At 42.9% G+C, this 72,089-nt stretch overlaps 1 protein-coding gene across 1 annotated transcript; it reads left to right on the forward strand.

Annotated features, from left to right (window-relative positions):
- Positions 1-5,149: 5,149 nt before the first annotated feature.
- On the forward strand, positions 5,150-18,548 carry mymk (myomaker, myoblast fusion factor). The gene is made up of 6 exons (XM_061729783.1): positions 5,150-5,754; positions 6,295-6,409; positions 9,807-9,955; positions 17,588-17,704; positions 17,786-17,926; positions 18,154-18,548. Exons 1-6 carry the CDS (start codon positions 5,620-5,622, stop codon positions 18,421-18,423), a joined length of 927 nt encoding a protein of 308 aa, XP_061585767.1. The 5' UTR covers positions 5,150-5,619; the 3' UTR covers positions 18,424-18,548.
- Positions 18,549-72,089: the final 53,541 nt, after the last annotated feature.

A 72,089-nucleotide genomic window follows, 5' to 3' on the forward strand; every position in this document is an offset into this window, starting at 1 on the left:
TCAGTAAGTTGGCCCAGTATAGATCTTCTTGCAGTTATTTTTAATTGCAGATTATATTCCAATCCTTTAAGTGTTGGTTTAACAACTCTCTTTTCCTCAGTTGCACCTACCATCTCTTCTTTTCCTTTCCCCGTCATGATTGCCTTGTGGTTGGTCGTTCCAGTAATTATCCAGGTTCCACTTGTTAACCAACAGTCACAAAAGCAGCCTTGGTAGGCTAACTGAGGAAGACTCTTCAGGTCCCTCCTTGAATCTTAAAACATGCTCCACTGTCCACAAACCTCTCCAAGGTTTCCTGTCCAATGTCAAGCAGGTTTTCTTACTAATTGTAGAGGTTTAAATTCGAACTTGAGATAGTTGCTTATGGCTTACTCTGTCCCAGTCAGTTAGCAAGAAGCTACATCCACAAGTGGTGTTCGTTGCTTAGCCTAGCAACACTGATCCAAAAAAGTTCACTCCAGAAGCGTAGTAAAACAAAAATAAGGATCTCCGCTTTATTACTCAGAGTGTACATCCACTGGCAAGAAAAGTATGCTGGCCAAAAAACACCTTTTGTAACTAAATGCAACAAAGAGAGAGGTAAGAAAACCGTTTGCCTTCACTGCTCTCAAGCTCTGACTCTCCTTCATCCACTGCAGGTAATCAATGGCAGCTGTGCAGGTAACTCTTAAAGAGCAAGTACACCTTTTATCCTTAGCTTCCAAATCACATACATAAACAAATTAATTCTTATATACTTTTACATTTTAACTACTTTATGCAATTCTAAATCAAATAATATATATTTTTAACACACATAATGAAAATGAAATTATATATTATGAACTTCATCATGAACACAGTTTTAATCATGTTAACAGTTACAAGCTATGAACTGTTCTTAGGCCTCTACAGCCCCCCCCCCCCGGACTTTAGATTGTTGTTGGATTGGAAGAATTAAAATGGTAAACTTTTGAGTGTCTGACGGAGTTGACACAAATCAAGTTCTAAAGTAAATTAGAATATTATTTTATATATATATATATATATATATATATATATATATATATATATATATATATATATATATATATATATATATATATATATATATATATATATATATACCGTATTGGCCTGAATATCAGACGGTGTTTTCTGTAAATCAGACTGTAAAAGGCTCGTCTTCCAGACGATACAACATTACACCACTAGAGGGAGACAGACCACTACAGTACTACAGTGCTCCAGTACTCCAGTACTACAGTACTAAAGTACTACTCCAGTATTACAGTACTATAATACTACAGTACTGTAGTATTATAGTACTACAGTACTGTAGTATAATAGTACTCCAGTACTGTAGTATAATAGTACTCCAGTACTGTAGTATTATAGTACTCCAGTACTGTAGTATAATAGTACTCCAGTACTGTAGTATTATAGTACTACAGTACTGTAGTATAATAGTACTCCAGTACTGTAGTATAATAGTACTCCAGTACTGTAGTATTATAGTACTACAGTACTGTAGTATAATAGTACTCCAGTACTGTAGTATTTTAGTACTACAGTACTGTAGTATTATAGTACTCCAGTACTGTAGTATTATAGTACTCCAGTACTGTAGTATTTTAGTACTACGGTACTGTAGTATAATAGTACTCCAGTACTGTAGTATTTTAGTACTACAGTACTGTAGTATAATAGTACTCCAGTACTGTAGTATTTTAGTACTACAGTACTGTAGTATAATAGTACTCCAGTACTGTAGTATTTTAGTACTACAGTACTGTAGTATAATAGTACTACAGTACTGTAGTATAATAGTACTCCAGTACTGTAGTATAATAGTACTCCAGTACTGTAGTATAATAGTACTACAGTACTGTAGTATTTTAGTACTCCAGTACTGTAGTATTTTAGTACTCCAGTACTGTAGTATTTTAGTACTACAGTACTGTAGGATTTTAGTACTCCAGTACTGTAGTATTTTAGTACTACAGTACTACAGCTTACCGGAGAATCTGAGCTGGAAATGTGGACATTTTTAAACTAAAAACTCATCTCTTTGGTCTGGCTTTTATGTAGCTTCAAATTTTTTGTTTTATTTAATTTTGTTTCACTCTGTAATGTAGTACTACTGTAGTACTACTGTAGTACTACTGTAGTACTGTAGTACTGTTTGTATGTTGTTTTATGGTGTTTTATAATGTTTTATGGTGTTTTATAATGATTTAGACGTTAAGGTGGTTTCTCTGAAGTGGTGAGGACGACGTTATCAGAGAGTTCAAGATCAGGGAACGTCCCGGTCCTGGTCCTGGTCTCTCAGGAATCAGAGAGATTCTGATTCAGAGAAACCTCAGGAATCCGACGCTCCCTAAACTGCTGCCTTTGTGCTGCTGAGCAGCTGCTGCAGCAGATGGAGGAGGAACAGCTGCTGGTTCAACGCCGGGCCTGACGGACCTGCAACCCCCTGGAGGAGGAGAGGGGGGGACTCCGACCTGCAACCCCCTGGGGGGACTCGGACCTGGAACCTTCTCAGGTTACTGGGTTTACTCAGCCTGCAGAGGAAGAGCTGGTTAGACCTGTTCTGGGTTTAAACATTAAAACTAAGGAAAATCTTCCTCGGCTGGTCCAGTTTCTGACACTTTAAAATATCTACCTGTCAATCACTTACAAACTACAGTTATGAGAATCTGATAGTTCTGCTTTTACTGAGGACATTCCTATGTAAGTAACTCCTACAATAGAGCATCAATGAAAACACAAAGGGCAATTAGATTAGATTATGGATCTATATATATATATATATATATATATATATATATATATATATATATATATATATATATATATATATATATATATATATATATCCAGCTGATCCAGAATGCAGCAGCACGAGTGCTGACAGGAATCAGCAGGAGAGACCACATCTCTCCAGTGTTAGCGTCGCTCCATTGGCTACCTGTAAAATTCAGAGTTCAATTTAAAATTTTATTACTTGCATATAAAGCCCAAAACGGCTTAGCTCTGCAGTATTTACAAGACCTGATAGAGCCTTATGTTCCTGGCAGAGCTCTCCGCTCCCAGAGTGAAGGTTTACTCGTAGTTCCTAGAGTATCCAAATGTAGATTTGGAGGGCGGGCGTTCTGCTATCAGGCACCATTACTATGGAACCAACTTCCAATCTGGGTTAAGGAGGCTGACACCACCTCCACCTTTAAAACTAAACTTAAAACATTTCTGTTTAGTAAAGCCTATAGTTAGTGTTTAGTAAACCTCTAGCTGGTGTTGGTAAATCTCTAGGTAGTGTAAACTCTAGTGTGTTAGAGTCAGTAGTCATAGTTGCAGCTATAGAACAAGACTATAATAGTTAGTCTCAAATATAGCTTGGTGGTAGATATGCTGCTATAGGCCTATGCTGCAGGGGGGACCGACATGATCCGCTGGGCGGTGCCTCTCACCCTTCTTCTCCTCTCCTCTTCCCTTCCTCTCTTCTCCATTACCATTTTTATTTATTATAAATATCTCATAGCTATCATTTTTGTCCATCGCTCCTGTAGTTTCTTGTGCCGGCCCCCCTTTTTTCTCTTTTGTGCATGTTTGCAGGCCGGAGCCTCGGGAGCTGCGTTCTGGCCTGTGTCCCCCCCCCCCCCCCCCCCCCTCTGGTCATCCCGTTGCTGCTTCCACCTGCCTACGTGGATGTCTGCTGTTGCTGCTTCCGCCTACGAGCCGTTGAGGTGGAACTACGAGCCGTTGAGGTGGAACTACAAACCGTTGAGGTGGAACTACAAACTGTTGAGGTGGAACTACAAACCGTTGAGGTGGAACTACAAACCGTTGAGGTGGAACTACAAACCGTTGAGGTGGAACTACAAACCGTTGAGGTGGAACTACAAACCGTTGAGGTGGAACTACAAACCGTTGAGGTGGAACTACTAGCCGTTGAGGTGGAACTACAAACTGTTGAGGTGGAACTACAAACTGTTGAGGTGGAACTACGAGCCGTTGAGGTGGAACTACAAACCGTTGAGGTGGAACTACAAACCGTTGAGGTGGAACTACTAACCGTTAGTCGTGGACCTTCTCAGGTTCCGGCTTGGACTGTTGAGGGAAATCAAACGCATCATTAGACATTTTTCATGTCATGAATCTTGGTTTTCCAACTATTTTTCTGCTAGAACTCAACGTGTTCAGACGTCAGGATCTACCTCTTCCTTTTTGACTGTATGAAAGGGCGTTCCCCAGGGTTCTGTGTTAGGAAATGTACTGTTTTAGTTCCCCAGGGTTCTGTGTTAGGACCTGTACTGTTTTCCATTTATAACAATAACCTCTGCAAAAATTAATCAAATGCTATGTATCACTTTTATGCTGACGATACTATTATTTATTGTCGTGCGTCGTCTATCGTACAGGCCTTTGACTGATGTTGTACAGTCTCGCCCGCAGAAGCTAAAATTGGTTTTAAACTCAGACAAAACCAAAGTCATGCTGTTTTCGAACGCAAGCGAGCTGCCACCAAATCTTCCTAACATCTTAACTCTTCAAGGAAAAGAAATTGAATAAGTTATAAGTACTTGGGCTTTAAACATCTGCACTTATATGATTGATGTGATTATGTTAACTGGCTGTGACTCCTATGCATCTGCTCTTTATAAGACGTGGTTTTATCATTTTACTGCTACTTTTCCTCTGTTATTGTTTTGTATTCTGTCGTTTAACCTTGTGATTGTATTAGTTTGCTGCTGCTTCCTGGCCAGGTCTCCCTTGTGAAGGAGATCCTTGATCTCAATGGGCTGTTACTGCTTATATAAAGGTTAAATTAAAAAAAAAAGAATCCACTTAAACAGACCGAATCAGCTGCAGAGATACCAGGAACTCTGCTCATTCCAGCCCGACCTCAAGTCCTCGGTTCCTCAGTTCCTCCGTTCTCTCCCCAACAGATGCTCAGCTGAAATAGTCCACAGCCGTCCAGCCGTCCGTAGGCTGGTATGAACCAGCTGTCCCCGTCGGGGGGGGTTATGTCCCCCGTCAGGGGGGGTTTGAACCGTGACGGGCTCCAGCCTCCAATCAGGGGGTTTAAACTTTAAAGGGCCGGCTGGACAGCTGGAACCTTCTGTTGTTTTCAACACAAACTCTGTCCAGTTGGGATCAGACTTGGAGAGGAGAAGGAACTCCCACGGTTCGGCTCTGAGAGAATATAAATCCGTCTGAAGTGAAGACCTTTTTCTCGACATTTGGACTTTTTTCTCCAAAATTCAACTTTTTTCTCTACATTTCTTGGACATCTGGGAACTTTCTGCTGTCTTCAAAACAAACGCAACTCCGTCCAGTTGGGATCGGAGTCGGAGAGGAGAAGGAACTCCGACGGTTCTGCTCTGAGAGGACCAAGTGAAAGGATATTATATATATAACTTTTTTCTCTACATTTTGACTTTTTTCTCGACATTTAAACTCTTTTGTCGACATTTCAACTTTTTTCTCCAAATTTCGACTTTTTCCTCAACTTTTCCACTTGTTCTTTCTTGTTTTCTGGCAGTAGCAGCTAGCTAAGCTCCACCTCGGTCTTAGCTTAGCTAACCTCCACCCCACCCCCACCCCTAGCTGGGCGTAGCTCAGCTAGCTTAGCTAATCATGGGTGCGTTCCTAGCTAAGATGCTACTTCCCGCCGCTAGCAGCCTGGTGTTCCTTCCCGCCGCCAGCGTCGCCGCCAAGAGGGGCTTCCACATGGAGGCCATGGTTTACTTCTTCACCATGTTCTTCACCGCCGTGAGTCTCCATCTCTGCTGACGCTAACAGGCTAACAGGCTAACAGGGTTCTGGTTCTGATGAGGGACGTGCTAACGCTAACTAGCTCTACTAGTCCTGCTTCTCTAAGACCTTTGCTGATGCTTTTCTCTTTAAGCCTTGTGTTAACAAACCTGAATGATCCAGAAAACTGACAAAAACAAGTGTTTTTTTTCTCAAAGTCTGCACATTTACAGATGATCTGATCATTTATTCTGATGATCTGATGATCAATTCTGGTGATCAGATGATCAATAATGATGGTCAGATGATCAATACTGATGATAAGGTCATCAATACTGGTGATTGGCCCCCTGTCCCCAGGTGTACCACACCTGAATGATCCATAAAACGGACAAAAACATGTGTTTTTCTCAAAGTCTGCACATTTACAGATGATCTGATCGTCTATACTGATGATCTGGTGATCAATACCGGTGACCAGGTGATCAATACTGGTGATTGGCCCCTGATTGGCCCCTGATTGGCCCCTGATTGATCCCTGATTGATCCTGTCCCCAGGTGTTCCACGCCTGCGAGGGTCCCGGTCTGTCCGTTCTCTGCTTCCTGCGCTACGACGTCCTGGAATATTTCAGCGTCTACGGGACGGCCTTGTCCATGTGGGTCACGCTGATCGGTACGTATCAATTATTGATTATCCATGTGGGTCACGCTGATCGGTACGTATCAATTATTGATTATCCATGTGGGTCACGCTGATCGGTACGTATTGATTATCGATTATTGATTATCCATGTGGGTCACGCTGATCGGTACGTATTGATTATTGATTATTGATCTGTCCATGTGGGTCACGCTGATCGGTACGTATTGATTATTGATTATCCATGTGGGTCACGCTGATCGGTACGTATTGATTATTAATTATTGATCTGTCCATGTGGGTCACGCTGATCCGTACGTATTGATTATTGATCTGTCCATGTGGGTCACGCTGATCGGTACGTATTGATTATTAATTATTGATCTGTCCATGTGGGTCACGCTGATCGGTACGTATTGATTATTAATTATTGATCTGTCCATGTGGGTCACGCTGATCCGTACGTATTGATTATTGATTATCAATGTGGGTCACACTGATCGGTACGTATTGATCTGTAGATTATTGATCTGTCCATGTGGGTCACGCTGATCCGTACGTATTGATTATTGATTATCAATGTGGGTCACACTGATCGGTACGTATTGATCTGTAGATTATTGATCTGTCCATGTGGGTCACGCTGATCGGTACGTATTGATTATTGATTATCAATGTGGGTCACGCTGATCGGTACGTATTGATTATTGATTATCAATGTGGGTCACGCTGATCGGTACGTATTGATTATTGATCTGTCCATGTGGGTCACGCTGATCGGTAGGTATTGATTATTGATTATCAATGTGGGTCACGCTTATCGGTACGTATTGATTATTGATTATTGATCTGTCCATGTGGGTCACGCTGATCGGTACGTATTGATTATTGATCTGTCCATGTGGGTCACGCTGATCGGTACGTATTGATTATTAATTATTGATCTGTCCATGTGGGTCACGCTGATCGGTACGTATTGATTATTAATTATTGATCTGTCCATGTGGGTCACGCTGATCCGTACGTATTGATTATTGATCTGTCCATGTGGGTCACGCTGATCGGTACGTATTGATTATTAATTATTGATCTGTCCATGTGGGTCACGCTGATCGGTACGTATTGATTATTAATTATTGATCTGTCCATGTGGGTCACGCTGATCCGTACGTATTGATTATTGATTATCAATGTGGGTCACGCTGATCGGTACGTATTGATTATTGATTATCAATGTGGGTCACACTGATCGGTACGTATTGATCTGTAGATTATTGATCTGTCCATGTGGGTCACGCTGATCCGTACGTATTGATTATTGATTATCAATGTGGGTCACACTGATCGGTACGTATTGATCTGTAGATTATTGATCTGTCCATGTGGGTCACGCTGATCGGTACGTATTGATTATTGATTATCAATGTGGGTCACGCTGATCGGTACGTATTGATTATTGATTATCAATGTGGGTCACGCTGATCGGTACGTATTGATTATTGATCTGTCCATGTGGGTCACGCTGATCGGTACGTATTGATTATTAATTATTGATCTGTCCATGTGGGTCACGCTGATCGGTACGTATTGATTATTAATTATTGATCTGTCCATGTGGGTCACGCTGATCGGTACGTATTGATTATTGATTATCAATGTGGGTCACGCTGATCGGTACGTATTGATTATTAATTATTGATCTGTCCATGTGGGTCACGCTGATCGGTACGTATTGATTATTGATTATCCATGTGGGTCACGCTGATCGGTACGTATTGATTATTAATTATTGATCTGTCCATGTGGGTCACGCTGATCGGTACGTATTGATTATTAATTATTGATCTGTCCATGTGGGTCACGCTGATCCGTACGTATTGATTATTGATTATCAATGTGGGTCACACTGATCGGTACGTATCGATTATTGATTATCAATGTGGGTCACACTGATCGGTACGTATTGATCTGTAGATTATTGATCTGTCCATGTGGGTCACGCTGATCGGTACGTATTGATTATTGATTATCAATGTGGGTCACACTGATCGGTACGTATTGATCTGTAGATTATTGATCTGTCCATGTGGGTCACGCTGATCGGTACGTATTGATTATTAATTATTGATCTGTCCATGTGGGTCACGCTGATCGGTACGTATTGATTATTAATTATTGATCTGTCCATGTGGGTCACGCTGATCGGTACGTATTGATTATTGATTATCAATGTGGGTCACGCTGATCGGTACGTATTGATTATTAATTATTGATCTGTCCATGTGGGTCACGCTGATCGGTACGTATTGATTATTGATTATCAATGTGGGTCACGCTGATCGGTACTTATTGATTATTGATTATTGATCTGTCCATGTGGGTCACGCTGATCGGTACGTATTGATTATTGATTATCCATGTGGGTCACGCTGATCGGTACGTATTGATTATTAATTATTGATCTGTCCATGTGGGTCACGCTGATCGGTACGTATTGATTATTAATTATTGATCTGTCCATGTGGGTCACGCTGATCCGTACGTATTGATTATTGATTATCAATGTGGGTCACACTGATCGGTACGTATCGATTATTGATTATCAATGTGGGTCACACTGATCGGTACGTATTGATCTGTAGATTATTGATCTGTCCATGTGGGTCACGCTGATCGGTACGTATTGATTATTGATTATCAATGTGGGTCACGCTGATCGGTACGTATTGATTATTGATTATCAATGTGGGTCACGCTGATCGGTACGTATTGATTATTGATCTGTCCATGTGGGTCACGCTGATCGGTAGGTATTGATTATTGATTATCAATGTGGGTCACGCTTATCGGTACGTATTGATTATTGATTATTGATCTGTCCATGTGGGTCACGCTGATCGGTACGTATTGATTATTGATTAACAATGTGGGTCACGCTGATCGGTACGTATTGATTATCAATGTGGGTCACGCTGATCGGTACGTATTGATTATTGATCTGTCCATGTGGGTCACGCTGATCAGTACGTATTGATCTATCGATTATTCATCTGCTGATCCGTACATATTGATCTATACATTTATTGATCTGTGGATCGATTGATCTATTGATCTACACATCTATTGATCTATTGATCTGTTGATCTATGGATATATTGATCTGCTGATTTGCTGATCTATTGATCTATTAATGTATTGATCTATTGATCTATTAATTTATTGATCTATTGATCTATTAATGTATTGATCTATTGATCTATTAATTTATTGATCTATTGATCTGTTGATCTATGGATATATTGATCTGTGGATCTGCTGATCTATTGATCTGTGGATCTATTGATCTGTTGATCTATACATATCTTGATCTATTGATCTGTTGATCTATTGATCTATTGATCTATTGATCTCTTGATCCATTGATCCCCAGCTCTGGGGGACTTCCAGGAGCCCCAGAGATCCAGCCTGACCATGTTCGGGGTCCTGACGACGGCTCTGAGGATCTACCAGGACCGCTGGGGCTACGGAGTCTATTCTGGACCGATCGGGTCGGCCGTGTTCATCATCACCGTCAGATGGGTGAGAAAAATACTAACCCTCACTAACTAGTCCTGGTTTCAGTAACTAGTCCTGGTTTCAATTACTAGTCCTGGTTTCAGTAACTAGTCCTGGTTTCAGTTACTAGTCCTGGTTTCAGTTACTAGTCCTGGTTTCAGTTAATAGTCCTGGTTTCAGTAACTAGTCCTGGTTTCAGTTACTAGTCCTGGTTTCAGTTCTACTAGTCCTGGTTTCAGTTACTAGTCCTGGTTTCAGTTAATAGTCCTGGTTTCAGTTCTACTAGTCCTGGTTTCAGTTACTAGTCCTGGTTTCAGTTCTACTAGTCCTGGTTTCAGTTACTAGTCCTGGTTTCAGTTCTACTAGTCCTGGTTTCAGTTACTAGTCCTGGTTTCAGTTCTACTAGTCCTGGTTTCAGTTACTAGTCCTGGTTTCAGTTCTACTAGTCCTGGTTCCAGTTACTAGTCCTGGTTTCAGTTACTAGTCCTGGTTTCAGTTCTACTAGTCCTGGTTTCAGTTCTACTAGTCCTGGTTTCAGTTACTAGTCCTGGTTTCAGCTCTACTAGTCCTGGTTTCAGTTACTAGTCCTGGTTTCTACTAGTCCTGGTTTCAGTTCTACTAGTCCTGGTTTCAGTTACTAGTCCTGGTTTCAGTTAATAGTCCTGGTTTCAGTTCTACTAGTCCTGGTTTCAGTTACTAGTCCTGGTTTCTACTAGTCATGGTTTCAGATCTACTAGTCCTGGTTTCAGTTACTAGTCCTGGTTTCTACTAGTCCTGGTTTCAGATCTACTAGTCCTGGTTTCAGTTACTAGTCCTGGTTTCAGTTCTACTAGTCCTGGTTTCAGTTACTAGTCCTGGTTTCAGGTCTACTAGTCCTGGTTTCAGTTCTACTAGTCCTGGTTTCAGTTACTAGTCCTGGTTTCAGGTCTACTAGTCCTGGTTTCAGGTCTACTAGTCCTGGTTTCAGTTCTACTAGTCCTGGTTTCAGGTTTACTAGTCCTGGTTTCAGTTACTAGTCCTGGTTTTAGTTACTAGTCCTGGTTTTAGTTACTAGTCCTGGTTTCAGTTACTAGTCCTGGTTTCAGTTCTACTAGTCCTGGTTTCAGGTCTACTAGTCCTGGTTTCAGTTACTAGTCCTGGTTTCAGTTACTAGTCCTGGTTTTAGTTACTAGTCCTGGTTTCAGTTACTAGTCCTGGTTTCAGGTCTACTAGTCCTGGTTTCAGTTACTAGTCCTGGTTTTAGTTACTAGTCCTGGTTTCAGTTCTACTAGTACTGGTTTCAGTTACTAGTCCTGGTTTCAGTTACTAGTCCTGGTATTAGTTACTAGTCCTGGTTTCAGTTACTAGTCCTGGTTTCAGTTACTAGTCCTGGTCTCAGTTACTAGTCCTGGTTTCAGTTACTACTCATGGTTTTAGTTACTAGTCCTGGTTTCAGTTCTACTAGTACTGGTTTCAGTTACTAGTCCTGGTTTCAGTTACTAGTCCTGGTTTCAGTTACTAGTCCTGGTTTCAGTTCTACTAGTCCTGGTTTCAGTTACTACTCATGGTTTTAGTTACTAGTCCTGGTTTCAGTTCTACTAGTACTGGTTTCAGTTACTAGTCCTGGTTTCAGTTACTAGTCCTGGTCTCAGTTACTAGTCCTGGTTTCAGTTACTAGTCCTGGTTTTAGTTACTAGTCCTGGTTTCAGTTACTAGTCCTGGTTTCAGGTCTACTAGTCCTGGTTTCAGGTCTACTAGTCCTGGTTTCAGTTACTAGTCCTGGTCTCAGTTACTAGTCCTGGTTTCAGTTACTACTCATGGTTTTAGTTACTAGTCCTGGTCTCAGTTACTAGTCCTGGTTTCAGTTCTACTAGTCCTGGTTTCAGTTACTAGTCCTGGTTTCAGTTCTACTAGTCCTGGTTTCAGTTACTAGTCCTGGTTTCAGGTCTACTAGTCCTGGTTTCAGTTCTACTAGTCCTGGTTTCAGTTCTACTAGTCCTGGTTTCAGGTCTACTAGTCCTGGTTTCAGGTCTACTAGTCCTGGTTCCAGTTACTAGTCCTGGTTTCAGGTCTACTAGTCCTGGTTTCAGTTACTATTCCTGGTTTCAGTTACTAGTCCTGGTTTCAGTTCTACTAGTCCTGGTTTCAGTTACTAGTGCTGGTTTCAGTTACTAGTCCTGGTTTCAGTTCTACTAGTCCTGGTTTCAGTTACCAGTCCTGGTTTCAGTTACTAGTCCTGGTTTCAGTTACTAGTCCTGGTTTTAGTTACTAGTCCTGGTTTCAGTTACTAGTCCTGGTTTCAGTTCTACTAGTCCTGGTTTCAGTTACTAGTCCTGGTTTCAGTTCTACTAGTCCTGGTTTCAGTTACTAGTCCTGGTTTCAGTTACTAGTCCTGGTGTCAGTTACTAGTCCTGGTTTCAGTTACTAGTCCTGGTTTCAGTTACTAGTCCTGGTTTCAGTTCTACTAGTCCTGGTTTCAGTTACTAGTGCTGGTTTCAGTTACTAGTCCTGGTTTCAGTTCTACTAGTCCTGGTTTCAGTTACTAGTCCTGGTTTCAGTTACTAGTCCTGGTGTCAGTTACTAGTCCTGGTTTCAGTTACTAGTCCTGGTTTGTGTTACTAGTCCTGGTTTCAGTTACTAGTCCTGGTTTCAGTTACTAGTCCTGGTTCCAGTTACTAGTCCTGGTTTTAGTTACTAGTCCTGGTTTCAGTTCTACTAGTCCTGGTTTCAGTTACTAGTCCTGGTTTCAGTTCTACTAGTCCTGGTTTCAGTTCTACTAGTCCTGGTTTCAGTTACTAGTCCTGGTTTTAGTTACTAGTCCTGGTTTCAGTTACTAGTCCTGGTTTCAGTTCTACTAGTCCTGGTTTCAGTTACTAGTCCTGGTTTCAGTTCTACTAGTCCTGGTTTCAGTTACTAGTCCTGGTTTCAGTTACTAGTCCTGGTTTGTGTTACTAGTCCTGGTTTCAGTTACTAGTCCTGGTTCCAGTTACTAGTCCTGGTTTTAGTTACTAGTCCTGGTTTCAGTTCTACTAGTCCTGGTTTCAGTTACTAGTCCTGGTTTCAGTTCTACTAGTCCTGGTTTCAGTTCTACTAGTCCTGGTTTCAGTTACTAGTCCTGGTTTCAGTTCTACTAGTCCTGGTTTCAGTTCTACTAGTCCTGGTTTCAGTTACTAGTCCTGGTTTCAGTTACGAGTCCTGGTTTCAGTTACTAGTTCTGGTTTCAGTTACTAGTCCTGGTTTTAGTTACTAGTCCTGGTTTCAGTTACTGGTCCTGGTTCCAGTTACTAGTCCTGGTTTCAGTTACTAGTCCTGGTTTCAGTTCTACTAGTCCTGGTTTCAGTTACTAGTCCTGGTTTCAGTTATTAGTCCTGGTTCCAGTTACTAGTCCTGGTTTCAGGTCTACTAGTCCTGGTTTCAGTTACTAGTCCTGGTTTCAGTTACTAGTCCTGGTTTCAGTTACTAGTCCTGGTTTCAGTTCTAATAGTCCTGGTTTCAGTTACTAGTCCTGGTTTCAGTTACTAGTCCTGGTTTCAGTTACTAGTCCTGATTTCAGTTCTACTAGTCCTGGTTTCAGTTACTAGTCCTGGTTTCAGTTACTAGTCCTGGTTTCAGTTACTAGTCCTGGTTTCAGTCCTGGTTTCAGTTCTACTAGTCCTGGTTTCCGTTATTAGTCCTGGTTTCAGTTCTACTAGTCCTGGTTTCAGTTCTACTAGTCCTGGTTTCAGTTACTAGTCCTGGTTTCAGTTCTACTAGTCCTGGTTTCAGTTACTAGTCCTGGTTTCAGTTACTAGTCCTGGTTTCAGTTACCAGTCCTGGTTTCAGTTACTAGTCCTGGTTTCAGTCCTGGTTTCAGTTCTACTAGTCCTGGTTTCAGTTACTAGTCCTGGTTTCAGTTACTAGTCCTGGTTTCAGTCCTGGTTTCAGTTCTACTAGCCCTGGTCTCAGTTACTAGTCCTGGTTTCAGTTACTAGTCCTGGTTTCAGTTACTAGTCGTAGTTTCAGTTACTAGTCCTGGTTTCAGTTACTAGTCCTGGTTTCAGTTACTAGTCGTAGTTTCAGTTACTAGTCCTGGTTTCAGTTACTAGTCCTTGTTTCAATTACTAGTCCTGGTTTCAGTTACTAGTCCTGGTTTCAGTTCTACTAGTCCTGGTTTCAGTTACTAGTCCTGGTTTCAGTTACTGGTCCTGGTTCCAGTTACTTCTCCTGGTTTCAGTTACTAGTCCTGGTTTCAGTTACTAGTCCTGGTTTCAGTTACTAGTCGTAGTTTCAGTTACTAGTCCTGGTTTCAGTTACTAGTCGTAGTTTCAGTTACTAGTCCTGGTTTCAGTTACTAGTCCTTGTTTCAATTACTAGTCCTGGTTTCAGTTCTACTAGTCCTGGTTTCAGTTACTAGTCCTGGTTTCAGTTACTAGTCCTGGTTCCAGTTCGACTAGTCCTGGTTTCAGTTCTACTAGTCCTGGTTTCAGTTACTAGTCCTGGTTTCAGGTCTACTAGTCCTGGTTTCAGTTACTAGTCCTGGTTTCAGTTACTAGTCCTGGTTTCAGTTACTAGTCCTGGTTCCAGTTACTAGTCCTGGTTTCAGGTCTACTAGTCCTGGTTTCAGTTCTACTAGTCCTGGTTTCAGTTCTACTAGTCCTGGTTCCAGTTACTAGTCCTGGTTTCAGTTACTAGTCCTGGTTCCAGTTACTAGTCCTGGTTTTAGTTACTAGTCCTGGTTTCAGTTACTAGTCCTGGTTTCAGTTACTAGTCCTGGTTCCAGTTACTAGTCCTGGTTTTAGTTACTAGTCCTGGTTTCAGTTACTAGTCCTGGTTTCAGCTCTACTAGTCCTGGTTTCAGTTCTACTAGTCCTGGTTTCAGATCTACTAGTCCTGGTTTCAGATCTACTAGTCCTGGTTTCAGTTCTACTAGTCCTGGTTTCAGATCTACTAGTCCTGGTTTCAGTTCTACTAGTCCTGGTTCCAGTTACTAGTCCTGGTTTCAGTTACTAGTCCTGGTTTCAGTTACTAGTCCTGGTTTCAGTTCTACTAGTCCTGGTTTCAGTTACTAGTCCTGGTTTCAGTTACTAGTCCTGGTTTCAGTTACTAGTCCTGGTTTCAGTTCTACTAGTCCTGGTTTCAGTAACTAGTCCTGGTTTCAGGTCTACTAGTCCTGGTTTCAGTTCTACTAGTCCTGGTTCCAGTTACTAGTCCTGGTTTCAGTTACTAGTCCTGGTTTCAGTTCTACTAGTCCTGGTTTCAGTTACTAGTCCTGGTTTCAGTTCTACTAGTCCTGGTTTCAGTTCTACTAGTCCTGGTTTCAGTTACTAGTCCTGGTTTCAGTTCTACTAGTCCTGGTTTCAGTTACTAGTCCTGGTTTCAGTTACTAGTCCTGGTTTCAGTTCTACTAGTCCTGGTTTCAGTTACTAGTCCTGGTTTCAGTTACTAGTCCTGGTTTCAGTTCTACTAGTCCTGGTTTCAGTAACTAGTCCTTGTTTCAGGTCTACTAGTCCTGGTTCCAGTTACTAGTCCTGGTTTCAGTTACTAGTCCTGGTTCCAGTTACTAGTCCTGGTTCCAGTTACTAGTCCTGGTTTCAGTTACTAGTCCTGGTTTCAGTTACTAGTCCTGGTTTCAGTTACTAGTCCTGGTTCCAGTTCTACTAGTCCTGGTTTCAGTTCCACTAGTCCTGGTTCCAGTTACTAGTCCTGGTTTCAGTTCCACTAGTCCTGGTTCCAGTTACTAGTCCTGGTTTCAGTTACTAGTCCTGGTTTCAGGTCTACTAGTCCTGGTTTCAGTTACTAGTCCTGGTTTCAGGTCTACTAGTCCTGGTTTCAGTTACTAGTCCTGGTTCCAGTTACTAGTCCTGGTTTCAGTTACTAGTCCTGGTTTCAGTTACTAGTCCTGGTTTCAGTTACTAGTCCTGGTTCCAGTTACTAGTCCTGGTTTCAGTTCTACTAGTCCTGGTTCCAGTTACTAGTCCTGGTTCCAGTTACTAGTCCTGGTTTCAGTTCTACTAGTCCTGGTTTCAGTTACTAGTCCTGGTTTCAGTTCTACTAGTCCTGGTTTCAGTTACTAGTCCTGGTTTCAGTTCTACTAGTCCTGGTTTCAGTTACTAGTCCTGGTTTCAGTTCTACTAGTCCTGGTTTCAGGTCTACTAGTCCTGGTTTCAGTTACTAGTCCTGGTTCCAGTTCTACTAGTCCTGGTTTCAGTTCCACTAGTCCTGGTTTCAGTAACTAGTCCTGGTTTCAGTTACTAGTCCTGGTTTCAGTTACTAGTCCTGGTTCCAGTTCTAGTCCTGGTTTCAGTTACTAGTCCTGGTTTCAGTTACTAGTCCTGGTTCCAGTTACTAGTCCTGGTTTCAGTTCTACTAGTCCTGGTTTCAGTTACTAGTCCTGCTTTCAGTTACTAGTCCTGGTTTCAGTTCTACTAGTCCTGGTTTCAGTTCTACTAGTCCTGGTTTCAGTTACTAGTCCTGGTTCCAGTTACTAGTCCTGGTTTCAGTTCTACTAGTCCTGGTTTCAGTTCCACTAGTCCTGGTTCCAGTTACTAGTCCTGGTTTCAGTTCTACTAGTCCTGGTTTCAGTTACTAGTCCTGGTTTCAGTTCTACTAGTCCTGGTTTCAGTTACTAGTCCTGGTTTCAGTTCTACTAGTCCTGGTTTCAGTTCTACTAGTCCTGGTTTCAGTTACTAGTCCTGGTTCCAGTTACTAGTCCTGGTTTCAGTTCTACTAGTCCTGGTTTCAGTTCTACTAGTCCTGGTTCCAGTTACTAGTTCTGGTTTCAGTTCTACTAGTCATGGTTTCAGTTACTAGTCCTGGTTTCAGTTCTACTAGTCCTGGTTTCAGTTACTAGTCCTGGTTTCAGTTCTACTAGTCCTGGTTTCAGTTACTAGTCCTGGTTTGAGTTACTAGTCCTGGTTTCAGTTCTACTAGTCCTGGTTTCAGTTCTACTAGTCCTGGTTTCAGTTACTAGTCCTGGTTTCAGTTACTAGTCCTGGTTTCAGTTCTACTAGTCCTGGTTTCAGTTCTACTAGTCCTGGTTTCAGTTACTAGTCATGGTTTCATTTACTAGTCCTGGTTTCAGTTACTAGTCCTGGCTTCAGTTCTACTAGTCCTGGTTTCAGTTCTACTAGTCCTGGTTTCAGTTACTAGTCCTGGTTTCAGTTACTAGTCATGGTTTCAGTTCTACTAGTCCTGGTTTCAGTTACTAGTCCTAGTTTCAGTTACTAGTCCTGGTTTCAGTTACTAGTCCTGGTTCCAGTTACTAGTCCTGGTTTCAGTTACTAGTCCTGGTGTCAGTTACTGGTCCTGGTTTCAGTTCTACTAGTCCTGGTTCCAGTTACTAGTCCTGGTTCCAGTTACTAGTCCTGGTTCCAGTTACTAGTCCTGGTTTCAGTTACTAGGCCTGACATCACAGGGGGCGTGTCCGGGTAGTGAGGGGGCGTGTCCTGGCAGTAAAAGGGGCGTGTCCTGGTAGTGAAAGGGGCGTGTCCTGTCAGTAAAAGGGGCGTGTCCTGGTAGTAAAAGGGGCGTGTCCTGGTAGTAAAAGGGGTGTGTCCTGGCAGTAAAAGGGGCGTGTCCTGGTAGTGAAATGGGCGTGTCCTGGTAGTAAAAGGGGTGTGTCCTGGCAGTAAAAGCGGCGTGTCCTGGTAGTAAAAGGGGTGTGTCCTGGCAGTAAAAGCGGCGTGTCTTCCTCTCCAGCTGCAGCAGATGAGGCGCCGCAGGGCCGTGTACCCGGACCGGAGCGTTTACACCCAGCAGGTCGGACCCGGATGCTGCTTCGGGGCCCTAGCGCTGATGCTACGCTTCTACTTCCAGGTGAGTGGCTAATGGCAGCCATCGGTGACTAACGGTGACTAACGGTGGCTAACTGTGGCTAACGTTAGCGTGTCTCCGCAGGAGTGGGACTACGCCTACGTCCACAGCTTCTACCATCTCTCTCTGGCCGTGTCCTTCGTCCTGCTGCTGCCAAAGAAGAACCGCTACGCCGGAGATGGGCAGCACGCCGCCAAGCTAGGCTGCATGACGCTCTGCTGCTGCGTGAGTCGTCAGACGGGGGAGTTCCTCCAGGAACCTCAGGAGATAGTTTCCCCTCTCCATGTTAGCATGTCATGTCTGTGTTAGCATGTCCTCTCCATGTTAGCATGTCATGTCTGTGTTAGCATGTCCTCTCCATGCTAACAAAGACATGACATGCTAACATGGACAGATGCTACCTAGCTTCTTGCTTCCTAGCGGTTCCTTGATTATTCTTCTTCCGTCTCCAGACGATGAGTCCCGGTTCCTCCGAAGACGACGCTGAGAAGAAGAAGAAGCAGAAGAAGAAGAAGCGGTCGATCTGGACCGTCGCCACAGAGACGGCGTGGCCCCCGGGGGGGCGCAGCTCCCCCACCCTGCCCCTCTACGCCCCCCCGGGGGGGCCCAGCACCCAGGGGTGCCCCAGCACCCCCACCCTGCCCCTCTACGCCCCCCCACCCTCCTCCCCCGTCAAGGGCACCAGCATCAGCCGGCTGAAGGAGCTGAACGGCTGGAAGTGAACCGGAGACTCCGCCCCCCAGGGGCGGAGCTAGAGGGGGGGCCGGGGGGGACTGGACCCCCCTGGAATCTGATTGGTCCCCCCAGATGATTGACATATCAGGGCGCCGCCCACGTCTCGTCGAAAGGAGCCAGTTTTGAAATCAGTGATTCCTGACTGCTATTTTCTTTTTTTTTTTTTTTTTATTTATTTATTTTTTTTTTTCATTTAATTTGTTTTTTTTTTTATTTTATTTATTTATTTTCTTTTTTTATTATTTTTTTTTCTTTTCTTTTTTTAATTTAATTTATCTTTTTATTTTATTTATTTTTCCCTCCTGTACAGTAGTTGGCGCTATGTAGCACAAAGAGTTCTTATTAGTAATCCACCTTATTAGGAGGAGAAGAAGAAGAATCACCACAGAAGAAGAGGAAGATTTGAATCAGCGTCGTTATCTTTGCTAAGAGATCGACTGAATAAAAAGAGGAAAAGGAGAAGAAGTTCTCTGTCACTTTTTAAACTCCGTCACTTTTGTGTTCAGAAAGGAGATCGTTTTGCTACAAGCCACGGGTATCAAGCTAACGCTAACGCTACATCTCATGGCGTCTACAGATCACTGTCAGTTTCCAACGGCCGCTAAACATTAACGTCTACATTTAAGTCGGGTTGCCGCTTATATTTACCTGTTTCTGTTTGTGAGTAACTGAAAGGTATAGGCGTGTATTTACCAATTTTGTTAAAAAGTTTGCTTATTTTCTCTTCTTTTTTTACATTTTGTACAGTGTGAATAAACTTAAATTTATATATATATACACAAATGTCATCTCCTGTGCTTAATATGGACATTTCTACATTTAGAGACTCCAATTGCAATTGATTGCTGGAGAAACTAATTCATTGTCAGTGGCCACAGTTACATGATGTTTTTTAATTCTGAATTAATTATTCAGAATTAAACTATTTTCCTTGGAGTTTACATGGAAATGGTCATTCTGAATTGAGGTTTCCATGGAAACACGTTTGATGGTCTTTCTCCAATTCCTCTCCAGGTCTGGGGGTTGGGAAGGTTCTGATTGGATAGGGGGGGGACCGGAAGTTAAACTACTGGAAGACAAACTAACTTAGCCGCTACAGCTTTGAAAAGATCACCATTCTGATGTTTCCTGTTTCCATCTGTTCTTTTAATGATTTCTATTTATTAAATAAATGGTCTCTGCTCTTGACCAGCGTTTACTGCTGCTGCATCTGGAAACTTTGTTAGAAAACCAGCCCAGCGCGGAATATAAGATCATGGAGACAGACGGGGAGGGAACGAGCAAAAAGAAAGACCAGAATTAATTTAAAGAGGAATGAGTGTATACATGATCACGGAATTCTTCTATCCGGATTTAAAATCGGAATAAACAAGGCACTTACTTTGGAATTAAGTTTAATTTGGCCATTTCATTTGGAATTAGGTGTTTACATGGTCATTTTTACTCATTTTGAATCAGATTTAATTTTAATTCTGAATTAAATTTTTATTAAATTAAATTAATTAAAATAATTATTAAATTAAATTAACTATTTAAATTAAATTCAAATTATGTAAATATGAACACATTAATTAGTTAGTTAGTTAGTTATTCCAACACTCAGGGGTTAGTTAGTTATGGGGGTGTAACGATGGTGCTGGTACCCTGGAATACATGGGGGTGTAACGGTGGTACCCTGGAATACATGGGGGTGTAACGGTGGTGCCGGTACCCTGGAATACATGGGGGTGTAACGGTGGTGCCGGTACCCTGGAATACATGGGGGTGTAACGGTGGTACCCTGGAATACATGGAGGTGTAACGGTGGTACCCTGGAATACGTGGGGGTGTAACGGTGGTACCCTGGAATACATGGGGGTGTAACGGTGGTACCCTGGAATACATGGAGGTGTAATGGTGGTACCCTGGAATACATGGGGGTGTAACGGTGGTACCCTGGAATACATGGGGGTGTAACGGTGGTACCCTGGAATACATGGGGGTGTAACGGTGGTACCCTGGAATACATGGAGGTGTAACGGTGGTACCCTGGAATACATGGGGGTGTAACGGTGGTACCCTGGAATACATGGGGGTGTAACGGTGGTACCCTGGAATACATGGAGGTGTAACGGTGGTACCCTGGAATACATGGAGGTGTAACGGTGGTACCCTGGAATACATGGAAGTGTAACGGTGGTACCCTGGAATACATGGAGGTGTAATGGTGGTACCCTGGAATACATGGGGGTGTAACGGTGGTACCCTGGAATACATGGCGGTGTAACGGTGGTACCCTCGAATACATGGAGGTGTAACGGTGGTGCTGGTACCCTGGAATACATGGGGGTGTAACGGTGGTGCTGGTACCCTGGAATACATGGAGGTGTAACGGTGGTGCTGGTACCCTGGACTACATGGGGGTGTAACGGTGGTGCTGGTACCCTGGAATACATGGGGGTGTAACGGTGGTGCTGGTACCCTGGAATACATGGGGGTGTAACGGTGGTGCTGGTACCCTGGATTACATGGGGGTGTAACGGTGGTACCCTGGAATACATGGGGGTGTAACAGTGGTACCCTGGCATACATGGGGGTGTAACAGTGGTGCTGGTACCCTGGAATACATGGGGGTGTAACGGTGGTACCCTGGAATACATGGGGGTGTAACGGTGGTATCCTGGAATACATGGGGGTGTAACGGTGGTGCTGGTACCCTGGAATACATGGGGGTGTAACGGTGGTACCCTGGAATACATGGGGGTGTAACGGTGGTGCCCTGGAATACATGGGGGTGTAACGGTGGTACCCTGGAATACATGGGGGTGTAACGGTGGTGCTGGTACCCTGGAATACATGGGGGTGTAACGGTGGTACCCTGGAATACATGGAGGTGTAACAGTGGTGCTGGTACCCTGGAATACATGGGGGTGTAACAGTGGTACCCTGGAATACATGGGGGTGTAACGGTGGTACCCTGGAATACATGGGGGTGTAACGGTAGTACCCTGGAATACATGGAGGTGTAACGGTGGTACCCTGGAATACATGGAGGTGTAACGGTGGTACCCTGGAATACATGGAGGTGTAACGGTGGTACCCTGGAATACATGGAGGTGTAACGGTGGTACCCTGGAATACATGGAGGTGTAACGGTGGTGCCCTGGAATACATGGGGGTGTAACGGTGGTGCCGGTATCCTGGAATACATGGAGGTGTAACGGTGGTGCTGGTACCCTGGAATACATGGGGGTGTAACGGTGGTACCCTGGAATACATGGAGGTGTAACTGTGGTGCTGGTACCCTGGAATACATGGGGGTGTAACGGTGGTACCCTGGAATACATGGGGGTGTAACGGTGGTACCCTGGAATACATTCAATTCAATTCAATTCAATTTTATTTATATAGCGTCTAATACAACAGAGTTGTCTCTAGACGCTTTACAGAGACCCATACCCAGAACATGACCCCCGAGCAGTTATTACATAAACAATGGCAGGTAAAAACTCCCCTAGTGGGAGAAAAACCTTAAGCCAAACAGTGGCAAGGAAAAACTCCCCTTTAGGAGGGAAGAAACCTTGAGCAGGACCAGGCTCATAAGGGGGGACCCTCCTGCCGAGGGCCAGACTGGTGGGTCAGGGACGGCAACAGCACAGCAGGCAGGTGGAAGCAGCAACGGGATGACCAGGGGTGGGGACCGCAGGCCAGCACGCAGCTCCCGAAGCTCCGGCCCAATCAGCAAGTCCCAGGTTGGGGTGCAGGGTCAGGGAAAGACTTGTGCTCCGTAATGCAAGCTACAAGCCACCCACGACCACCTGCAGGACAAAAGAATACATGGGGGTGTAACGGTGGTGCTGGTACCCTGGAATACATGGGGGTGTAACGGTGGTACCCTGGAATACATGGAGGTGTATTGGTGGTACCCTGGAATACATGGGGGTGTAACGGTGGTACCCTGGAATACATGGGGGTGTAACGGTGGTACCCTGGAATACATGGGGGTGTAACGGTGGTACCCTGGAATACATGGAGGTGTAACAGTGGTGCTGGTACCCTGGAGTACATGGGGGGAACAGAGAGCGTTGTGTTCTGTCTGTGAGTTTTCTCTGCACCAGAACCACAAAGTGGTTCCTGTAGAAGAAGCAGTCGGTGAGCTGAAGGAGCTGCTGAAATCTGACTTAAAGTCTCCGCAGGACAAGAGGAACAAATACAAACGAGTGGAGGAAACATATAAAGATGTGGTTCAACACTCGGAGAAGCAGCTGCTGTCCACAGAGAAGCAGATCAGAGCAGAGTTCAACAAACTCCATCAGTTCCTGAAGGAGGAAGAGGAGTCCAGACTGGCAGCTCTGAGGGAGGAAGAGGAGCAGAAGGGGAGGAGAATCAGCAGGGAGATGAAGAGTGTATTGTTTTTGTGTGGTGTGGGTTCAATGACAACACCGTATCTTGAAGATGCAGGCAGGTTTATATAGCAGTTCTTAATAGCAGTTACAGGCAGCTCGACTCAACTCTTCTTCGTCGGTTGATCTGCACAGACGCGCTGCGCCCCCTACTGTCAGGATTTATAAACAGAATTCCATTAACAACAGATACCAAGCAAATCTCATTTGCTGTTATCATTACATCTTCCTTTTTTTTTTCTTTTAAAAGTAAACCTTTCTACTTTTATAAACATTTTACTTATTTAAGTAAACACAGTTAACATTAATAAAATCTGGTTATGTTAACCTCAAACTGTACCAAACAAGTACATAAATGCATCTAAACCTTAACGCAATCTGATGACCTCAGAATCAACATATAAACTAATTTAAATCTGTTCAATGAGTCTCTCAGGTGGCTTCACATTTCTTGAAGACTTTCTGAACGTTTGTTCTTGCTTCTGAGCAGGTGTCACAGGTAATAGAGTCCTGAGCGTGTGTGTAGGTTGTTCAGCAGCCTCAGACGTCTGTTCTCCAGTTGCAGTTCCTTTGAGAAGATCTCTGCGATTACGTCTCAGAAGAGCTCCGTCTTCCGTCTGGATGGTGTATGACCTTGGTTGAACTTCACTTAGAACTTTTGCTTTCTGTCTCCATGTGTTTGTTTTGTCTTTAAACCTCACTTCGTCCCCAGTATGCAGTTCAGGTAAGTTCTTTGTTCCTCTGTCATAATAGAACTTCTGTTTTACTTTTTGCTGCTCTTTGAACGTTTTCACACTGTTACTTTCCTCTGTTTTAAGTAAGCCATCCTGGATGGGCAGGTTTGATCTCAGGCGTCGTCCCATAAGGAGCTGAGCTGGCGACACGCCACACTCGAGTGGTGTCGTGCGGTACACTAGCAGGCTCTGGTAAAAGTCAGTTTCACCATCTCGTGCCTTGCTCATCAGCCTCTTCACTGTTTGGACTGACTTTTCAACTAGCCCATTAGACTGCGGGTAATGTGGACTTGATGTTGTGTGAACAAAGTCCCATGCTGTGGCAAACTGTCTGAACTTCATGTTAGAAAATTGTGGTCCATTGTCAGTAAAAACTTCACTCGGCACTCCATGTCTCGAGAATATGGCTTTCATGGATGTAATCACAGCCTCTGCGGTGGTGGTGTGCAATCTACAGACTTCTGGATACAGTGAATAATAGTCTGTGACCACAATGTAGTCCTTTCCTCCAGAAACAAAGAGGTCAGCACCTACCTTCTGATAAGGGCGGTCTGGCACGGGGTGTGGCTTAAGTGGCTCCGCAGGATTTCTAGAGTGATATTTCAAACATATTGCACAGTTTGACACTTCATTAGTCACATCCTGATTAATACGTGGCCAATACATCACCTCACGTGCTCTCTTTTTGCATTTTTCAATGCCAAGATGTCCTGCGTGTATCTTCTTGAGCATGTCTCCTCGTAGACTCTTCGGAATCACTATCTTGCTTCCCTTGTAGATGATACCTTCCACTATCGATAGCTCTGCTCTGCAGTTCCAGTACTCTTGAATGACAGATGAGCAGTCTTGCTTACAGTTGGGCCATCCATCAATGATAGTTTTGCTCAAGGTTTCTAATGTGTCATCTTCACTTGTCTCTGCTCTTATGAGCTTCATTTTTTCATCTGCAACAGGCAGTGCACTTGTGATCATGTTCACATATAATTCCACATCATTGTCCATTTTGGTGTTTGCTGGCTCTTTTTGGTCAACAGCTCTGGATAAAGTGTCGGCTGTGTACATCAGCTTACCAGGGGTGTACATCACGTTGAGTGTGTATCGTTGCAGCCGGATCATCATCCTCTGGATTCGCAGTGGACAGTTGTTAAGTGGCTTCTGGAACAACGCGATCAGTGGTTTATGGTCAGTTTCAACACTGATTGCTTGCCCTGACACAAACTGGTGGAATCTTTCACAGGCATATGTTATGCTGAGCAGTTCTTTCTCTATTTGTGCATATCTTGTCTCTGCGTCTGTCATGGAACGCGAAGCATATGCAATAGGTTGCCAGTCATCAAACTTTTGCATAAGAACAGCTCCAAGCCCACTCTGTGATGCATCTGATGAGATCTTAATGGGTCTCACTGGGTCATAAAACTTCAGCACCGGCTCTTCTGTGAGCAGCGTCTTTAAGTTGCACCACGACTTCTCATGTTCGTGATTCCACTCCCATTCAATTTTCTTTTCTGTCAGCTGTCTCAGTGGCGCCATCTTTTCAGAGAGATTAGGTATGAATTTCCCCATGTAATTTATCATACCATTAAACCTCTGTACATCCTTTTTACACTGTGGCCTTGGCATGTTTTCTATTGCTGACACTTTTCTGGGATCGGGTCTGACGCCTTCACTGCTCAGGATGTCACCCACAAATGTCAGTTCCTTGACTCCAAGCTGGCATTTTTCTTTGTTCAGCTTAAGATTAGCTTTTCTGGTTGCCTCAAGAACATTTCTTAGTCTTATGTCATGCTCAGCTTTTGTGCTTCCCCACACAATAATGTCATCCATGGATGTGTCCACTCCTTCCAGGTGCTCATAGATCATATGTATTGTCTTATGATACACTTCAGGTGCTGAGGCAATGCCGAATGGCAGTCGCCGGAACCTATATCTGCCAAATGGACTGTTGAATGTGCATAGTTTTGAGCTTGCATCGTCCAACTTTAGTTGCCAAAATCCTGATGATGCATCTAGTTTGCTAAAATATTTAGCATTTGCAAACTGTGACATTATTTCTTCTCTTGTAGGCAGTTTGAAATGTTCTCTCTTTATGGCTCTGTTCAGATCTCTAGGATCCATGCACACTCTTAGCTTGCCATTCTTTTTCTCAACAATGACCAGCGAACTCACCCACTCTGTTGGTTCATTGATCCTTTCAATGACCTCCAGGTTCTCCATCCTGTCCAGCTCATCCTTCAGTGGCTTTTGAAGAGCAAATGGTACTTTGCGGCATGGATGTATGACTGGTGTCACGCTGTTGTCCACTCTGATGGTGTGTTCTCCTGAAAGGCAGCCAAGACCCTGGAACAAGTCACTGTATTCTTTCATTAAATCATCATAGTCCATATCATCATCAGTTTCCACAATAAGCACTCTTTTAATTAGGTTCAGTTTCTCACAGGCATTTAAACCTAATATGGGCTGCACATTCTTCGGCACCACGATGAATGTTAGTGTATGTTGTTTGTCCTTGTGTGTCACTTTAACGATGCATTTACCTTTCACAGGTATTTCCGCTCCTGAGTATCCACTTACTTTCACTTTAGTTGCATGTATTTTTGGTCTGGGTCTGATTTTCTTGAACTCTGCCTCTGATATGACGTTCGCTTGGGCACCGGTATCCAGTTTAACCTCCATGTGAGTGTCATTCACCTTGAGTGTCATCATCCAATCCTTTTTTCCGACTTTGTTTTCTGTCACAGCATCTACATAGAACTCCTCTGTTTCATCTTCATCCACTGTATGGACTTTGCTTTGTCTTGGGGTACTATTTCTGCAGCACCGAGCATAATGGTTACTTTTGTTACAGTTGTTGCATGTTTTGCCATATGCCGGACATTTTTTAGGAGGATGCTGTGTGCCACATCGACCACAAGTCTTCCCTTTACTGTCTCTGTTAGTTAGTAACTTTGTATGTTGTTTAATGTCAGCGGTAGCACTCCTTTTATTGACTCTGTGTGTGTTTTTATTCACAGCATCTACCTTGCAGCCGTCACTGAACAGTTCTCTTGCTTGCTCTTTCACAGCCTCAGCCGCTCTGCACAGTTTCAATGCTTTTTCCAGGTCGAGATTTTCCTCTCTCAGTAGCCTCTCTCTTAGACCATTATCAGGAATCCCGCACACGAGTCTGTCCTTTATCAGGGAGTCTGCCAGCCCGCCAAATTCACACGTCTTGCTTCTGTTGCGTAGCTCGGTCACATACTGATCAATTGTCTCTCCAGTCTTCTGTGCACACGTGAAGAATTTGTGCCTCTCAAACGTCACGTTTCTCTTTGGTATGCAGTATGCTTCAAAATTGTCCATTATGTTCTCCAAATTTATTTCGTCTCCATCATCAAACGTGAAGTTATTATATACTTCAAGTGCTTCCTCACCCACAACGTGTAAGAACACTGACGCTTGCTTTTTATCACTTTCCTCGTCAAGTCCAATTGCTGACAGGTACAAAGCAAAGCGCTGCTTAAATCTTCTCCAATTTTCAGCCACGTTCCCAGTAAGCTGAAGAGCGGGTGGTGGTTGTAAGCCATTCATGTTGCCGTCGTTTTAGCAACACCACGTTCACTGCTGAGCTGATGCTTCGTAACTGTTAGCTGGGTGGCTAACCGTAGCTTGCCTCGGTAGCTCGTCTCCGTTGCTTTATTTACGTCAGTTACGACCCTCACCTCTCTTCAAGACCATCTTCTGACACCATGTATTGTTTTTGTGTGGTGTGGGTTCAATGACAACACCGTATCTTGAAGATGCAGGCAGGTTTATATAGCAGTTCTTAATAGCAGTTACAGGCAGCTCGACTCAACTCTTCTTCGTCGGTTGATCTGCACAGACGCGCTGCGCCCCCTACTGTCAGGATTTATAAACAGAATTCCATTAACAACAGATACCAAGCAAATCTCATTTGCTGTTATCATTACAAAGAGGATCCAGGAGCAGATCTCCTCTCTGTCAGACAGCATCTCTGCTGTTGAAGAAGAGCTGCAGAAAGACAACATGACGTTCCTCAGCAGGTATAAACCCACCCGGGACAGAGCCAGAGAGCAGAGCTCAGTGTCAGATCCACGGCTGCTCTCAGGAACTCTGGTAGACGAGGCCAAACACCTGGGGAACCTGGCCTTCAGAGTCTGGGAGAAGATGGGGGACCAGGTCCACTTCAGCCGGGTGGTTCTGGACCCAAACACTGCACACCCCTGTCTCCATCTGTCTGCTGATCTGACCAGTGTGAGACGTGGAGATACATGGCAGCAGCTTCCTGATAATCCAGAGAGAAACTACCACCCCCATGTTTTTGGTTCTGAGGGTTTGACCTCAGGGAAACACAGCTGGGAGGTGCAGGTGGGAGATCATCCTGGCTGGGATGTTGGTTTGGTTAAAGACTCAGTTGACAGGAAGGGAGAGATGGTCTCTGCTTCATCTAAGTATGGATTCTGGTGTTTATGGCTTCGTGATGGAAAATACGCAAATGGTGATAGAAAATACAACAATGGTGCTGGTGAGATCTTCAAGGTGAAGAAGAGTCTCCGGAGGATCAGAGTCCAGCTGGACTATGACGGGGGGACGGTTTCCTTCTACAACGCTGAAGACATGACACACATCTGCACTCACAAATACACTTTCACTGAGAAACTCTTCCCTTATTTCAGTCTTGGAAGGTCTGGTGATGCAAAAACTTCTGAGATCAGAATCTGTCAGACAAAGAATAGATTAACCTGAGATAAAGAAAATATATTTATGTGTCTTTAATGTTTTGATGGAATAACTTTTCCAAGATCAGGATTATTTTAAGTGAAAAGTTCACATATACAAAAACAAACGAATCTCGAAACGTTGAAAATACGACACATTTAAATATTATTGTAAAACATTCAGCGTATTTGTTCACCGTTGAATAAGATACCAAAATATAAAGGTTTTTAAAGTTGTTATTCATTTTATCCAAGTTTGTATTCATGTTATAAATGTGCTGGAATCACTGGGATGAGATTTTATGTTTTACTTTCAAACTTTACTGTTTAAATAAATGTCATAACCAGTTAAAAATATGAAATAAGAATCCACCATGTTCCTAAATCTGAGAGATATTTTTAATCAACCTGCTGATTTTATAGCATAAAAGAGTAAAATTCAAATGAATAATTGATACTAAAGAACATGTTTCTGTGTAAATGTTGTAAGTGTTCAAATGTCAGAGTTTATAAGTCGCTTCTCAGATTTCAGTCCAAAGATCCGAGTTTTTAAACAAACTGCAACTAAAAGAAATTAAAACATGAAAAACTGTTTAAACGTCTAAAAACACAGCTGGTTCTCGTGTGAGCAAATGTTTTGTAATTATTGCTTCATATCTTTTTAAACCTTTTTTAAATGTATATGTATGTTTGTTTATTTTATCATTCTTAACTGTGGTTCATAAAACCTTCAGATGTGAAATATTGATTTTGTTTAAGTTTCTTTCAATCAAACATCTGTATTAACCTGGTAAACGAACATGATCTTGATTTATTTTAATCATTTGATTTTATTTTAATCATTTATTTTAATCATTTTCCTCATATAATAAACTGCATGTAATTTCTTTTTGGGGAAAATAAAACATTAATGAAGTGAACTGACTTCGGTTTAATGAGTCTGTAAAAACAGGGAGACAGGTTTCTATTTAAATGATAATTTTATTGATAACAGCTGAACACATTTTCTTGTAGTTAGAGAAACACGTGTAGCAAGTAAAGACAACACAGCAACAATCCCAAGAATCAGAGAAGTAGAGGATTAATATTATAATACAGAATAAAAGCCAAACTGACAAAAAGAGACAAGTGAGAAGTAGAAAGAAAGGAGTGATTGAAGAAGATTGGAAACAGACGGAGCAGCAGAAAGAGAGAAAGACATCGTATGAGAGAGTCAGTGGCCGTTTTCGAATTCAGACACTACCGCACTATTTGCTACATACTGCAAAGTATGCACTGAATACTGCCTACTGAATGAAGGATTCAGTACGCTGCTCCAGCAGACCGTTCACACAGCAGTGTGCTACAGTGTATCCCAGAATGCATCTCGCACCAAAACGTCAGCGAAAGATGAGATTTAAAAGCAGACTAGAGTGTTTCTCAATCCTGGTCCTCGTGGGACCCTGTCCTGCATGTTTTAGATGTTTCCCTGCATCAACACACCTGATTCTAATTAAAGGTCCTAATTAGCTGTCACCAAGGTCTGCACAACTCTGTTGATGACACACGTACTTTTATCACGGTGCGCTGAAGCAGGGTAGCATCTAAAACATGCAGGAGGACCAGGATTGAGAAACACTGGACTAGAAGCTGTTGTAATTCCAGCTGTAGCGCTGTTAATATGCCACTTTATTACGTTTTAACACCTTTTCAGGAGTAAAAGTAACCGTTAAATCCCCACCCCGGGCTCAGTTTATCCAAATAATGCCTGTTAAGAAATTTGATCCGATGTTCCGGGGATCAAAGGAGCCGCCGGTCCGGCCGCATCAGCAGCTCACGGCCGGGGAGACAGACGCGATCGCCGGGTCAAACTACGGCGTCGTCCCCGGGAGAAACTCCAGCCCTGTGGAGAATTGTCGCCGGCTGAAATAAATCATTTAGGAAAATAAATGTTGGTTTAATAGATGAAATCTAACAGTCGTAGCTCTCACGTTAGTTTGTCTAAACATAAAGTGGAGCTTCATGTTTTTAATAGATAGCTTTACTTTATATTCAGACAAAATCACAATCTGCAGATAAAACAAAGCTATAGCGTAACGGGTGCGTAGGCGACTAACATCCAGCGAACGCGGGTTCGATTCCAGTCGAGACATATTTTGCAAATTTCCCCGATGTGGGACTAGTAAAGGATTATCTTATGTTAAATGTTGAAATAGCAGTAACACCACATTTATTGATGAAAAGACATAATGGATGGAAAGGGATTTTAATAAATGTATTGAAATGAACATATCAGTCAATTGAATTTCATTTTATTTTATTATTAACAAAATTATTCCCTCTCCATCTTCTCCTCCTTGTCTCCTTGACGACATCCACTGCCAATCCAGGAAGCAGGAACACACGGAGACACACGTCAAGCACTGGAAATCTGCAACAAAAAACCACAAACAAAGCACGAAACCGGCACGGAGCCAACCAAAACAGCAATCGACCTAAATCTTGAGATCTGATCGCAGTCTGAGCTAAGCTATCGCTACCGCTACCTAAACCCAAAAACTAAAGAGCCAGCATGCAGGTGAACAAGCCAGTGTGTATGTCTATGTGTGTGTGTGTGTATGTATATGATCATGCGTGTGTGTGTGTGTGTGTGTGTGTGTGTGTGTGTGTGTGTAATAAACCAAACAAAGCTCCACCTGAAGTGTATCTATAGTGGGGGAGGGGGGGGAGCGACCCCGCCACCCGCGAGACCAGAGGCCGACAAGGAAGAGCCCGGAACCCAGGCCACCGGCAAACCCCACAGAGGGGAGAAGTAGGAGGGAGGCAACCCACCGCCTGCGAGGCCCCCCCCCCACCCGGCGGCGGCCGAGGGGGCCCGCGGGCGGGGCCCCCACGGCGCGGAAAGAAGCAGCCAGGGATCCCGCGGCGGCGGACCGCGACCCAGGCAATCCCCGGCCACCCGGTCCGGGCCGGACACGCGGCCAGGAGGCCCTCACCCTTCAGGCCAACGACCCCCACCCGGCAGGGGGCCAGCCTGCCCGGAGAGACAGAGCCGCCCCAGCCGCCGACGCGGGCAGGCGCACCCGTCCCCCACGAAAGTGGCCCTCCAAGACCAGAGGGGCGCCCCGCCGTAGAGGCAGCGGGGGGGACCGGAGACGGGCCCGGAGAGAGGGAACCCCCCAACAAGGCGACACCCGCGCAGGCCCGACAACGGAGGGCCCCAGACCCAGGCATCCCATTCATTCATCCATTCACCTATCCGATACCTATACTAATAATAATATAATATACTATACATAATAATAATAATAATACTAATAATAATAATAATAATAATAACCATCTTTGTATAATATAATATAACATAATGCTGCCTTGGTCCTCCGTCGCTGGGCGGGGGCCAAGTGCCCCTGCGGATGTGGGGACTCCGTGACCCTTGGGGTGTCCGCCGGGGTGGCCTCGGGGGGGGGTGGGGCCGGGTCCGGAGATCGGGCCTCCCCTGACCGGGGGGTGCACGGGCGGGCGCGGCGGCGGGGTGGCGCCATTCCCAGGTATCTATGTCTTATGTTGTCAGTATGAATGGGAGGATGTTGGACCGTTTCCCCCTCCGTCTGGGGGCTCCGGCAGCTCCGGGGGCACCCGTGGAGGTACGGTGGGGCCCTGGCCCGGCTCGGGGGGCCGGCCCCCGTCTACTGGATGGCCGGTGGGGGGACGCGGGTGTCTTATCAGGGCCGGCTTTGCTGGTCCTGCCTCCTGGCTTCGGCCTCCGCTCCCCCTCTTGCCCCCCCTACACGATTCATACGCACATAGGCGAAAGGCGGGGGGTCCGGGTCGTGGGGGGCACTGTCCCGCGTGGCCCGGCACTCCCCGCCTCACGGTTTTAACAGCAAACTAGACACTGCACATTCAACACTTTATAAATACACTTGACAAGGACACGTAGTTCGGGAGGGGGGGGGGGGTCGGTGTCAATCGATGCTTGGCCCTCCCTCCTCCCTGTTTTTATGGCATTAATCACATGCACTCAACACAAGGGGCGGGAGGGGGTCCCACATCACCCGCGTTCCCTCACCGGCCTGGGCCTCGGACGGGTGGGTCGGGTTACCCGGGCCTGGCGGGGCCCGCCGTGCAGCCTGGGGTGCCTTCTGGCGGTGCTGGACCCCCCCGGGGAGGGGGAAACGGTGCGTGATTGTATGTCTGTGTCGGTGAGAATGCGGTATGGAAGGGTCCTGCCATGGAGGATTTGAGCCTCCAATGGCAGGACATCAAAAACTTAATAATTTATCAATATTATATTATGCAGCTGTTTTCTCAATAAAGTTTTGAACAATCAAAGAAAAAAGCGCTGCCCGGCCGAGGCCGCATTGCATTCTGGGATATCGTAGGCGAGGTAGCTGGTTTGAAGCATGCTGCAGATTTTTTTCCAGATCAGTACAACATCCGGGTATTTTTCGCACACCGCAGATTTCCTTCTGTTCACATACAGCATACTACTTACTACACTTTGCCCAAATCAGTGTATACTTGTAGTACAGTATGCAAATTCGAAAACGGCCAGTGTTGCAGCTTCATGGCTGCTGCAGGAAGTAGATGCAGAAGTTCAGAGTGAAGACACTTGATCTCCTCACTGATGCTCCATATCTGACACTGCCCTCTAGAGGCCAGAGGAGCAAAGTTCACCTGGTTTCATGTAGGACCCAAAAACTACTGACTCAGATACAATAAAAACTACAGATACAATAGGCTCCTCGCTCAGGCCCTAATAATAGATAGATAGATAGATAGATAGATAGATAGATAGATAGATAGATAGATAGATAGATAGATAGATAGATAGATAGATAGATAGATAGATAGATAGATAGATAGATAGATAGATAGATAGATAGATAGATAGATAGATAGATAGATAGATAGACTTTATTAATAGACTCAGGGTCCATTTAAAAAAGACAAACACACATATACATTTTAAAAAAGACAATCATGCCAGTGTTTCCACATTATACATTATACTATAATAATAACAATAATAATAATTAAAGTTGCAAGCAGTGTTGATCCGGCACTCGCACTGTTGAAGAATAATATAAAATCCAGTTCAGAAGTCCGCTGTGGTGTAGTGAGTTTTATTCAGTAGCCAGCGGTGAGCAGACCTACACAGAACGTGTCTGGGTCGGTGTGCTGACCACGAATGGTTTGAAATCATGACTTTCATACAGTAAATTCAAAGCACAAAAAGGCAGGAATAAACAAACCAAAGGTAAGAGACAAAAGGCGATTTACAGTCAGATGTGATCTGTGGCCAAATGCCAAATGGCATTCCCGTGGTTCAAGTCTGTGTTGAGGCCAGTTCAAAAGGTGTGAGCCCTGCAGGGGGTAGGAAGCTGGAGCTTCACGTCACAATGCCGTGACAATCTCTCAACAATATTCAGATTTTTTTTTTTTTTGTGTTGTTGTTGGATGTCATTTAATTACAGTCAATCCCAATTTTGAACAAAAAGTATGAGTTTTCCTCCTCCACTGATGGAACAGGTTGAGTTACAGTGGAGTACTGTTGGAACTATTGTAAATAAATAATAAGTTATCATACTTGCTATTAACAGAACATATGATGACTGGCTTACGCCTGTGACACACTGATAAAACAATGCTGTGTTTAAGTGATTATAAGTACTGCACAAGAAGTTTCCGGATATCAGCATAGAGCAGATATCTGCAGAGAAGAGGAAACTTCTTGTTGCTAAACAAATGAGAACAAGAACGAATCAATGCCTGACTCAATACCTGAATCCGCTGACTGTGACCACTCCTTTCCCCTCCCTTTAGGGGCGCAGTTAGCTATGTAATCTAGGGTACACCCAGAGTTAATAAAAAGCAAGGAAGCAGCAGAGACAAATCAGAGTATGTTGGAGATCTTACAAATCTCGACTGCTCTCCTTGCAAGTAAATTCTAACCGTTTTGTGTCTTTCTTTGTCTCCAGAGAGTTTGATGTTACAAATGTTACGTGCCTGAACCTAACATTTAATTGGTCCTTCGAGCCGGATGTCAATATTATCTGACGGTTCCAGCGGTTTGACGCGAACGCGGTGGACAAGACCTTGGCCAAGGCAGAGACCCTTTTGACGGGACCAACTTCGGTTGACCGCTGGGACCCGAGGATTGACGACATCCGAAAGCAGGAGAGCTAGACACAACACAGGGTAAGTCAGTTTTATTTTATAATAATAAGTGAGAAGTAGTTTTTAATGTTGTAAGACCAGTTAAATTCCGTGTGGGAGGACGGACTCCCCTACTGAGATAAGTAGTTAAATTCCGCGGGAGGACGGACTCCCCTACCGAGATAAGTAGTTAAATTCCGCGGGACGGCGGACTCCCCTACTGAAATAAGTAGTTAAATTCCGCGGGAGGGCGGACTCCCCTACTGAAATAATTAGTTAAATTCCGCGGGAGGGCGGACTCCCCTACTAAGTAGTTAAATTCCGTGTGGGAGGGCGGACTCCCCTACTAAGTAGTTAAATTCCGTGTGGGAGGACGGACTCCCCTGGCATAGAATAAGGAAATAAGTGCACACAAAAAAACAAAAAAACAAAAAGGGGGTGTGAATGAATGAATGAAAGGGGTAATATTTCAATGGAAATATTCCCATACTAAAAAGTGAGGACGCAGATTGGGTCTGAGTGGATACAAAGGTAAGAAGTCTCCACCTATAAACGGTAGAAGTGAGACTTACCACTCAGATTTTTTACCAAACTCGTCTCACGTAAATAAAAAATAAACCAGTGTTAGGTCACCCTAGGTGACGCCAACCCACTGGTCCAAAAGAAGAAGAAGAAAAATATGGAAAACGGGTCAAGTAAAAACCTCGAGAGTAAATTAAAGTCAAACGACTGGAAATGTATAGAAAAGACAGACCCCAAACAGGTTGAAATACCTACAGATATGGGTGGAAAAGTTTGGTTATGGCGGAAAATTAAATTCCCACAAGTTTAACCAAACTTGGTGACAAGATAATTGAAGAAAGCAAGGGAGTTGAAACATGGAGAAAGAAATATGGGTATGAGTAAGTTCACTATTAGAAAGATGTGGCCCAGCGCTGGGAAAACGGAGAGCGTAAGAATAAGAAAGAACAAGGCAAGTGAAGAGAGAGAGAAGGAAGTTTTATAAACGTCAGTAAGAAGGAATAGACGAAGAATGCCTCCTCAACCAGAATCAGGTTGTTGAATTTAAAAGGTAAAAACAATGTATAGTTTAACTGCACTGATAGACAGTTTTACACCTCCCTAAGAGCGGAAAGAGAAATAAATCTTGGAAAGTAAAATAATAAGTGACTAATCTGTCAATCAGACATCCAGGTCACAGTCAGAGATGTCTTCACAGTCATCTAGTATATAATGATTAATCACTCAAAAAAGAATACATTGCAAAATTTCAGAAATATTAAACTATTTCTGTGAAGAGTTGTTGTTTACACCTGCAGGGAAGCTGTCATGGTGAAGACGGATTTTTATTTCAGATGTACATGCCTTTGACCCACAGTTTTGAAAAGACATACTGACTAGGTAAATTAGAGTTTGATTTCAGCAAGCTTCAGCATTTGTTCTTTGGTACTCGTCATAGTCAAAGATAAAGTGGTTTGGTAGTCAGCACCTTTTTTTGGAAGTAAGCTTGTCTCTGTATCTGATTGTCTGTAGCTGGTGGATAACAGATTTCAATAGACTTTCATGAAAAAGGGCTAAATAGATGAAATGGTTATTTCATCATACCTTTGTATTTTTGTTCAGTCCACAACAGTTCATTCTTAGAGAAACAAAATGTTAATATAATGACTCATTTTCTGAGGCCACTGTTTTTTTTGTTGTTTTTTTTTGCCTTAGTTTTCTTAAGGAAGTGAAAGAAACTCCTTCCCAATGCAGGAATATTCTCAGGAATGACAGCCTCATCTCAGTTGATAGATTATATGAATTAATATGAAGAAACATGACACTGCAGTGGTAGTGCCTTATAATATGCTCAAGTAAACTTCATTAATGAATGGATTCAGTCATTCATTCTGTGTCATCTCCTGGACAAGGAGAGGACACAAACAAACAGACAAACTGGTTATGTTCTTCATATAACAGCATATTTGCAGATTGTACCGCAACTCATGTTTTGATTAGATATCCGAGGTGTCTTCAGTATTCACGTTCATTGCTCGGGTAGAAGTATAGATACTGGAGTTTGGGGGTACTCCTCTAGAAGTTGAAGTATCAAGTTTTTACTCAAGTAAAAGTATAAAAGTGCTGGTTTCAAAACTACTTAAGGTATAAAAGTAAAAGTAATGTAAGGGGGAAAAAGCCCTTAAGGACAAAAGCCATTGAAAATGAATGCATCTTAGTATAATGTAAATATATTAAAGAACCATATATGTGTACTATTGTGTTTCAGAGAGCAGGAGATATGATGACTAGTTGCCTATAAGTATTGTAATGGTGCAAAAAGTCAAACGTTCATGTTCATGTTATCATTTATCCTAACCTTTATTGGAATGTACATCCAAGTTTAGTTGCAGGAATCTGAGGGAACGGATGTAAGAACAAAACTGGACAAGAACATCTGAAACAACCACAACCAAATTCACTCTATCCGGATGGAGCAATTTAACTGGATAGTTTTGTTTTAAAGGCCAAAATGAAATAGAGTAACAAGGCTGTTTTTAAAATGTAAGGAGTCTGATGTTGTATTTTGTCCTCTTTTCAATAATTAATCTAGTATTTATTTTAGTAGCTGTGAGCCTGAGCTCTATGTCTGTACTGTACAAGTGTATTAAACGTTTAAGCATATTAAAGCGTAAGGGTTATGGTTAGGGTTGCCAACCATCCCTTGAAAAAGGAAATCGTTCCGTATTTATAAATTAAAGTATGTATCCCATACTGAGCTAAAATGAGACGCGCTTCGTCCCGTATTACTGTGAGAGTCAAAACATAGTCATAAAATGCCAATGGAAAATGGCATTGAACTGTTCATAAGTTTTTGTTGTTTTTTTTAGTTTTACTACAACTGCAGCCTACAGTCATGCCTTTTGAGGCACAGATGTAGATAAAGTTTTCTACAGACTTTCTGGTTGCACATTTGTTATTGCACCATAGAATGTGCAGTATTATGGATGTTCTTTTTTTCTTTCTATTGTTTTATATAAATTTATACAATTTTAAGTTAAACAGGACAGGGTTCTGTTCAAGAAAGATACTTGTTTTGTTTTGTTTGAGCGGCTTAAGTCTGATGACTACTCGCTCGGTGAGCTTTATGATCCAAAGGGAACTGTGGCATCGCAGACCCAAATCAAAGTGGATACCATTTCATACCATTGGCAGTAACGGTCATGCGCTATCTTGTATAGAGGATCTTTGGCCTCATGTCTCAAACAGGAGGGATGATAGACCAAATCGGGAAAAGTATTTACAACCTATGGCTTTAATCTATACTAAAAGGTTGAAAGGACAAACGGCACCATTAAAAATCGACTGAAAAAATGTATGGAAGAAACCGTTCGAAGTTGGGTTGAATGTTTGGATCTAGTAAAAATGTACTTTAAACATCACCGTTTAAGTACGCCGTACGAGATGTTATTCGGCAGGCCATATAAGCTCCCGGCCTTTAAACAATTCAATGTTATTTATTTATATAAGCATCTAATACAACAGACGTTGTCACCAGTGGGAAACTGAGGAAGAAACAGATTTTATCTGATTACATGAGAGAGATGCTGGAAAAACAAATACATTTGAATGACGAGTCCGATACTCCTATCGATCCACAAGAAGATCAACTAGTGGAACCTGGAGACTGGGTCCTGGTACGGAGCATAAGGAGAAAGAAAAACATTGGCATTCCGCCAAGTGGGAAGAACCACATCAGAAGCTGCTGACGACGCCCAAGGCCGTTAAGATAGCAGAAAGGAGTACGTGAGTACACCAATCACATTGTAAAAAGATTATTTCAGAACAACCCTCAAAATAGGAGTCTCTGAGAGCAGAGCCTGGTAATAGAGCAGATCTGTCGCCAACTAGAGGCAGGTAGGCTCGAAAGCCAGTGAAGAGCCTGCAGCATTCTCAGGATTAACGAGACCCGCTTAGAGAGGAGGCTGTTTTGAAATAACAACAACAATGATATCCTGGACAAACTTGTCCAGAAAACAGAGGACATGCGCAGTCCCCTGCAGTCCCAAGCGCTCAGATCTTTAATACCTCATGCTGGGGCCTGTTGCTCTGGGCATGGTCATCGGGTGCTGACCCTTATTTCCCAATCATAATGTGTGTAAATGACACCATGAAAAGTACTGCCGCATCGTGGATGAAGGGCCACGATCCCACCTACATCGACTCAATAGGTGTTCCCCGCGAAGTATCTAACGAGTACAAATTGGTTGACCAAGTCGCCACAGGATTTGAAAGCCTACCTTTAATCTCTGCTTTGTTTCCCATTGTACCAAATAAGAATGCAGACCGCATTAATTACATCCATTACAATGTACAACGTCTAGGAAACTATACCGCGGATGGGTTTGAGGCCGTGCATGAAAAGTTGTCCACAACCTCATTGATGTCATTTCAGAATCGAATAGCATTGGACATGCTGCTGGCGGGAAAAAGGCGGAGTGTGCACTCTGTTTGGTGAACAATGCTGCACTTTCATCCCGAATAATACTGCCTCGGACGGAAGCCTGACTAAGACCATTCGAGGACTTTGAGCATTAAACGCTAAAATGAAGGAACATTCAGGGGTAAATAATAATAATAATAATAATAATACATTTTATTTATATAGCGCTTTTCTGGGCACTCAAAGACGCTTTACATTAAAACAAAACACATACTACAAATTACAATTACACAGGACAGTACAAAAGGACACAACATGAGACAGGACATTAATCACACATTAAAAGCAGTTCTGTAAAGGTGAGTTTTGAGATGGGATTTGAATGCTGGGAGGTCTGTACAGTCACGGATGTTTTTGGGGAGGGAGTTCCAGAGGGTGGGTGCAGCGATGGAGAAGGCCCTGTCGCCCCAGGTCCGGTGCTTGGTTCTGACTGGAAGGGACAGGAGGTTGGCGTCAGAGGAGCGGAGGCTGCGGGAGGGAGTGTAGCGGTGGAGCAGGTCGGTGAGGTAGCAGGGGGCCTGGTTGTGGAGGGCTTTGTGGGTGAGGAGAAGGATTTTGAAGTGGATCCGTTGAGGGATGGGGAGCCAGTGGAGCTTCTGGAGGACTGGGGTGATGTGGTCTCTGGAGCGGGTGTGGGTGAGCAGGCGGGCGGCAGAGTTTTGAATATATTGGAGTTTATTGAGGACCTTGGAAGTTGAACCGTAGAGGATGCTATTGCAGTAGTCGAGTCTTGAGGTGATGAAGGCGTGGATCAAGGTTTCAGCGGTAGAGAAGGAGAGTGATGGACGGAGACGGGCAATATTTTTCAGGTGGAAGAAAGCAGTCCTTGTGATGTGGTTGACATGGTGTTGGAAGGAGAGGTTACTGTCCAGGATAACGCCGAGGTTGCGGATGTGAGTGGAGGGAGACAGAATGGAGTTGTCCATGGTGAGGGTGAAGTTGTGAGCGGTTTTGGTGAGGGATTTTGGGCCGATGATGAGCATGTCCGATTTGTTGTAGTTGAGTTGGAGGAAGTTCGAGTGCATCCATGACTTGATTTCGGCGAGGCAGTTGGTCAGGGTAGAGTGGGTTGCAGAGGTGAGGGATTTGGTGGAGATGTACAGTTGGACGTCGTCGGCGTAGCAGTGGAAGTGGAGGCGGTGGTGGCGGATGATGTTGCCAAGGGGGAGCATGTAGAGGATGAAGAGCAGAGGACCAAGCACCGAACCCTGGGGGACGCCTTGTGACAAAGGGGCAGTGGAGGAGGAGCAGTTGTTGATGCTGATGAATTGATGTCTGTTGGTGAGATAGGATTTTAACCAGGAGAGGGCGGATCCGGTGATGTAGAGAGATGATTCCAGGCGGGAGAGGAGGATGGTGTGGCTGATGGTGTCGAAGGCTGCTGTGAGGTCCAGGAGAAGGAGAATGCTGAGGTTGCCGGAGTCGGAGGAGAGAAGGAGGTCATTGGTGACTTTGATGAGGGCTGTTTCTGTGCTGTGACGTGAGCGGAAACCAGATTGAAATGTTTCAAACAGATCATTGGAGGTGAGGTGGGTCTTGAGCTGAGTGGCGACGGCGCGTTCCAGAATTTTTGACAGGAAAGGGAGGTTGGAAATGAGCCGGAAGTTGTTCATGGTGTCAGGGTGGAGTCCAGGTTTTTTGAGGATGGGGGTGACAGCTGCCAGTTTGAGGGTGTCCGGGCACCTCCATGTGCATAAATACCTCCATGTGGGAGGATTGACTGAACGTGTTCGGATGCTACAAAACCTTAGTAGCCTCTGCGCTCACATCCATAGCGGTGTTTGCAGCTATCCTAACACTGTGTGGCTGCTGTTGCATTCCGTGTCTCCGAGCTCTCCTCAACAGGTTGATCGTGACGGCCCTTGGGCCTCAACCGCCAGAATCACTACAGGAGACATACCCCCTGCTGGCCACGGATTCTTCGACAACGGACAACGAGGACGACAACGAAGGAGAAGAGGATGATGACATCGACGACTACCTGCATCTGCCGGACCTGTTCCCTGATCTCGGGACTCATGGAGAAGATGAACATTGAAGATCTCTGAGTGTAAATGTGTGACTACAACAGAAATGAACTCCTAGTTGAAAATCTTTTGAGAAGACTAGGTTGTGATATGAAGTATGATGTGTTGTATAAGCATGCATGATAAACAGGAGGGAAATGTTGGAACTATTGTAAATAAATAATAAGTTATCATGCTTGCTATTAACAGAACATATGATGACTGGCTTACGCCTGTGACACACTGATAAAACAATGCTGTGTTTAAGTGATTATAAGTACTGCACAAGAAGTTTCCGGATATCAGCATAGAGCAGATATCTGCAGAGAAGAGGAAACTTCTTGTTGCTAAACAAATGAGAACAAGCCTGACTCAATACCTGAATCCGCTGACTGTGACCACTCCTTTCCCCTCCCTTTAGGGGCGCAGTTAGCTATGTAATCTAGGGTACACCCAGAGTTAATAAAAAGCAAGGAAGCAGCAGAGACAAATCAGAGTATGTTGGAGATCTTACAAATCTCGACTGCTCTCCTTGCAAGTAAATTCTAACCGTTTTGTGTCTTTCTTTGTCTCCAGAGAGTTTGATGTTACAAATGTTACGTGCCTGAACCTAACAAGTACATCATTTTAGTGGTAGTTTGAGTGATACATATTTTGCAAGTGAACCTTAGACATGTGATCAGAAGCCAAATAACAGTTAGGAATCCAAACCCAAGAAAAGCAAATTCAAAAATCAAGTAACTAATGTGTCCTAACTGTTCTTTAAACCAGTCAAACAAACCAGTGGTGACAGGGGTATGTAATGTTTTAGAAATATCTTTCAAGTGCTTCTTTCCGTTATTTCTTGGACGGTAGCATTGTGGTCAGGTATAAATGTACAACATTCAGTTTTAATGACAGCACAAGTTCCCCCTTGAGAGGCTAGTAAGTAGTCCATTGCAGCACGATTTTCTAAGGTCATCATCCTTACAATGGGATAAGTCTCTTATCTGGTCCAAAGTTGCCATGACTCCGTAATTTGGAACGAGAGCACAAAAAAAATCTTGTCCATGGTGTTTGTGTGTGTGTGTGTACAATTCTCTTTTAACAATGCAAACCTTTGGTGGTACAGTAAGGATTCTCATGGCTGGTACCACATACCCCAGCCCAACCTTTTGGTAGATATTCATAAGCCTTCATGCCCCAAATCCAGTAAACACCTTTTGGTAGAGGTATAGAACAGTGATTAACCATTGTAGCAAGATAGCTATAATCCTCAATGACTCGGACAGTGGATTTTGGCTTGTTTTAGGCTTAACAAAAGATTCTTCAGAAGGAGAGTATGTGGAGTCACATTTTGATGTTCCTAGGTGAATGGTTCCTTTGCCTTCAACACACTTTAATGTTTTTGGAACCATGGTGAGGGTGAGGAATAAGGTTGTTGCAGGAATAACAGTTGGTGTGAAGTTTATCACAGTATAATTGTCTCAGGCAGTGGCAGAGGTTAGAGTAGAACAAAATTATATCATGGATTCATCCATGGCATGGAGGTCCATCTTCTTCATATATAGAACTGAATTGCTTGTGTGGCAAGTTCTTCCAATTCTTTCCCAGGATAAATAGTTGTTGCGTTTTTGTTTTTGTTTGTTTTAATGATTGTGGAGGACCCAATTAACAGGTCCAATACCATCTTTGTCTGTATTGTTTTTTTTTTTTTATTTAACCTTTGTTTAACCAGGAAGTCCCATTGAGATACGAGATCTCTTTTGCAAGGGAGACCTGGCCAAGACAACAGCAGCAATAAAATACACAATACAACATACATCACTCAAAAACCACATCAAACAGTATATCCATTCTACAGATAACAACTACATTCTTCAAGTAAATTGTTTCTTAATAAAGACTTAAATTCGCCAAGCGAAACCAGGGTGCTTAAGCGGGTGAGGTCTTGTAAACCATTCCATGCCGATGGAGCAAAGTGAGAAAATGCAGTCTTACCTAATTCAGTGAGTGCTCTGGGAGTTTTTAGAAGTAGCCATCTAGTGGATCTGGTATTGTAGCTGCTAGAGGCTCGACAAATGAGACTACAAAGGTAAGGAGGAAGCTTACCCAAGATGGTTTTATAAATGAAGATATACATGTGTGTTTTCCTCCTTAAATAGAGGGAGGTCCATCCTACCATTTGGTAAAGTACACAATGGTGAGTAAGCCATTTGGCATTGGTAATGAAGCGTAGGGAAGCGTGGTAAACACTGTCTAGCTTCTTTAGCAAGGAGGAGGCAGCATGCATATATATTATGTCACCATAGTCAATAATGCTTAAAAATGTAGCTTGAATGAGTTTCTTTCTAGCCTCAGTAGTAAAACATTGTTTGTTGCGAAATAAAAAACCCAACTTTAATTTAAGTTTCCTTGTGAGGTTTTCAATGTGTACTCTAAATGACAGCTTTTCATCCAACCATAGCCCAAGATATTTGTATGATGAAACCTTTTCTATGACTGCTCCCTTTAAGGTAATAATATGCATATAATCCATTGGTATTGATCGAGCCCTTGTGAATGTCATAAGTTTGGTTTTCTTATCATTTAGGACAAGTTTTAAATCAAGAAGGGAGGTCTGTAAGCATTTAAAAGCAGCTTGGAGATCCTCCATCACCTGTGTAGGGGAGGATGCACACGAGTATAAAACTGTATCGTCTGCATAAAGATGCAGTTTGGCTGTATGGATTCCATTTTGTATATCATTTATAAAAATAGAAAATAAAACTGGTGCTAAAATGGACCCTTGGGGAACACCTTTGTTAATTTCTAAAAAACCCGATTTATAATTCTCTGCCACTACACATTGCGTTCTCTCTGACAGATAATTTCTGAACCAGTTAACCACTTCTTGTCCAAGACCAATCCTGCCCAGTCTATAGAGTAATACCTCATGATCTACAGAGTCAAAGGCTTTCGCCAAATCAATAAACAGTGCTGCACAATGCTGTTTCTTGTCAAGTGTATTGATTATGTCATTAGTCACTAGCATGGCTGCAGTTATGGTACTGTGCCCCGACCTAAAGCCTGATTGGACCTCACTTAGGATGTTGTTTTTTAGTAAAAATTGCTTTAGTTGAATATTCACAAGGGATTCAAAGATTTTTGCAAGGATAGAGAGTTTAGAAATGGGACGATAGTTATTTACATCTGAGGGATCCCCACTTTTTAATAAAGGAAGGACATAAGCAGACTTCCATACTTTGGGGATGGTACTGGTCAAAAAACTAAGATTAATAATTGAAGTAATAGGCTCTGCAATAAAATCACTGGCTTTTTTTAAAAGGTATGGGTCTAAGTTATCCGGGCCTGCCGACTTTTTGCAGTCTATACCTTTCAAGGCTTCACATACTTCAGTGGCAGTGACAGGCTTAAAATGGAAGAGGTTCCTAACAGGGCTTGCAGAAGGGGCCACCACTGAGCTTCCTACAGAAGTGTGAGGATCAGCATCAGAATGGTTAAAAACAGACCCAGCAGAGATAAAATGTTCATTAAAAATCTTTACAATATTGCTTTTATCTATGATCTCACCGCCATCTGTCTTAAGATGGCTGGGAAGGCTAGCACAGCCATTAGCACCAGATACAGATTTAATTACTTTCCAAAATTTTGTTGGATTATTCAAATTTTGAGTAACTGAGTTCAGATAAAATTCTGATTTTGATGTTCTGATCAATCGTGTACATTTATTTCTGAGAACTCTAAAGGAGGTCCAATCTGCTGGGGCATTTGATGTTCTAGCTTTAGCCCATGCAACATCTCTCTGTCTCAATGAAGTTGATATGGCATCTGAAAACCAAGGATTATCTCTTCCCCTGATCCTGTACTTTTTGATAGGGGCATGCTTGTCACATATAGACATAAATGTTGTAACAAAATAGTCCCAGGCAGCATTAACATCAGGCATAAGGGAAACTTTCTCAATGTCACTGTGATATAAATCATGCAGAAAAGCTTGTTCTTCGAATTTCTTAAAATATCTTTTAAATATAAAACGTGGTATGACCTTGGGGGGCTTGATATTGCGTACACAAACAATTGCAGAGTGATCACTCACATCATTACAGAAAATCCCTGTGGCATTATATTTGTGTGGACAGTTTGTTAAAATAATATCCAATAATGTGGATTTTTGTAGTGCTTTAAGATTAGGTCGAGTTGGGGCGGATATCAGTTGTGTAAGATTCATGGAATCACATACGTCTTTAAAAGGTTCAGAGGCCGGGGCCAGCCAGTCCCAATTTAAATCCCCCAAAAGAATAAACTCGGAGACATTAAATTTGTTTAGGATATCAGAGATAGAGGCGAGAGCATCATTTACAGCAGAGGGCGGTCTATAACAGCCAACAATGGTGACATCAGACACCCTGGATATATTCACTTTGACAGCTAATAGTTCGAAGTATTTGGCTTTAGTCATAGATAGGGTGACAGTGCTGTTATAGTTGGATTTCACATAAATTGCAATTCCCCCTCCTTTCTTCACCCGATCTGATCTAAAGACATTATAGCCATCAATAGCGATCTCCTTGTGTTTTTACACTCTTCTAATTGAGCCATTAGCTTTTTATTTTGATCTGTAAGCGAAGCTATTTGGGATTCTGCATTACAGCGTCTACTTTCATCCCTCCAAAGTCTGAGGGAGTTGAAGTGCTTTAGTTATTTTAATTCAATTCACTTCAATTCAATTTTATTTATATAGCGTATAATACAACAGATGTTGTCTCTAGACGCTTTCCAGAGATCCAGAACATGAATTATTATATAAACAATGGCTGGTAAAAACTCCCATAGTGGGAGAAAAGCCTTAAGCCAAACAGTGGCAAGAAAAACTCACCTTAAAATATAAAAAAATTAACCAGAAGCTATTAGACATGATTTTGGCATGATTTAAAGCATGATCATCAGGGGACCTGGAAAATGTCCCCTGCTGGCTCTGATGTCCACTGTTGAATAGGTATGCAAGTGCACACACACACACACACACACACACAGTTCACAAAAACATGACATTTCATCTTCTGTTGGTGGAAAAATGCACCATGTCAATGAAACAGTGGTAGTTATTCTGCCCCTGTGTGTATGTGTGTATGTGTGTGTGTGTGTGTGTGTGTGTGTGTGTGTGTGAGTGTGAGTGTGAGTGTGAGTGTGTGTGCGTGTGTGTGTGTTTGTGTGTGTGTGTGTGTGTGTGTGTGTGTGTGTGTGTGTGTGTGTGTGTGTGTGTGTGTGTGTGTGTGTTTTAAGAGGGTTGTGTGTTATAATCTCTGTCATAAGTGCCATGGCCTGATAAACGCTTGCAGCTTTAATTATTATTATTAAAGCAGTTTGCAGCTTTAATTATTATTATTCTTCCAATAAGTGAATTGCCTTTTTGGAGGCCTTAACATGCTCGAAAACTCACCAAATTTTGCACACACTTCAGGTGTCACATAAAATGACGTATTTTGGGGGCGACGGGCATGGGTGTACAAAATTGGGCTCCATAGCGCCACCTACTTAAAGTTTTTCGATGAACCGCACAATATGCTTTGACCTACAGCAATGACATTTATGTGTCTATTATATTAGACAAAGACCTACAAAAAAGTCTCTTGGACCCATTCTCTAACTCACACAGGAAGTCCAGCATTTTGAACAGAAAATGGCCTTTTTCATCAATTTTGGTAACTTCCAGGCCTCATACTTTAACAAAGTCCTCCTAGAGATTTGAATAGATTAGCTCAAAACTAGACATTAAAATATAATCATGAACATCATAAATAAACATCATAAATAAATACCTGGCTTGATGTTGAGATGAGAAACGATATCTTGGGGATATCTGATCGCAGCTTTAATTATTATTATTATTATAGCTGACTGCAGCTTTAATTATTATTATTAAACCTGCTTCTCTCATCCCAGCGTTTTTAAACACTTGCAGCCTTTTTTACAGAAAGCATTTTACCAGTTTATATTTTCAATAACAAATTTGCAACACCATTGCAGTCCAGTTTAATACCAGTTTAATACCAGTTCAGTTCCAGTTTAATACCAGTTCAGTACCAGTTCAGTCTGAGCTGAACTGAGAGCATATTTTACAAACATGATTAATATATTTCATGAGACTATCAGGAATAAAGAGAGATGATCCCAGTTTAGGAGGTTTAATACATCGTTAGCTAGCGGGTCAAACATCCATCAGGCGATGCAGGAGCGACGCCGAGGAAAAGCTGCAGAGGATTTTTGAAAATCACAAAATGATGAAGACTAAACACTAGGATTGTCATAGACAGAGCTGAAATTTCAGAGACCAAACATCCGTCTGCTGCTCTGTAGCCAAGCTAACGCTAACGTTTCCATCACACAGCTGATTTATTGATCTGTGGATCGGACAGAAGCAGGCAGGTCTTCATCGTTTTCATAGTTCACCACATCATCATAATCTTCATCTTCATCCCTGTTCAGCTGTGGAAACAGACAATGTTCTTGTAATTCATGTTTTCACCACCAGAGGGAGATAAAGATCATATTTACATGATAATGGACCGTTCTTAATGGTTCCTGTGAAATTGATCTGCAATTATAAACTCTTTTAATATCAATATCTGAATGAAAACCAGAAAATCATCCATTAATAACATTTATGAAAGTTAACAGCTATAAAGGATCATTTAATGTCTTGTAAGTCAGCTAAGACCTCAATAATGATTGACTCTCTGGTGTTTAGGTTTATTAACAGAAAACCAAGAATAATCAGCAGCAAATGTTGATGGAAACGAACAAACAGGAAACATTTGATGAACATGGATATTCCATACAGGTATATATATATATATATATATATATATATATATATATATATATATATATATATATATATATATATATATATATATATATATATATATATATGTATATATATATATATATAAAATATTAAATATTAGTGAAGATACTCACATACTGATGCATTGGCAACTGAACATCTGGAACAAAGGATGTTAAATTCTTAGAGTTAGTTGACAGGATAACACATTCATTATCTTTATTCTATCATCATTATTAATAATAATATAACTTCTGATTAACTTGTTCATTAATAAGTCACAAATGTTACATTTCCAGTGATGCTGGAGGGAAGAAATAGTTTATATTTCCTCTTTTCTCTACATTTGCAGCTGCGACGTCTTCTCTTCAAGTCTAGTTTAGATCATTTTATCCTGCAGTCGTTCTTTCAAAAGCAGCAGATTAAATCCACCATCTCAGACTCTCACCAGTTGTCCACCAGTCTCCACGCCATTTTCACAAACAATCACATCTTTAACTGCTTTATTCCAGTTTGAGAAAACGCTGTTTGTTGATTTTGTTTCAGAGTTTAACTCAATCTAACTTCAGAAACTAAATAACAACCTGACAGGCAGGGCAAACACACCTGTTTGATTTATGGGGTTGTTCCTTTTAACTTTCATCCTGTAAATGGTAAACATAACGATGCTGACCAGAATCACCATCAGCCCCCGGACCACCCATCCAATAATCAATCCGGTATAATCTGGAACCAAAGGATTCAACAAAATGGTCAGAAAGTCAATCTTAACACTTTAACTGATTAAAAGTGTAAAGTCTGAATGATGACATCCAGTCTTATTATCGCCATGATTTCAGGGTCTTACCTGTAAAGTCCAGCGTGTATTCAGCATCTATCTCCACTCTGTCTCCTTCAACAACCTGGCAGGTGAATCTTCTCTTGGAGCCTCTCTGATGTTTCACCATCAGATCAGAAACACAGTTGTTCTGTCCTCCAGACACAAACCCATTACCTTCACCAAGCAGCACACTTCCTGTCTCATCCACCCAGATGATGCTGTTCTGCTCACAGGGACCGAAGTAACGGTCTCTCACCAGAGAACAGCGTAATGTCACGTCTCCATCCCTTCCTGGATCCACATCTGGTGGAGATGGAGAGACTGGAAGAAGATAAATAACTCTTATTTCAGCCACTTGAATAAGAGAAACTCCTCATTTTACTGATCCAGTTTTACTGAGTGATTTTCTGATGGAAACATCAGATATTTAAACGTGTAAATAAACGTCAGGTGTTTGTGGTCCAGTTCCTCTGAGAGGATCCATCATGTTGAGGACGATCCTAAACACACCAGACGTTCATGTCGCTGACAAATCCACACAAGCTTTTAACAGCGTTTCACTCAGAGTTGATGAGGAGGATTCAAACTGACAGTCTGGATGTTATTAAGTCAAAACACTCACCTGTTAAAACATTCAGATACACATATTTGTATGAGTAAACAACACCATTTCCATTCATACAGGTGTAATGACCAGCATCTTCAGCGGTGATGTTGTTGATGATCAGAGAGCAGTTACTGCTCAAACTCATCCTGTCAGCTCCAGGTGACGTCTTCACAATAGTTCCATTAAGAACGATGTCTTTTCTATATAGATCGTTGTGATAAATCCATACAGCACCAGAACATTGGTAATGTGAAGAATCAACGTTAGACGGTAAAACAACGTCATCTCCAGCTCTGTGATGGAGAACGATTCGTCCATCACTGATTCCTGCTGCAGAGAAAAACACTCTGAGAAAAGTTTTACACTTCACACATTAACCTGACCCTAGAAACATATTTAACCTTCATATTTATGTTTGTCAACACAGAGAAGAAACATCAACACACATAGGGCCCGATTTACTAAGATCCTAAATAAAGAGTACTAAATTGCGTGTGCACTGAAAAAGTTTGCGCTTGCTGTTTGCGTGTGGTTTGCGGGTGATCAACTAAGATTGCGTGCGCAATTGATAACAGGTGCAAACAGCAGTATTTAAATGAGGTGTTGCGTGTTAAGGTTTGCGAGCGCAGATCTGCGCCATGGAGAGTCTGGATGGAATGCACAGTCACAAGTCACAAGCGCAAAATGAAATTTGACGAGTTGGAGTTAGAGATATTAGTGGAAGAGGCAAATAAACACATTCATGAACTACAGCAAAGAAATTTAAACATTACCAAAAGAAACGCAATATCGGAGAAAACCTGCGATAGAATAAATGCAGTTGGTAACACAAAAAACGGAAAAACGTCTGGTTTTTCATATTTCAATTTTAGGCACAGATCAAAAATACGAAATAGAAAAACGGGCCACAGGACTGAATTTGATTTTAATATTTAATTGGTCGGGTTTGCGTGACCCGGCGGTGCTCGGCATGATCTGAGGAGAAAAAGACAATCAGACAGAGCTGGAGAGAGCTTTGATTCAATCTATTTATGAGTTAAGTTTTTATTCAGATGTCCACAGCATATTGCAAATATTATATATTATATAGCAAACACTGACAGTAAATGTGTGACAGACGGGACCATCATATGGCCGTCGATTTAACGCAGAACCATAATTCAGGCGAAGCTGCAGTCTCTGCGCTGATCCTGACACAGCGGGTCGGAGCGGATTTGGTCATGATGTTTAACCTGTGTTTTGTGATTAATAAGCACGGGTTTTAATTAAATGTAATTTACGAAGGATGATTTCACGTTCAATAAGATAAATAATCAATAAAATACAAAGTTTTGCAGAAAGGCTTGGCCTGCTTGTGGGCGAGTGGAGGGGGGCACATTAAGAGAAGGTGGCAAGATATAAGGCGAAGAACTAAAGAAAAAGTGGCCTTTAATAAAACTTGTGCAACCATTTTTAAAATAGCATGCAGCAGAATAAAGACTCTCTCTCTGCGTATTCTTTGATTTTGGATGTCGCCTCCTTGCCACAATAACAGCAGCAGCAGATTAGCACCTTCCTTTCGAACGTATTAAATACAGACACAATAACAATACGCGCAATTACTTTCAGGCTTGGTAAATCTCATTGCGCGTGGTAAATGGAGCAATTTGCATCTTCCCCTCCCAGTATTTAGCGCTCTCTGGCGGGTACGCCCCATATTGATTATTCATCAGGGCAAAAGTACTAACTGAATTGCGTGTGCAATTTAGCGCATTTGAGAGACGCAGTCCTCTTTGCACGCTGTTAGTAGATCAGCTGGCACTTTGGTTTGCGGGTGCTGTCAAGTTTGCACAGGTTTTAACACACGCAAACCTTTAGTAAATCGGGCCCATAATCTCTAGTGAAACATTCAGAGTTATGTAACGTTGTCTTTAAGTGGTCTGATTGTAACAGAGTTTTATTAAAGAAAACACATTTAGTGAAACAGCAACGTTCAACGGTACACAACAACTTCAGAGTGGATTTTACAGTCTTTTTAAATCAAATTAAACCCTAAAACATGAGTCAGAGTTGATCTTTACCTTCAAATTGAAGCAGTAAAGTGATGAAGAGCTGCAGTCGTGGTGTCATTCTGTCTCTGCTGGATGAAATGATGCTTCTCTGCTGCAGGTCTGTACGTGATGGTGGCACTTCCTGTTTCTGGGCAACTTAATCACTAAATCAATCTTTAAAGTAACCACTCGGACCCTGACGTGTCTTTGTTTCCTGAAATAAATGAAAACAAGTCAAAGTTACAGGAAACAACCCTGAATTGTTTAAAAGTGAACATGCAAAGGTTTTTCTGTTGAAGATTTACTTTTGTTACATTTCAGTTGACCCTTAAGAAGGATTTGATTTAAAAGAGTGATAGATTTGGTTTCCAATAAAATAATAATTATTTTAAAAAAGAGCAAAACTTTCTTGGTTCTGATTTATTTTCTCAGAAACAGAAACTTCTGCTTGTTTGAACGTGACACCTGCTGAACCCCTTTGAGACGTTATGGAGGAACAAGCAGCTCATCTTTAACATAAAAACAAGATGGAATAAAGTCAACAAGTTTCCATTCTGGACTAATATTATCAAAATAACATCACCACCAACTTTTAAAAATAACCCCGTGTTCCGGTGGTTTTCTCAGCTGCAGGTCTGTGACGATGTTATTTCCTTTATGTGCGTGACTAAAGACTAGAACTGTCTTTGAAAAAGCACCAATGGAAATGAAATGTCTGCAAAAGCAGCATTTAAAAAGATCCTTGTTTTTAAGTTAAATTTTATTAAACTGAACATTCAGTTTTTGTCTTTTCTTTGTTGCAGTTCAACTTAAAAGATGTTCTTGTTGTTTCTGAGACGTCATCGTTGACCTGGGAAACAAACATGTACTTCTTTTTCATGTTTGCCCTTTTATAGGTTAATTCAAAGATGAACTTGTGTACACTTAGTATCAGTGAAATACCAGTTTAATACCAGTTTAATACCAGTGCAGTGCCAGTGCAATACAAATCCAATACCAGATCAGTGCAAGTGCAGTAGTTGTGTAATACTAGTGAAATACCAGTTTAGTAACAGTTCAGTACCATTTCAGTATCAGGTCGGTACCAGAGCAGTACCAGTGAAATACCATTGAAATACCAGTTTAGGGAACACCAGTGCAACATCAGTGCAACACCAGTGCATTACCAGTTTAGGGAACACCAGTGCAACACCAGTGCAGTGCTACTGCAACACCAGTGAAATAACAATGCAATGCCAGTGTAGCCCAGGCTCTATAATTATACCCTTTTAATATAAGAACTGTCCCTTTAAAATTGTTTATTTCATTTGCACAGTAAACTAGTCATTAAAATCCTTTAAAAAATCATTTGATTTGTAAGTAAATAAATAATTCATTTTAATCTATAGTGTGTTATAAGTGTGTTATAAGTGTTTATCTAAAAATATAATTTGGAGTACATGTTGTTCATCTGTTAAAGCTTTTTCTTATTTTCCATACACTGTTTTCTAACAAGTTATTGTATTGTTTACTTTCCTGTCAACCTGCAATAATAAGTGGCCACAAAAACCATTGCTGTCTGTGTCATTATTGATGTTCAACATACTGGCTCTTAAAAACTGAGTATCTTATGATACTGGTCCACTTATTTATATTGAACATTATTGACCTGATACTGGTCCAGTTATTTATATTTATGTTTATTTATAACATTATTTACCTGTGCTCTGTTGCTACTTTGTGACAAGGATTAAAAAAATTGGCGAGCCAGCCAGGAGCCAGTTAATTTCAATATCAATACTGAAATTACATCCAATATGGATTTTGTACAAAGGTCGGGTGTTAAAATCCCTAATGCAGTCATTGTGAGTGGGATAACCCAGGTTGCAGATCAGGATGAGCAGGTTATTGACTTCCTTAATAAGTACGGCTCTATTAGCCCGTTGCCGTCCAGTCCATATTCAGTCCACACTCAGTCCAAATCTTGTACAAACCTTACAAATCTTGCTTAGAAAGCTAAGATTCTTGTAATTCCAGAAAATAAACCATTTCAGGATATAATCATAGCAGCTGGTAGATATTGACACTACAAACAAACATTTGTGCAACTGACGCAACTTACCGATGAAGCCTCATAGGACTCGTCCAGTCAAAAATATTCCCACAAAAATGGTCTGGTTACATTCAGAAAGGTCCAGTAGATACAATCCAGTAAAGCAGTGTTTTCCAACCTCGGTCCTCAAGCCCCACTGTCCTGCATGTTTTAGATGTTTCCTTTCATCATCACACCTGATTCTAATTAATGGTCCTAATTAGCTCGTCATCAAGGCCTGCACAATTCTGTTGATGACACAGCCACTTGTATCACGGTGTGCTGAACCAGGGTAGCATCTAAAACATGCAAGACAGTGGGCCTTGAGGACCGAGGTTGGGAAACACTGCAGTAAAGTATTAAGTACATTATTACACCAGTAAATATCCACAAACAGCTGGTGCTTCATTGGAAATAAGCCGGAACGTGTTGTTGCTGTAACTGCACTGTGCACGTCTCCAGACGGGACACCTTGGGTCTCAAAATGGAGTCGGCACCCCCTCTTTTTGATTGACACCTCATCCACCCGTACAGGAGCTTCCCTGTCCCCTCTACAGCCTACAGTAGCGAATGAGCGCCTGTATGGAAATGAAGCACATGTCCCCCTTTTGTCATGAAAAAAAATTGCCAATTCGAACAATCGTGCTGATGAAGAAGGGCCAAAGCAGACTCCACCTGCTGCGCAGACTGAGGTCATTTGGAGTGAGGGACAGCCTCCTGAGGACCTTCTATGACTCTATGGTGGCGTTGGCCATCTTTTATGGGGTGGTCTGCTGGAGCAGCAGCATCACTGCAGCAGAGAGGAAGAGACTGGACAAGGTGGTGAGGAAAGCCGACTCTGTCCTGGGCTGCAGTCTGGACCGGGTGGAGGTGGTGGGGGAGAGGAGGATGGTGGCTAACTGTCCTCCATCATGGACAATGTCTCCCACCCCCTTCATGAGACTGTCAGAGCCCTGGAGCTCCATCAGAACCGGCTTCGTCACCCACGATGCACCACTGAGAGGCATCGCAGGTCCTTCCTCCCCGCTGCCATCAGACTCCACAACCAGGCCTGCTCTCAGTAGCTAACGGACAATAGCTGTGCAATAACATAAGATGTGCAATAATCATATGTGCAATATCTGTCTGTCTACCTCACACTCTTTTTGCACTGTTTTTTTTCCTTCGCACTATTTTTTATCTCCACCGCAACGTATATATTGTCCATATCCTTTAATTATATATATCTTTTACTTTTTTACTTACCCCCCTTCCCTGCATAATTTTTGTGTGTGTGTGTGTGTGTGTGTGTGTGTGTGTGTGTGTGTGTGTGTGTGTGTGTGTGTGTGTGTGTGTGTGTGTGTGTGTGTGTGTGTGTGTGTGTGTGTTTTAAGATGTTAAGTGTACTGCTGCTAATACGTGAGTTTCCCCATTGAGGGAGTAATAAAGGACTATCTTATCTTATCTTATCTTATGACTGGCACATTGTATACCCAATAAAATGCTGAAAAACAACAATGTGCCGCTTCAGGGGGCGGGAATAAAACCCACAACTGGGAATTAAAGGCATTCCATGAAATCACTGCAGCGAATCAAACGTGCGTCCGTGTTTTGACCCTTTTATGTGCAAGGTTTAGCTTACTGTTTCAGTAAAAAATTTTCAGCAATATTGATAGTGAATCTGGATATATGATAGGATACTCTAAGTTTCAGCTTTCATTAGAGGCCAAAATTATGACAGTACATTGAAAGGTTCAAGAGTTATGACCTTTTATCCAGGTATGTGACCTGGTTATCCAAGTGTCCTTTTTAGCATCTCCAAATGGCCATTTTTGTAAAAGTCTAGACATAATCTTACAGAAACGTGTAAAATACTCATTTTTTGTGGTATTGTTATCAAATTTGAACTTGCACTAGATAAGGCTTCAGGCTGTGTCTCATTGTGTTTTCCAACTAATAAGTCACAGATTCATGTGCAGAAATCTGGTTACAAAACAAATAAAAACCTTCTATTTCAGAGTGTTCAAACTTAGATTACTCAATGCTAGTAGCAGTTACAGTGATTCTGACACTTGGGGGGAAAACCTCAGAGAGTTACCTTTCAAAAGAGACCAAAACCATCCATGTACTTCAAACGGTTCAAGAACAGATTTCAATTTACTTTGGGTTTGCCTTGGACAAGCATTTTAGGCGACTTTTACAGGAGTGGAAACAGTATGGGCAGAAATATGTGCCACTAGAAACTGAATTTGAATCATTTATATTTGAATTTGAATTGCTCAACTTGAATAATTGCATTAAAAAACTGAATCTGAATCACATAATTTGAATTTGTATTGTTTAATTTGAATCATTGCATTGAAAAACTGAATCTACATTCAGCTCTCACGATTCAAATTCAGTTCTTGCAATTCAATTTCAATTCTACTGTGCCAGACATCCGGGTCTTCCGCAGGAACAGCAATCGAGTGCACATACAAAGAACTCCGTTTCACGTAGCCTACTATAACCTCTATTTTCGTTCAACGACATAAACGACCAATGGGAGCTGGATATTTCGAAACCTATTGTGTTTTCTCCATTCTGTGTAAAAAGTGTAGATTTATATCTTGCCGTTTTGTAGAAAAATTTCTGCTGAGTGTGTGAAGATCGGCGGTAACGGGTGAAGCCTGAATTATGGTTCTGCGTTAAATCGAAGCAGATCCTACGCCGTAGGGTACGGCGTAACCTACGGCATAGGGTCACGCGGCGACGCGCGCGGTACGGTTGGTGTAACGCAGAACCACAAATCAGCCTTGGCACGTGACGGGTGCGTGCAGGGAGGAGAGGGGGACAGAGGGGGGACAGAGGGGGGAGGAGCATCCAGGTCGCACCGCAACTGTTTTTGCTGATCTATTTTTGGCTCTACCTCCTTTGTCATCATATTCACATTAATAATAACTGTTTATCAGAAATCCCACGTTTAAATATCTTATTAAAGCAGTGTTTTTTTCTGTGTGTGTGTGTGTGTGTGTGTGTGTGTGTGTGTGTGTGTGTGTGTGTGTGTGTGTGTGTGTGTGTGTGTTTTAAGAGGGTTGTGTGTTATAATCTCTGTCATAAGTGCCAAGGCCTGATAAACGCTCGCAGCTTTAATTATTATTATTAAAGCAGTTTGCAGCTTTAATTATTATTATTATTCCAATAAATGAATTGCCTTTTTGGAGGCCTTAACATGCTCGAAAACTCATCAAATTTTGCACACGCTTCAGGTGTCACGTAAAATGACGTATTTTGGGGGCGACGGGCATGGGTGTACAAATTTGGGCTCGATAGCGCCACCTACTTAAAGTTTTTCGACGAGCCCCACAATATGCTTTGACCTACAGCAATGGCATTTATGTGTCTATTGTATCAGACAAAGACCTACAAAAAAGTCTCTTGGACCCATGCTCTAACTCACACAGGAAGTCCAGCATTTTGAACAGAAAATGGCATTTTTCATCAATTTCGGTCATTTCCAGGCCTGGTACTTTAACAAAGTCCTCCTAATAGATTAGCTAAAAAACTAAACTAAACAAAAACAGCCGTTTTTACAGAAAGCATTTTACCAGTTTATATTTTCAATAACACATTTGCAACACCATTGCAGTCCAGTTTAATACCAGTTTAATACCAGTTCAGTACCAGTTTAATACCAGTTCAGTACCAGTTCAGTCTGGGCTGAACTTAGTGCATATTTTACAAACATGATTAATATACGCATGAGACTATCAGGGATAAAGAGAGATGATCCCAGTTTAGGAGATTTAATACATTGTTAGCATGCTAGCGGGTCAAACATCCATCAGGCGATGCAGGAGTGACGCCGAGGAAAAGCTGCAGAGGATTTTTGAAGATCATAAAATGATGAAGACTAAACACTAGGATTGTCATAAACAGAGCTGAAATTTCAGAGACCAAACATCCGTCTGCTGCTCTGTAATCAGGCTAACGCTAATGTTTCAGTCACACACAGCTGATTTATTGATCTGTGGATCGGACAGAAGCAAGCAGGTCTTCATCGTTTTCATAGTTCACCACATCATCATCTTCATCTTCATCCCTGTTCACCTGTGGAAACATACAATGTTCTTGTAATTCATGTTTTCACCACCAGAGGGAGATAAAGATCACATTTTTTTATTTTTGATTTGATTTTTATTTGTCTCGAATATGCAGGTACATATATATATATATATATATATATATATATATATATATATATATATATATATATATATATACATACATCAGAATCAGAAAGGGGGTTTATTGCCAAGTTTGTTAACACACACAAGGAATTTGTTGTGGTGATTTGTGCAATACAGTAAAAAATAAAAATAAAAATATAAAAGCAAACAAATATATGGAGATAAAATAATGAATAGAATAAAGTAAAATGTATAAACAGAAATAAACAGAAATGTACAATATGAGGATTAAAAGTGCCAGATATGAGTCTTTACAAAAAGTGACGTAGGATGACAGATGACGGATAAAATGTATAAACAGAAATGAACAATATAAACAGAAATGTACAATATGGGGTTTTTAAGGTGTCGGATGTGAGTCTGTACAAATGTTACAGGGTTGGAATATTTACGTTGATGTAACGTAGAGTGGGATGGGGGGGCAGTCCGTAGTAGTCGGGGGGGAGGGGGGACCGGGGCCTTGTTGACGAGGACGGCTGCAGACGGGAAAAAACTGTTCTTGTGGCGTGAGGTTTTGGTCCTGATGGACCGCAGCCTCCTGCCAGAGGGAAGAGTCTGAAACAGTTTGTGTCCGGGGTGGGAGGGATCTGCTGCAATCTTTCCTGCACGCTTCAGGGTCCTGGAGGCGTGCAGGTCCTGGAGAGATGGAAGATTGCAGCCAATCACCTTCTCTGCAGAGCGGATGATACGCTGCAGCTGCTCCTTTCCTTCACAGTGGCAGCAGTGTAATGGAAAATTTTGGTATAACACTGTCTGTTGCCTGTTTTCATTCCTATGCCAAGGTCATGTTCCTTTGACACAGATCATGGCACGGTTGCCAGGGTGATGGGTGATGTTTTGTCTTTTCCTGCTCTCAACTATAAAATAACCTGTCGCTAATCTTCTTCAGCTCACTCAGGACTGTCGGTTCATGTGACCGGTTGGACTGTGTGGCTCCGTTCAATTGAATGTTTGTCCTCTTTCCATTAAATCTTCGAAAGACAGCTGAGGTGTCCTGACATTCTTTTGAACAACAATTTTTGCCACCACAATTTGGCGACCACGAAGGGACCTCATCTGTGCCGGATTTTTTTCCTTCTCTCCTCCGGAATCGAAGGTGTTTTAAGCATGCAACAACCTCGTACTCCCCCATCAAGTGAAGGTCGAGTGAGGGCCTCTCGTCCGGAGGGGGGTTGGGAAGGTCCCCGCACCGACTGGGGTCGAACGAACCCGGTGGCTTCAGAAACGCCTCGCTGTTCTTTTGGGTGAGTTTTGGAAAGAAAACGGCCGAAATAAGGTGCGCGCTAACGTCTCCTCTCTGCCTAAACTGCTGATGTTGCCGGTAGTCCAAGTATTTGGAACCGGGAAGGGCCAGATTTTGTCTGGGGGCGTGGTAGAATGCCTATCAATTCTAGTGGATGAAGGAATTTTGTTTGTTACTGACCTAGGAGTTAGTGATCGAAGGGCCAGATTTTGTCTGGGGGCGTGGTAGAATGCCTATCAATTCTAGTGGATGAAGGAATTTTGTTTGTTACTGACCTAGGAGTTAGTGATCGAAGGGCCAGATTTTGTCTGGGGGCGTGGTAGAATGCCTATCAATTCTAGTGGATGAAGGAATTTTGTTTAAGAGAAAAAGACTCGCCTTTCGGTACGACATCAGCAGTGGGTCGCCAGACGTGACGGATCACGAGTGCTCCTGTAGCCGTGGTTTGAGAGTGGAAGACTACTTCAAGTCGGGAACTTGAGGGCTCTGGATTCGGGGAATCCGAGTATGCCAGACGGGATCTGGGGGCGGCTAGGATGCCTCATTCAATCCTAGAAGGAGCGGAGGTTTTGTGTTTGTGCTCTGAGCTGTCTGTTAATGTCTGGCTAACAATCTTGACTGTCTGGAGGATAACAAATAATTTTGAGAAATAATTGGAGTTGGAATGTTTTCCTGTTGATTATGTCGTGGGCTTCTGCGTCTAGAATCCGGTTTGAGTTAAGTGGGTAATCCGAAGTATACCTGGTAGGATTTAAAAGATGCAGCATTTGGAAGCAAACGGGTAATCCGAAGTACTACTCTTCTGTAGGATTTAAAAGATGCAGGACTCCAGTCAAATCTGAACCGTGACTTTTTCTAATATATTTTTAATCCAACTTTCTCTGTGAAAGAGCTGCGCGAGTGTTTCCGGCTGTTGTGACGTCACAAACCCTGATAAGCGGAAGACCTTGGTTAGCCATGGTGTTGTTTTTTTTTGTGTTTTTTTTTTTTTTTTTTTTTTTTCCTCTCTCCTTCTGAAAATTTAGACTCGCAACATGTCTGAGAGGATCAAATAATCAGTTGTGGAGGCCAGTTTTTCAACAAGCCTTCTGGGAGTAATTTTTCCGAAGGACCAGATTTTTCAGCACTAAATGTGAGATATATGATAGTTAATTATGGAAAAGAATAGAACCCACAACCTTTGTCGGAACTGTGGGTCAGACAACTTAAATTCCCAAAATAAAGACAACACAAGAAACAGGAAGCCTGAGCGTTAAGCAGCTGGAGGCTTTGCAGGTTTAAGAGGCCAGTTATCACTCGCTAAAAAGGAAAATGAAAAACAAATTTAGATAGATTGGAATGTTGCTGAGTGAGGCAGACACCCAAACAGACTGTGCCCCAGTGTGTGAAGCTGGACCCGGTCTGGACTCTGCGCCCCCCGCCCCACCCGCCCCCCCAACTAGCGCCGGGACCTCAAGCAGAGCTCACCAGCGCCTGGACTTCAACCAGCTGCGTCTGTTTGCCCCCCACTGCCCCCAACTCCACCCGTGGGAGAACCCCTCCCCCATCTTCACCCGTTTCACCCATCGGACAGATGAGGAAAAGTGCTGGGAAGACTGGCTGTCTCAAGGACATTTTTGACTGGCAGAAAGCCTGCGTTTCGCCAGGAAAATTGTGAGACTATTGCTGCAAAAGGCTGAAAGAGTGCAACGGGGGGGCAGAACACATTGAGGGCCCACGCGAAAAGGGGGGCCGGACTGTCTAGGGGTGGCGAGGAGAGCCGGTGAGGTGTCCGGTGGAAACGCAGAGGCCGGCTGTGCTGTGAGGTCTGCAGAACACGTGAGCACCTGAATACTAAATACACATACACACAAGAACCTTGTTTTTCATTTAATAGGTCTGGATTTTATGTTTAATGTCCGAATGGAACGGAAATCAGCACTTGTCTGTTTAAGATTAGGTTATGATTTAAGATTATAACGTAATTTATTAATAGACGTTGGAATTGAGTATTGTGTCAGGAGAGGTTATTCATGACGTGTGGGTACACACCCCAATGCTGTTGTAGCTGCTTTCCCGTGATTGGTATCGTCTCAGACGTGGTTATTGATAAATAAAAAACTTCAAGTTACGTGAAAACAATTGTAAAATTAAATAAGTATCGGTAATTTTACTCATGCCGAACTGTTAGTGAGTTAAAGGCTTCATTATAATACTTTCGGCTGTTAGAACATTGTTGCAGGGGACTTTTTGTTTATTCTGCAGCAGGAAAACTCTTGCATCACATGCCAGACTGGTACGCCTCATTCCCGGTTAATTAAAAATGAGGTACAAATAAGATGAGGTGATATAAATGGACTAGAAGTGAAATGGATTCGACCTGAATTCACACACTATTTTCTGTCAGGTTCCGGTAGAACGTTTTAGTTTTATTTATTTTTTGCTCGGCATTCCAGTCCATCCTAACAGTCAATTTTGTTTGCTGTTGTTTTGATGGTAAAATTTTGTTTGCTGTTGTTTTGATGCTAAAATTTTGTTTGCTGTTGTTTTGATGGTAAAATGTTACACGTTTGTTTTGATGGTAAAATGTTACACGTTTGTTTTGATGGTAATATGTTATACGTTCACTCGTGTGGGGTCGGCTCGACCGGGGGTCAAGAGACCCGGTGACCAGCAAGGAGGAGGGGTAACTGATGTAAGAGACACTCCTCTCGATGGATCTAGTGGAATGGGAATTTTTGTTTGCCTGTTTTGGCTAATGGTTCTCCTGTCCAATGTTTTTGTCTAGTGTTCATGACTGGAACTGTTTATTGAATTGGGATTCCTGTAAATGCATTAAAGTGGGTTTGAGTCCCGCTGAGGGGTTGAGTTGAAGGTCAGGGACCTTCGGGGGTCTGGGACCCCCCCCTTTTTTAGCTAGGGATTTAAATTGCCAGATAAACTTGGATGTTGATGGCGTGGCTTCGTGAAGATACTATGTTGATACTTTACTATGTTGACATGGGCCTGAAAAACATAAACAGAGATGTTGAGGTTGTGAAATGTATGTGAAATTCAGCATTACCTGCTGATGCGCCTGCGCTCTGTGTGTGCGTGTGTAAACGCGTGGGTGTGTGTGGGTGTGTAAGCTCCGTGTCGCTTGTCTGACTGCGCGTTCACGCAGGGAGCGTTCACGTGAGGCTGCGTGAATGGGAGAGAGATGTTGTCTCGTTTTCCTTTCTGTTTACATTTTATTTTGTTAAATTGATACAAGTAAAATAGTTTTTTACTCGTTCTTTTCCCTGTGTGGGGAATTGATGATGTGGAATTGTCAGAATTGGGTTGATTTACCGTTCGAATGGTTGCAGGTCACTTTTGTGATACTGTATTTGAACCGGATTGTGGGTCAAGGACGTATAAGGCCTTTGAGTAGCCCATTTTTAAAATACTTAAAATATAGATATTTTTGGCCATTTTCCAAACATTTGAAATGTAGTGTACACGTACATGTATGTGAAAGCTTCAAACAAAGGTATTTTAGTGTTTTTAAACCTACATCTATAGGGCAACGACCCTGGTTTTTGTTGTATGGAAATTGGATTCTTGCCGCTGAGCTGTGTATGATTGTGAAAAGCGTGTTACATATCAATCATTTTCCTTTATTTTGTCTGTCGTGAAGTCACATACTGTTGATTGACGGTTTCGTCAGGAGTGGGTTTCGTCCCGTAAAATGAGTGCCCTGTGTTTTTTTTTGGATATGGGTCAATGACAAATAAGGCTTCCGCAGAAGGTATTTTTAAAAGAACTCTGTTGTATCTACAATATTTTAAGATTATTGCATTCCAGTGGCCAGGTATTTGGTATCTTTAGCGTCCAATTTTACATTTGAAGACGGAATAATAATTATACAAATATACAAATGAATGCATTTAATACAATATCTATTCACATCATAGTTGTCAACCATTCGTTCACTTTAACCTATTATTTATTGGTTTAAATGAATGTTTTATGTGGTCGCACCAACTGACATCAGTTGTGCCACCTGACTTTTACAGCTAATTTTAAATTAGACGGGCTTCTACTTGGACACCTGTATTGGCTACCTTGGCTGTCAAGTTCATACATATCATTTTTAAATAGAATAGAGAGTTTTATGATAAAATCACATTTTCCTAGTTTTACATTGGTTGTACCGTTTGACATTTTGGGGGTTTGAGATGCCAAAATGTAAAGTAACATATATTATCTGAATGTACCTGAGAGGTATTCAAACTAAATAGGTTTTATAGAATATGCATGCCATGTCGTTGACCCATATAGTGTTCATGAGCCTACTGTCATTGGCTCTGAGAGGCAGTTTGGAAGTGCTTATTGCAGTATGTTGTTGTTATCTTGGTTGCGAGTGAGTCCTGAGACGAATGCGTTAAAGCTTCTCTGGACCTGTTGACCCATTTTGGCTGAACAGGGGCATCAAGCCGGCCTGTCCGAACTGCAGTTTGTTGCCACAAGGGTTGCGTTTCTGGGTCATGTCATTTCGGGGGAGGGCAGATCCCTCTCACCTGGCAGAATTACGGCCATTCAAAAGGAGAAACGCCGGAACTGGTCGTTAAGAAACAAATTATGTAAATTCTGGGCTCCACCAGTTTTTGTCGACAGTGGGTCTCGCATTATGCGGAAATTGAGGCACCATTGGCAGCAATTGCCCATGGAGAAGGCCTACAAGCATCAGACCCTGGTACCTGGACTGACGAGGCTGACGACGCCTTCACTGACCTGAAACTGACGTTACAGACGCCTCCACTACCTGGACTGCCTGACTGTTCACGACTTTTCGTCCAGACTGTGGACGGAAAGGGGGGTTACATGACTTCAAGTGCTACAGCAAGTTCTTAACCCTTACCCTTTTGCCAACAGCGGATGATGGAGAACCACTCGCAACGCTAACATCCATTTGTTCCCCAAGACCTGAATTTGAGTGATGTTGCAATTGACAATGCTGACTTTGATCTTTTTGTTGTTGGTTCTGCTTCCAGGGCTCCTGCTACGTGAGTTAACATTGCAGGTTTTGCTTTTGGGGCTTTTGTCCCCGATACGTTTTTTTTATTTTTTCCACAGGTAGACCCATAGCGCATCACGTGGATACAATGTTCCTGCCTACACAAATTGCTGTGTGTAAATGTGATGATCACACTAACAATCTGATTTTGTCTCTCAATGAAATGTTCAAGCTGACGCAGCTGCAAAAGAAACTGCGTCCAAACAACCTTTGTCTCTCAAAGTACGATCTGTCTCCCTGCTACTTCCGTCCTCGGCTGTGACCTCGGTTGAGATTGGTGAATTGTAACTAAGGGCTTTGCACACTGAAATATGGTCCTGGGAGGATGCGGACTGCAGGGTAATTAACAGGGTGTGAATGGGGCCCGACGGCCGGCCATGTCTCCCCAAGAATTTTTTCCCTCACTTTGCTTAATTGACACAAGGTTTCATGTGTCAAGGGGTGGGGGATGGTGAGTGAAATACGCAATAGGAGTGAATATGAAGACACAACTCGCCCCCACCAGACAGACGTTTCAACATTTGCAGATGGATTTCATTGAACTTACACCCAGTGAAGGCAAAAGGTTTGTTTTTGGTTATCATTTGCATGTTTTCTAAATGGATTGAAGCTTTTCCCACAACAAGACAGGACTCCGCCGCAGTGGCCAAGGCTTTGATGCACCTGATAATTCCCAGGGATTCCCGGGGGATTCTGGCGAAAAATCAGTTCAGACAATGGCGCTCCGTTTGTGAGCGCGGCACTGAAACAGGTCGGTGAGTACATGGGCATGGATATAAGACAACATTGCTCCTACCACCCAGCTTAATGTGGTGCTAATGTGGCGCGCCAGAGAAGCAAAAAATGGCCTGAGCCCCTTTGAAATCCTGTTTCAAGAGACCTTTAAACAGGGATTGGGCCCGTTTAAGAGGCAGCAGCAGGAGACTGTCCTTTGTGAAGACGAAATGTTACGATATTGTGCAACCTTGTCGTCTGTTTTGTCTGATATTAACAAGCAGGTTAAGGCGACCCTCCCCAAACTGGCAGAGACGAAACTCCATGACCTCGGAGTGGAGACTACATCGTGGTGAAAGACTTCAGACGTAAACACTGGAAAGCTCGGAGGTGGAACAGACCGTTCCAAGTGCTTCTGGTGATGGAGACAGCAGTCGAGGTTGCAGAGGGACGTACCACGTGGATCCACGCCAGCCACTGCCGACGGGTTCCTGATCCACGCGCACGCCACGCACCTGATCGAGAGGCCACAGCCGATGGCATCCCCTTAGGCGGCTCGGATGCGGCCTAAGGGTGGCGACCAGCGTCCTGCTGGTCGTCTCCATAGGGGTGAGGTTGCTTCTGCTGCTGTTGGAGAGCCTGCACGATCACACGTCACAGACCAACTGCACGACAATCTCACCTCCCCCTGACCACGATTCTGAGGCGGCACCTACCCCTCTTTGGCTGGTGAGAAGGGCTGCTGTTAACACGACCAACATGACCTACACGGCGTTGCAGCTACAGGACAACATATGGTTCCGTACCATGACCACTGTGACGAGGCAGCTGACCAACGAGATCGATGTGACACATGTTGTCGGACACCTGAATGAATTGTTGCATTTGCAGAGGAGGTCCTGGTTTTCCATTTCAGGGTGGAAAACTGCACTGTTCAACCTCTTTGCCCCTGAACTGACTATTCTTTTGGGTTTGTGTGTTTTTCTGTATTTTATTGTGCCATGGGTGAAGAAACTAGTAGCTTCTGCCATTCCCACCGCACCTCGACGGTTTGCCCAGGAGATGGACCACAATCATGAGTGGGTTCCTCCTTCCATGGAGGATCCAGGGCTACTTTAATTTATATTCTGCATTAATCCTTCCTCAGGTTGATGATGTTTTTTTCATTTATGCTGTTTTGAACTGATTATGAGCTGTTATGTCCTGTTGACAGGTTGTGAGGGAATCAAGCATTAGCCCTGTGGTACGGTGGGTTAAACCATGGAGGGTTTTGCCAGGACATGTGGGGAATTTTGTCATTTTATTATTATTATTATTATTATTATTATTATTATTATTATTATTTTACATGTTATCTCATTTTATCCTTGAACTGCATAGTCACACAGTGCCTTTGATTTTTTTTCTCTTCTCCTTTTCCCTTCATGGACTATTGTGCTGAATGTGATTTGTTTTGGTATTGTTTGAAGTAGATTAGTTTATATTCCATGATGGGTTTTTCCCCTACGGGGGTTTTTTCCTTCCTTATCTATGATAGGGTAGCTAGACAGATTGAGTCTTTTGACTCTCCCCTTTTGCCTAGTGGAGGGAGAGGTTTTGGCTCTTCTGTACCCGTGACCTAAGATCCTCTGTCGGGGTTTTCTGTGACTCCCGCGTTGGAGAAGGGGTGTGCTAGCGTTTGGCTGGTGCGCGACAGAGCATATTGGTCGCGGGGTAGGTCAGTGCAAAATTTCCTATTTTATTATGGTTTAGCATACAATGCTAAAAGGGGTGGAATGTAATGGAAAATTTTGGTATAACACTGTCTGTTGCCTGTTTTCATTCCTATGCCAAGGTCATGTTCCTTTGACACAGATCATGGCACGGTTGCCAGGGTGATGGGTGATGTTTTGTCTTTTCCTGCTCTCAACTATAAAATAACCTGTCGCTAATCTTCTTCAGCTCACTCAGGACTGTCGGTTCATGTGACCGGTTGGACTGTGTGGCTCCGTTCAATTGAATGTTTGTCCTCTTTCCATTAAATCTTCGAAAGACAGCTGAGGTGTCCTGACATTCTTTTGAACAACAATTTTTGCCACCACAGCAGCGTACCAGACGGTGATGGAGGAGGTGAGGATGGACTCAATGATGGCCGTGTAACACTGCACCATCATTGTCTTTGGCAGGTTGAATTTCTTCAGCTGCCGCAGGAAGTACATCCTCTGCTGTGCTTTTTTGGTGAGGGAGGTGATGTTCAGCTCCCACTTGAGGTCCTGGGTGATGATGGTCCCCAGGAAGCGGTAGGACTCCACAGTGTCTGCTGGAGAGTCACACAGGGTGAGGGGGGCAGGTGGGGCTGCGTTCCTCCTGTAGTCCACTATCATCTCCACTGTCTTTAGAGCGTTGAGCTCTAGATTGTTCCGACCGCACCAGGTCACCAGCTGGTCCACCTCCCACCTGTAGGCGGACTCATCACCATCAGAGATGAGTCCAATGAGGGTGGTGTCATCCGCAAACTTCAGGAGCTTGACAGACTGATGACTGGAGGTGCAGCTGTTGGTGTACAGGGAGAAGAGTAGAGGAGAGAGAATGCAGCCTTAAGGGGATCCGGTGCTGATGGTCCGAGGGTCAGAGACATGTTTCCCCAGCTTCACCCACTGCTTCCTGACAGACAGGAAGTCAGTGATCCTCCTGCAGGTGGAGTCAGGCACGTTCAGCTGGGAGAGCTTGTCCTGGAGCAGAGATGGGATGATGGTATTGAAAGCAGAGCTGAAGTCCACGAACAGGATCCTGGCGTAGGTTCCTGTGGAGTCCAGGTGCTGGAGGATGAAGTGCAGGGCCATATTTACAGCATGGTCTACAGACGTAAAATGACGCTCAAAAGACTTCATGACCACAGAGGTCAGGGCGACGGGTCTGTAGTCGTTAAGTCCTGTGGTCCTTGGTTTTTTGGGGACAGGTATGATGGTGGAGGTTTTGAAGCAGGCTGGCACATGGCATGTCTCCAGGGAGGTGTTAAAGATGTCCGTGAACACCGGAGACAGCTGATCGGCACAGTGCTTCAGGGTGGATGGGGAGACAGAGTCCGATCCTGCTGCTTTGCGGGGGTTCAGTTTTTTTCAATATTTTATTAACGTCCCTCTCCAGGATAGAGAGGGACGCAGTGGTGTGGGGGGTGGAGGATGGGGCCTCTGGGGTGTGAAGTGGTGGAGAGGCTCCAGCCCCTGCTGGGGAGGGGGGGGGGGGGTGCAGTTGGAGGGATGGAACTGGGGAATGTAAATGCAGTCTCGGGGGATGGTATCAGGACTGTCCCTTTGTTTTTCAAAGCGACAGTAAAACTCGTTCAGGTTGTTGGCTAGGCGTCGGTCGTTGATGGAGGGGGGGGGCTCTGGGTTTGTAGTTTGTAATCTGTCTCAGTCCCTTCCAAACTGAGCTGGCATCGTTATCTGAGAACTGTTGGTGTAGTTTCTCAGAGTACAGTCGTTTAGCTGCTCTCAACTCCTTGCTAAATGTGTACTTGTCCTTTTTGAGCCTGTCCTTGTCGCCACTCCTGAACGCTTCTTCCTTCTGCAGCCGCAACCTTCTGAGCTTAGAAGAGAACCAGGGTTTGTCATTGTTGTAACTAACCCTTGTTCGTGTTGGAATACAACTGTCCTCACAGAAGCTGATGTAAGATGTCACAGCCTCTGTGAGCTCATCCAGGCTGCTGGTAGAAGTCCTGAAAACATCCCAGTCCGTACAGTCCAAACATGCCTGAAGATCCTCCGTAGCTTTCCTGGTCCACTGCTTTGATGTCCTCACAACAGGTCTGCAGAGCTTTAATTTCTGCTTGTATGCAGGAATCAGGTGGACCACGAGGTGGTCTGAGTGTCCCAGTGCAGCTCGAGGGACGGCATGATAGGCTCTGCTCACTGTAGAGTAACAGTGATCCAAGATTTTTTCCCTCTCTGGTCGGGCATTTAATTAACTGTCTGTATTTTGGGAGTTCATGGCTGAGGTTACCTTTGTTAAAGTCACCGAGGACAGTAACTAAGGAGTCCGGGTTTGTCCACTCCACGTTCAGTATCTGGTCGGCGAGCACGCGCTGAGCGTCCTGCACGTGGGCCTGCGGCGTGATGTAAACACCGACCAGAATGAATGAGCTGAACTCACGGGGAGAGTAGAAGGGTTTGCAGTTTATAATAAAAAATTCCAGATCGGGAGAACAGTGTTGCTGCATCACTGTCACAACCTTGCACCAGCCGTTATTGATGTAAAAGCAGATTCCTCCCCCTTTCGATTTATCGGAGAGATGTGCGTCTCTGTCGGCTCTGAGGAGTTGGAAGCCTGCCAGCTGCAGCGCAGAGTCTGGGATGAGACCACACAGCCACGTCTCCGTGAAGCAAAGAACGGAGGATGAGGAAAGGTCTCTGTTCTTCCCCACTAGTAGTTGAAGTTCATCCATTTTATTGCAAAGTGATCGCACATTGGAGAGAAATATGCCAGGTAACGGTGTGCGGCGTCCGTGCTGGCGGAGGCGCACCAGCGTGCCGGCTCGTTTACCTCTCCTCCGGCGCTTCACCGCGTGAACAAAGGTGATCGCACCTTTGACCAGAATGTCCAATAATTCCACTGATCGTAGGAGAAAAGTGGGAAATAAATCCGCTGGAGTTGTTCCTCTGATGTTCATCAGCTCTTCTCTGGTGAAAGAGCGCCGGGAGTCATAGCAGAAAACTGCGTTATTTAGCAAAAAGAGACAAAGTAACACGCACCAAATCACCGGCCTAAAAAAAGGCAGACAGACACTTGAATTGAATTGAATTGAATTGAAATTTAATTTCGAACATGAAAGAAAAATGAATACAAAACAAAATAATAATCAATAATAAATAAATGTAAATAAGAAAACAAAACAAAAATATAAATGAAAAAAACATGCATCCACTATAATTAACATGCTCGAAAAGGAGTAGGACGAAGTAAAAACGTATTAAATCCTACCCCCTAAACTATATTTCATTATGATCAAAATTAATTTAATTTCTATACAAAAAACAAAAGATCAATATATAAATATCAATAATAATACATCCTCACACCTACAGTATATACACTGATATAAATATACCCATTTATAACTTAAAGCAGCACTATGTAACTTTGCCACCGTAATCTAATATTTCATCATCATCATTGTGATGGAACATCCACTTCCAACAGGTTTAATGAACCTCTGTCATGGTCTGAGGGGTCTGTATCGCCTTCACTGGCACTATGTAACTTTAAGGAGCATGGTAGGAACCCTGCCACACTAAAAAACTACACATTTTTACGGCTTTGACTGCTTTACGGCATACGTCACTTCCCCCTCCTTCCCCATTCGTAGTCGAGACGAAAATGGGCGGGGCGTGGAGCGCAGCTCCGCAGAAGCTGGTAACCCGTTGCTACGTTGTGGTTATTCTGTAACCATGGTAACCCGTTGCTGCGTTGTGGTTATTCTGTAACCATGGTAACCAGTTGCTGTTGTGGCTGCAGCAGCTCCACACAACAGACGTGGGGAAAAGATCCTAATGGTTTAACTTTTCACCGGTTTCCTGCTCGGAGGCAGAACCACGGAGACCAAGTATCTGGGATAACAGAGTAAAAGAGTCGTCGGCTCGCTTGGATCGCGGCTGTAACAACCAAACATAACGTTCCTCAGTGAACAAACAAACACGCACACAGACCGGGTCGGATCAAAACACGGGTTTTATTAAACCACAAACAAACACTCACAGACCGGGGTCGGATCATTCAAACGGGTTTTATTCCCCACTTCTCCAGCTAAACGCAGTTGCTGGCCAGCTCTCTGCAGTGCAATTAACCCCAATCTTCAGATAAAACTAGTTTGTTAGGAAAAGATATTAACTCTATTTGTAGCTGCAGAGGAAAAAAATAATCTGACGAGGAAAACAAAAATATTGCTCACGCCTCGGAGCCTCTTCAGCATAATATAGCAGTCAAAAAAAAATGAAAAGAGAAGTAAGAGTAATACAAAACATGTACTGTATGTTGTAGTTTTATACTAATTTATTGAAACACATGGTGAGTCAAACATTTACCAAAGCAGCTGCCAAACACTCCTAAACAAGGTAGCCGGAGACGGTGGTTCTGCAGAACTGCTGCAGTAAATCCTCATCGGAGCTCCACTCTTTGATAGGGATTTCATATGAACCCAAACCGTTAATAATCATTATTTTCTCCATATACAGCTCCCTGGCTCCCTTGTTTAAGGTATCCCGGTAAATTTCAGTTCCTTTCCAGCAGCTTAACATCTTTTTTTTTGCGTTCCGTGTGTTCACTTGGTGAAACAGAAAAGTAGTTTTGAAAGTCCGTCCCGTCTTCATTCGCTATCAAAACAAATGCACGCGACGGGACAGGAGTTTTCTTGCAATACGCGCTGGTGTTCATGGGAAACGTAGTGTTCTTTCTGGTAAAGCACTACCGCTTTTGTCCAAAGGAGCCGCCAAACTAAACAAAAGCTGAAAGTTACATTGTGCTGCTTTAAACAAATAAACCATGTTTGATCTAAATGTTGGTCAATCTGCCCAATAGATTAAAATTGTTAAAGGAAACAACAAGAACATATTTTAAGTTGAAGTGTAACAAAGAAAAGACAAAAACTGAATGTTCAGAAAAAATTCAGTTTAATACAATTAAACTTAAAAACAAGGATCTTTCAAATGCTGCTTTTGCAGACATTTCATTTACGTTGGTGTTTTTCCAAAGACAGTTCTAGTCTTTAGGTACCCACAAAGAGGAAATGACCCCATCAGACACCTGCAGCAGAGAAAACCAGAACATGTGGTTATTTTTAAAAGTTGGTCTGATGTTGCAACTTTATCTCCGTATTAGTCCAGTATGGAAACATGTTGACTTTATTCCATCTTCTGGGTGTTTTTATGTTAAAGTTGAGCTGATTGTTCCTCCATAACGTCTCAAAGGGGTTCAGCAGGTGTCACGTTCAAACAAGCAGAAGTTTCTGTTTCTGAGAAAATAAATCACAACCAAGAAAGTTTTGCTCTTTTTTAAATTATTATTCAAGGTTTTTTCCTGTAACTTTTACTTGTTTTCATGTATTTCAGGAAACAAAGACACGTCAGGGTGGTTACTTTGAAGATGGTTTTAGTGATTAAGTTGCCCAGAAACAGGAAGTTCCACCATCAGAAACCGGACGTTCGAACTTCACGTACAGACCTGCAGCAGAGAAGCATCATTTCATCCAGCAGAGACAGAATGACGCCACGACTGCAGCTCTTCATCACTTTACTGCTTCACTTTGAAGGTAAAGATCAACTCTGACTCATTTTAGGGTTTAATTTGATTTAAAAAGACTGTAAAAGCCACTCTGAAGTTGTTGTGTAACGTTGAACGTTGCTGTTTCACTAAATGTGTTTTCTTTAATAAAACTCACCTCTGTTACAATCAGACCACTTAAAGACGACGTTACATAACTCTGAATGTTTCACTAGAGATTATGCGTGTGCTGACAAACATAAATATGTTTCTAGGGTCAGGTTAATGTGTGAAGTGTAAAACTTTTCTCAGAGTGTTTTTCTCTGCAGCAGGAATCAGTGATGGATGGATCTATCTCTATCACAGAGCTGGAGATGACGTTGTTTTACCGTCTGACGTTGATTCTTCACATTACCAATG

Source organism: Cololabis saira, chromosome 9, assembly GCF_033807715.1.
Source record: "Cololabis saira isolate AMF1-May2022 chromosome 9, fColSai1.1, whole genome shotgun sequence".
NCBI classification, from domain to species: domain Eukaryota; kingdom Metazoa; phylum Chordata; class Actinopteri; order Beloniformes; family Belonidae; genus Cololabis; species Cololabis saira.

Coding starts and splice junctions, on each gene's coding strand:
- mymk (XM_061729783.1), top strand. CDS start 5,620: ATGGGTGCGTTCCTAGCTAAGATGCTACTTCCCGCCGCTAGCAGCCTG. Junction 6,410..9,806: donor CATGTGGGTCACGCTGATCG/GTACGTATCAAT, acceptor ATTGATCCCCAG/CTCTGGGGGACTTCCAGGAG. Junction 17,927..18,153: donor GCATGACGCTCTGCTGCTGC/GTGAGTCGTCAG, acceptor TTCCGTCTCCAG/ACGATGAGTCCCGGTTCCTC.